At 32.3% G+C, this 72,089-nt stretch overlaps 3 protein-coding genes across 6 annotated transcripts in view; 1 reads left to right on the top strand and 2 right to left on the bottom strand.

Annotated features, from left to right (window-relative positions):
- Positions 1 to 31,423, top strand: part of LOC127725959 (multiple epidermal growth factor-like domains protein 6) — a 35,669-nt gene extending 4,246 nt beyond the window's left edge. The window contains exons 4-5 of the mRNA XM_052233262.1: positions 30,115 to 30,708; positions 31,199 to 31,423. Coding sequence (XP_052089222.1) covers positions 30,115 to 30,708; positions 31,199 to 31,332 — 728 coding nt within the window. The 3' untranslated portion in view covers positions 31,333 to 31,423. The remainder of the gene's footprint in view (positions 1 to 30,114; positions 30,709 to 31,198) is intronic.
- A 4,217-nt stretch (positions 31,424 to 35,640) lies between these two features.
- LOC127725352 (potassium channel subfamily K member 2-like) lies at positions 35,641 to 61,158 on the bottom strand. Of its 4 annotated transcripts, XM_052232279.1 has the most exons (7): positions 50,781 to 53,959; positions 46,045 to 46,211; positions 43,507 to 43,674; positions 40,971 to 41,309; positions 40,350 to 40,495; positions 38,699 to 38,749; positions 35,641 to 36,420 (listed from the first exon to the last, which is right to left on the bottom strand). In XM_052232279.1, the coding sequence occupies exons 2-7, from the start codon at positions 46,184 to 46,186 to the stop codon at positions 36,382 to 36,384; spliced, it is 885 nt and encodes a 294-aa protein (XP_052088239.1). In that variant the 5' UTR covers positions 46,187 to 46,211; positions 50,781 to 53,959; the 3' UTR covers positions 35,641 to 36,381. The 4 variants fall into 4 exon arrangements, with proteins under 4 accessions (XP_052088239.1, XP_052088242.1, XP_052088240.1 ...); XM_052232282.1 differs by lacking the exons at positions 40,971 to 41,309; positions 43,507 to 43,674; positions 46,045 to 46,211; positions 50,781 to 53,959 and adding exons at positions 57,269 to 57,607; positions 59,730 to 59,897; positions 60,996 to 61,158; XM_052232280.1 differs by lacking the exons at positions 43,507 to 43,674; positions 46,045 to 46,211; positions 50,781 to 53,959 and adding exons at positions 59,730 to 59,897; positions 60,996 to 61,158.
- A 7,378-nt stretch (positions 61,159 to 68,536) lies between these two features.
- On the bottom strand, positions 68,537 to 71,229 carry LOC127725351 (uncharacterized). Its single transcript, XM_052232278.1, has 2 exons — positions 70,926 to 71,229; positions 68,537 to 68,897 (listed from the first exon to the last, which is right to left on the bottom strand). The coding sequence occupies exons 1-2, from the start codon at positions 71,212 to 71,214 to the stop codon at positions 68,665 to 68,667; spliced, it is 522 nt and encodes a 173-aa protein (XP_052088238.1). The 5' UTR covers positions 71,215 to 71,229; the 3' UTR covers positions 68,537 to 68,664.
- Between the last annotated feature and the right edge of the window lie 860 nt (positions 71,230 to 72,089).

Raw genomic sequence — 72,089 nt, 5'->3', positions numbered from 1 at the left:
GGTTCTTATTGCAATCATACATGCAGCATAAGATGCTCAAATAGCTCATTATATGGTTATATGTGTGAAAAATACAGTGGTTCTTGTATAGAAACTTGCGCTACAGGTCAATTTGGACTATTTTGTAATGAATCATGTGGGAAATGTGCTTCCGCAAATAACACGTTGACTTTATGTAATCCAGTGAACGGAAACTGTGTAAACTGTTTAAAGGGTTATTATGGAAAACAATGTTTTCAAAAGTGCAATGAATCGTGCTTTGACAAAGACTGTTATGATGACGGTGTGTGTGCCCTGGGATGTGAATCAGGATGGGAAGGTACATTTTGTGAAGGTAAATAGGCCGTTTTTATACCTAAATGTAGTTTCAATTTTCAAGTGAAAAAAAATCATAGCATGTATGGTTTTGTTAAAAAGGTAAAAAAAAAAGAGAAAAAAATAATGTCCATTGTAGGCGGAGAAAAATAAACTATACTTAAAGTTGCTTACATCTACATCATAAAGTATCTGGTTGAAGTTATATCTGTTGTGGATCTGTCTATTATAAAATAACCTTTTATGTACAGTAAAATTGGTACCGTTATTGTTATTGCCTCATTGACAATCATACCACATCTTATTTTTATATAGCTATCAAAAAGTCTAAATAACCCATATGGAAAAGTATGTCATTTTTGTTATTATGTATTTGCTGATGAGGTTTGTTGTTCATAGTTTCTGTCTAACTATGATAGGAGAAACACAAGTTAAAATCAGTCAAAGGCGCTATTTAAGTTCCAAAAATACCACAAGAACACGATAAATGGGTTCAGTCATATTGTAATTGTTGCAGATCGTGCATTACTGATTACTTTTACTGGTTGGTTTTCATTTATGTATTATATTTATACACATTATAGCAAGAAATACTATAAAATAATGCGTTACAAGTCTTCAATTAAAAGCAATGACTCCAATATGATGTCAATTTATGGTCAAAGTTATATGAGCTTTTTTGTTGATCTTTAATTATTGCAAATGACATTATTCCAAAGATAACCATTACTGCGAATATATATTTTAAAAGAAGCGTTTGGTGTGTATTTTTTTTTTTTTTTTTTTTTTTTTTTGCATTAATTGATTTTTATCTACTTTTTGTAATTCTTAGTGAAAAAGCCCGCTAAGCAGAAAAGAATTTCCAGTGGTTCAGTGACAGGAATAGCTGTTGGATGTGTAGTTGCTGTGATTTTAATAGTAATTTTGGCACATTTCATATATAGGCAAAGGTACAGTATGAAATGATTGCTATCCTTTATCGGAATTAAATCAACGCTTCTTTTGCTTTGTATTCAACACCGTGATAACATTCTCGATATATCTATACTTAGCGCAGACTCAGGGATGTGCATAATAATGGCTGTTACAATATACCTCCCACGTAAACCCACATGTATCGTAACTTATGTGCAAACGCTATGCTGATTTCGCTGTGTTAAAAATGGCAGTTGAAAAAAAACCTACCGAACCTTTATTCTTATTCTGAGGCATAACAAAAAGAAATAATGCATTAGAGCACGGAAAAATGTACAGAATCAAAATAAATAAAATTCCGCAAAATTCCATTAATGTTTTTGGCGCTTTAACGTCATTTCAAAATATGACGTCATACGAATGAAAACGCCAAAGCTGAATATTTTTTCCGTTGCGTTAACCCTCCAAATTCGGATAATATTCCATTTAAATGGAGTTTTGAGATAGGTGTTGTTTAAATTTCTATTCTATTATATTATTCGCACACTTACTGATTTCAACAAGTCAACATGGCGGCTCCTTAGTTACGAAATGTCAACAGTGGATTTGACGACAGCTTACGAGAAATAAATATAAATTAAAAATGTCAAATCTTAGGGTTGAGAATTAAAAGAATTAAACACACTTTTCTGGCGGTTATTTAAGAAATGATTCATGGAGGCTATAGATTTATTAAAAAAAAATAGCTTTATCTAACAGGGGGTAAAATAGAACAGCCACACACACGGCATACCCACCTTCGCTCCAGTTTTTTAATGACCGTGTTTGTCCTATTAGAATCGAAATAATTCATGGAAGCCATAGGTTTGCTCTTAATTTACACATGGCATGGGCCGTAATGATCGTTAATTTGATCCCTTGCTAAAGGAGCTACCGTGTTTGTCCTATTAGAATCGAAATAATTCATGGAAGCCATATGTTTGCTCTTAATTTACATATGGCCTGGGCCGTAATGATCGTTAATTTTATCGCTTGCTAAGGCAGCTACCGTGTTTGTCCTATTAGAATCGAAATAATTCATGGAAGCCATAGGTTTGCTCTTAATTTACACATGGCCTGGGCCGCAATGATCGTTAATTTTATCCTTTCTGAGGGAGCTACCTATTGATTTCTATGAGGGGGGAGGGGGCTAGGATGAAATTTAAAAAAAAGGCATGACAGGAGTTTTGAGTAAAAAAAAGGTAGGATGAGCAACTTGGCAAAAGATTAAGGCAGGAAAAAAATCAGGATATACTATCAAAAAAAAGGCCGGACCGAATAGAGAAAAATAATAAAAAAGGCAGGACAGAAATTACAACAAAAAACAAAATGCAGGACAAAATTATTCATCCTAGCTCCCCCCCCCCCCTTCCCCCCCCCCCCCCCATTTGATTTCTATAAGGGGGGGAGGGGAGCTAGGATGAAATTTTTAAAAAAAGGCATGTAAGGAGTTTTGAGTAAAAAAAAGGCAGGATGAGCAACTTGGCAAAAAGAAAAAGGCAGGATGACAATTTATGTAAAAAAAGTCAGGATAAACTATTAAAAAAAAGGTAGGACCGAATAGAGAAAAATAATAAAAAGGCAGGACAGAGATTAAAAAAATGCAGGACAAAATTATTCATCCTAGCATTTATGTAAAAAAAGTCAGGATAAACTATTAAAAAAAAAGGTAGGACCGAATAGAGAAAAATAATAAAAAGGCAGGACAGAGATTAAAAAAAAAATGCAGGACAAAATTATTCATTCTCCCATAAGTTTTTAAGAGGTATCTATGATTTTATTAGTTATGATGCAATTTATTAGAAAATCTTAGAAGTTTAAGATGTGTTATTAAATTCATCTGTTGGACAAAACAAAATGTTACAAAATAATAGTAACACGTAGTTGTTTTTTTAAAAGATATCAGGATATTACTCCAAATATTTATCATAAAGCACTGCTTTTGTTTATTTTATACATGGTGATTTCTCAATTGTTTACATCACTTGTCTTTTTTCCAACCTGGTCTGTTCAGCGCATGCAACAAATACGTTACCATAGGAATCAAATATTGAACATATTGTCATGGAACCTGAATTACAATACTTTAACATTATTTTCATCACAAAGGTACAAAATGCAAACATTTAATTCATACCTACCTCAACTATCTAACATGAATATTTATCCTCAAATGTATTAAAAATATCCAGGTTAAAACAAATACAATTACCTAATTGAACATTAACATAAATATGTCTTCAGAAATGGTCAAATTTTTGTATTAATTCTAATTCTCTTAAATTATTACATAACATAAAATAAAACAAAATTTCAAAGCAGGTAATCAATTTCGAAATGGTACCGGTAAATGGAAACATGGTACTGTTTCTGTTTGTACCGTTTCTGTTTAATTAAATATTTTTAGACTTTCATTTCAAATGTTTGCTTATAAAAGTGATACCAAAGGGACATTCAAACTCACAAGTCGAAAATAAACTGTTAACGCCAATTCCCTTATAATACCCTCAGTGTAATGTTGGCTTTGTGTAGTTCAGTCTTTGTGTTTTGTTATGTGTGTTATATTGGCTTTACGTAGTTCAGTCTTTGTGTTTTGTTATGTGTGTTATGTTGGCTTTACGTAGTTCAGTCTTTGTGTTTTGTTTTGTGTGTTATGTTAGCTTTGTGTAGTTCAGTCTTTGTGTTTTGTTATGTGTGTTATGTTGGCTTTGTGTAGTTCAGTCTTTGTGTTTTGTTATGTGTGTTATGTTGGCTTTGTGTAGTTCAGTCTTTGTGTTTTGTTATGTGTGTTATGTTAGCTTTGTGTAGTTCAGTCTTTGTGTTTTGTTATGTGTGTTATGTTGGCTTTGTGTAGTTCAGTCTTTGTGTTTTGTTATGTGTGTTATGTTGGCTTTGTGTAGTTCAGTCTTTGTGTTTTGTTATGTGTGTTATGTTAGCTTTGTGTAGTTCAGTCTTTGAGTGTTTTTTATGTATTGTTTTGTAAATGTATTTGTCCTTACTTCGTTCTTCGTTTTTCGACATGTTTTTGGTCAGTTTGTCTTTGATTTATGAATTATGAATTTCCTTATAGTATCATCCTCATTTTTAGTGTCTTTCCATTTTCTTATCAATATAAATACAAAAATAACAATTAGCATAGCTATTTTTTCAATTGTTATTTTAAATAAGATAAATGTACAGTCTAATTAAAGGTTGGTAACGTATCTCATCCCAAAATCGGAATATATAATAAAAAAAAAAAAATTATTTTGACAAACTAGTATATATAGTATATACTAGCTGAATGGTCACAGATCGTAAAAGGCAATTCGTACATGTATTGCAAGCTTTTTTTTTAGTAGAACACATAACAGAAAAAAAAACATATTTCTTAAATACTTAAAAGCAAATAAGGCTAAAATATCTACAGCATTTGGTCCTGATTTCCTGCGAATGAGTGTTCAACCAGTCGTTATTTTATCCTCGTGTGATTTTGTTGTTTTTATTCCTTGTTCAATAACCCTTGATTAAGACCTGTTATGGCGAAATAAAAAAAAATGCGACTTTCTGTTCTGTATTTTTATCGTTTTGTGATTTTTGTGATTTTTATTTTTTTTTTGTAATGATGGGTGCCTTTCTTTTTAACATTTGATGCAAATAGTTTAACATTCAATCACTTGTTATTTTTAATGTTACGTGTACCAAAAAATAAAGAATCATTTAATCAAGAGTTTACAAGAATATACATGATTTTTTCACGAAATCGGAATCAAAACAAAGCTACTTTGGAGGTCAGTCGTAGGAATAGAATAAATGGAGGAAACACAATGTAGTTCAACATTTGTTTGTCTCTCTTTCAGCTGTAGCATACTCTCTATTCCATCGTATGTCGATACATATCTGAATCAAAACTTATGCACATCTATATATTCACACTGTACGGTATTTACGAATAGGGGTATGCTCTTTACACAATAACTGTTCCAAAAGACTAGAGGAAGAATGATAGAAATCAAAAGCACAAATTGGTTAACCGATACCATGTGTTTGTGTCTCAATACACCAGCAACATGTTTTCTCAGTCTTAGATCTTTATATACAAGTAAAAAATATTTTGTCATATCCCTGATTGTGACATTTTTATTAAGTGTGCACGTGGTTGAAAAATTTTCTGTTAAGAAAATGGAAATCGTTTTAAATTAAGGAATAATCTCCATCGTGCATAGCTCTGATTCTATGGTACATATGCGTTGATGAGTGTCATTCGGTGCTGTTACAATCGAGGAAAAGAGATCAGGATTGTTTTTACGACATTTGAGAAAGATCCTTTGTTTATCTGATGTCCCTTAGTGGTCAACAAAACCTTGATGGCGTCCATAAAACTTTAAAAGGGATAATTTAATGTTACCACTTTGAAATGTTGGTTCATTAACTTTCTAGTGAGCATCAACTGGAGTGAACTCTGGGTTGTTTTGCTTTGCTTTAAGGATGCATATTTGTTAATGAATATGAAATTAAGGAGTTGTGGTATGATTGCCAATGAAACATCTAGTCATCATTAATGAATCATCCTCTACTTTTTGCAATGTTTCAACTGGTGTACCGTAAGGATCAGTTGTTGGTCCTTTATTGTTTATCATATATATTAACGATATTGCTGAACAGTTAACTTCTTTATGCAGACTATTTGCAGATGACACTTCATTCAGTTACTCGGGTCATGACGAGGAACTTATACAATTAGTTGTTAGTCGTGACCTGAGACAGCTGGATGAATGGTCAAGAAAGTGGCTTATGTCTTTCAATCCTGAAAAAAACAGAAATTATGATGTTTTCAAATAATGAGATACAAGACCTTAGTTTTACTATGGACAATAAAAAAAATACCAATAGTGCCCTCTCATAAGCATCTAGGGGTTACATTTACAAGTGACGCAAAATGGAACAACCATGTTGAAAATATATTAGATAGTGTTAAAAAACATCTGAATATACTTCGAAAACTCAAATATCAACTTAGCCGACAAAATTTGAAAAAAATTATATCTAGTATTTATTAGACCAATTTTTGAATATGCAACTGAAGTATGGGACGATTGCGGAAAAGATCATTCAATTAAATTTGAACAGCTACAACTTGACGCTGCACGAAATGTAACAGGTTTGCCTGTTTTCACACACTCTGAGACTGTCTTAAAAGAGGCTGGTTGGGAAACTTTTGAGGAACGAAGAAAAAGGAGAAAACTACAATTATTTTATAAAATTTAGAATAATAATACCCCTGAATATCTATGTACCCTTGTGCCCCCTAAAATTCAAAGTACAACACAATATCCCTTGCGAAATGGACAAGATATCATTTTACCATTTTGCAGGCTGACACTGACTTCCCAAACATTTATCCCATCAACAATATAACTTTGGAATAATTTGAACATATCAGTTCGAAATGTAGACTCGTTATCAAAATTCAAAGTAGAATTAAAAAACCACGAAATTCGAAATGAGAATCAATCTAAACATTATTTATATGGTCCAAGAAAATTGAATATAATATTAACCCAATTTAGATGTTCGGCATCCTTCTTGAATTATGACTTGTTTAGAGCTAACATTATATCTGATCCAACATGAAAATATGGTTTGGATATTGAGGACATGCACAATTTTTTCTTTGATTGTCCTTTCTATCTAAATCAAAGGGCTATTCTTTTTAATGGTCTCAGCTGGCTTCCCGAAGTCTGCGAGTTGGACTTAGAACTACTGGTTTTTGGAAAAGAAACTCTTTCCTATGATCAAAATGTGCAAATTGTTAAACAAGTATTCAATTTTATTAAGAGATCAAAACGATACCTCGTAGTATAGTATCAACACAGGTAAAACGCACATCATCATCATTATCATCATCATCCTAATCTCTGTCGTTCTTTCCTCATTCCCTCTCCTTCTTTCATTATAGTTTAGTAATATTTATGTTGTTTATATTATATGATGCATGCTCACGTTCAATTTGTATTGTTATATATATTGTATTGTGGAGAAGACTTTATAAGTATGTTTTACTTGTGTCTGATTCATTTTTGCTTTGAGCAAATAAAATATGTTTAAACTAAACTAAACAACTAGTCTCCAGAGTTCAACTGACGTGAATATACGTCCATATTATTAAACAAAATCATGCATATGCGTATGGTATCAGTTAAGACGTATGATTGTAATGTATCTTTAATTACTGTCTATAAACGGTTCGAAGTCATATACGATGGCCATTCGTATAAAACGTGAACCACATTTGTGTTTATCTCTATGATGAGTAATTATATATCTTTTCAGAAGTAACCATGACAATTCTTTCCGTATGAAAAATATACAGTACTGAACAGTAAAATAACTACACGATTAGAGATCACAAGAGCTCGTTATAACAGTTGTTTTATGAATACATTATGTGTCCATTTTGTTTTATTTGAGCTTTACTAGCAACAATGACATACTTATTTAGTTCTTACATTGTTGTGAACAACTTACAAAGGTAGTTTTTTTACAATATGCTTGAATAAGGGATGTCTATGAGTACTCAAAAACTCCGAGTATCGAAGTCCAAAACGATACTCGTCTAATCGTTCTTCTGTTAGGAAATAAATTTAATTTCTTTGTGAACTTCGTCCCTCAGAGAATTAAAAATAATTTACATTTCGTATGTTAGTGGTAAATTCAAGTTCAAAATACGCCAAAAACCTTCAGTTTCGAAATACTTAGTAAGTCCCGACGTATGTCATTTAAAATAGTGGGTTACATACACATTCATTGTTATTTAGAACAATGACGCTGGATTTTCTACGTAATATATACTGTGAATAAATTACAATTAGACTTTACAAGTCTTGCAGATATGGTTTGATACTGTTATTTCAACAGATTTATAATTACATGTAATTGTTTTTCTAAAATTTGCCTACCCTTCTGGAATACCTGAGATCAACCCCGGAAACTGGGCGTTTGCATAATATTCATGCGGAGGACCGAAAATGTAATTTCTGTAAAGAAAACATAGGAGACGAATTTCACTATCTTTTTATGTGAGTCTTCTCAACTGGTTCATATTAGAGAAAAATCGATTCCAAGTTATACGAGGTATCCAAATAAACAGAAATTAGCAGTCGTGTTATCTTATTGCAATGTTAAATTAAATAGACAGGTGGCATCTTTTATTAGAAACCTAACTTACTTATTGTGATATGTGTATTGTTTTGTATATAGTTTTATTAACTGTTTATTGTATTATAATTCATGTTTATTATTGTATATTTACCTCATGTTACACATATATGTGTCTGAGCGTGGCTTTATAATACAATCTTGAAATCTTGAACTAATTTTGCGGGTCTGCATTCCTCAGTGCTAAAGCTTGGACTTAGGTCATTAATAAAGATTTAAATAGGGTGGGGCTTGTGTGTGGAATCCCCTTGTTTTATCCCTCTTAGTATCTAAAAATATTCTGAATGTTTATGGTCAATCTTTAGAGCTATTTCTATTTTATAAAGCATATTTTTAATAGCATTGTATAAATATGTCCCAACACTGATATGAACTTACTTATAAATAAAATTGAGAATGGAAACGGGGAATGTGTCAAAGAGAAAACAACCCGACCATAGAACAGACAACAGCAGAAGGTCACCAACAGGTCTTCAATGTAGCGAGAAATTCCCGCACCCGGAGGCGTCCTTCAGCTGGCCCCTAAACAAATATCTTTTCTAGTTCAGTGATAATGAACGCCATACTAAACTCCAAATTGTACACAAGAAACTAAAATTAAAAATAATACAAAACTAACAAAGGCTAGAGGCTCCTGACTTGGGACAGGCGCAAAAATGCGGCGGGGTTAAACATGTTTATGAGATCTCAACCCTCCCCCTATACCTCTAGCCAATGTAGAAAAGTAAACGCATAACAATACGCACATTAAAATTCAGTTCAAGAGAAGTCCGAGTCTGATGTCAGAAGATGTAACCAAAGAAAATAAACAAAATGACAATAATACATAAATAACAACAGACTACTAGCAGTTAACTGACATGCCAGCTCCAGACTTCAATTAAACTGATTGAAAGATTATGTCTTCATCATATGAATATCAGGCATAATCCTTCCCGTTAGGGGTTTAGTATCATACCATCATAACATATATGAGAAGAACATAACCCGTGTCATGCCAACAACTGGTTTTTAAATAAATGTGTTTAGTGCCGATGCAAAGACCCTATAAGTGAATCAATATTAACGCCAAAATATGCAATCTTTAATGACCTGACAACAGTATCGTAACTATATCCCTTCTTAATAAGTCTATTTAAAGGTTTTGTTAGCTTCAGAGGTGAATATTGACATTTTTGTGCTTTATAAAGAATATTTCCATAAAAAATTGGATGTGAAATACCTGAACGTGTAAGAAGTCTGCATGTTGAGCTATATTTACAAATGATGTCCTTATACCGATGATAAAATTTAGTAAATGTTTTGACTAGTTTGTGATATCGAAAACCCTGGTGTTATAATTTTTCAGTAATACATAAATTTCTCTCGTTAAAATCTAAAACATTGTTACATACACGAGCGAATCGTACAAGTTGAGATATATAAACACCGTAAGACGGTGACAAGGGAACGTCACCATCTAAAAATGAATAATTAACGAAAGGAAATGAAAAATCATCTCTTTTATCATATATTTTAGTATTAAGCTTTCCGTTAATGATATAGATATCAAGATCGAGGAAAGGGCAGTGGTCATTGTTAGTATTAGTTTTATTTAAAGTAAGTTCAACAGGATAAATTTCTTTAGTATACATACTGAAGTCGTCATTATTGAGAGCCAAAATATCATCCAAATATCTAAAAGTATTATTAAATTTGTGTATCAGATGTTGTTTCGATGGGTCTTTGCTGATTTTTGTCATAAATTGTAACTCATAGCAATACAAAAAAAGGTCCGCAATAAGTGGTGCACAGTTAGTCCCCATTGGAATTCCGATAACCTGACGATATACGGAATCTCCAAAGCGAACAAAAATGTTATATAGTAAAAATTCAAGGGCATATATAGTATCAAAGCATGTCCAATTGACATAGTTTTTTGGTTTATTGCTACTAAAAAATGACCTAAAAGAGTTTGAACATATATATTCACATTCTGACTTTTTAAATGCCCATTTAATTAGGTGTGTGAATTTTTTCTTAATGAGAATGTGAGGCAATGTGATATATAGGGTAGAAAAATCAAAACTTTGAACAGATTCACCAATATATGCATGTAATTTATCAAGTACTTCCAACGAGTTCTTGACACTCCAAAAGTAGTTAATTCCACTATTTTCGAAGGCCTTATTTGAACAATTTATTATCAGGTTTTTGATTGTACCAAGTCTACTGGTAAGAAGAATAGACAATTTAGTAGTGGAACAATGGCTTGAAGACGAAATGAATCTATATTTGTAAGGTGTTTTGTGTAGCTTCGGAAGCCAATACATAGTTGGGACTTTCATTGTATTTGGTTCTGCTTGTAAAGCAAACAATCTCTCAACACTGAGTCGAAAGCTTTTTATAAATCCACAAAGCAAACATATACATTGTAATGTCTTTTTATTTGTATGAAGATTTTAATTTATTTAGGTTTTTAATATAAATAAACTATCATATGTTCTGTGGTTTTCACGGAAACCAAATTGTGAATTAGAGTACTTATCTCTCAACAAACAAGTTCAACATGTTGTTTAAAATGGCATTGAAAATCTTCACCATACAATTTTAGTCATTTTTGTCATCCGGAAAATATCCTACCTCAAAATATGCTTTAATTTTTAAGAATTGAATAAATGACTACAGAACATATGTGCTTAGCTAAATTAAACTATATATTTCGTTTTGTCAAGTGACGTATGATATGATGCATAGTGTAGCGGTACCTTGGTAGTATAGCAAAATCAACTGTTATCTATATGTAACTGGAATAATCAGGAAAGATCATCCATCTAGCAAAAAAGATACTGTGTTATGGTTGCGGAGCGTTGGATGATACCCCGGTTTGTGACAGGCTTGGTGTTGCTCAATTTCAAATTTCAAATTTATGAATTAAACTAAAAAAAGATAGAATTCGAAGAGAAAACTTGTAAGTCAAGAATATTTTAACGTTTATAAAAAAATGAGGCAATTATGAGTTACTATATTTCATCTTTTTAAAATAAATGCTAATTTATAGTTTTATGCCTGAAAAAAAGTTTATTATACCACATTGTGCAATATATTTTTTTAAGGTGAAGAAAAATGTTGAACAGTTCTGCGTTCTTAATATTTGAAATATAAATTCTATGTCACTTTATCCTTTTTTTATCATTGAAATGTAGTAATGTTATCAAACATGTGTTACGAAATATCATTTAATGTTATTGCTCGCTGATCAGTATATCAAATCGGTACACGAAAAGGCACACACACACGCGCGCGCGCGCACACACACATAGACACACAAGTTTTTAATAATAACACTGAAAAAAATAATCTGCACAACTTCTAAACTCTTGACAATATGAAGATGTATTTCAATCCTAAAATTGGTGAATAAATATTTTTCCCTGCAAAATTTTGTTTTAAAATTACGGTATGCTCTCAACTTATTTTCGCCTGCCTTTTTTAGCTCACCGGGGCCCAAAGGGCCCCATGTGAGCTTATGCCATCCCTTGGCGTCCGTCGTCGTCCGTCGTCTGTCGTCGTCCGTCGTCTGTCGTCCGTCGTCTGTCGTCGTCCGTCGTCGTCTGTCGTCGTCGTCTGTCGTCGTCTGTCGTCGTCTGTCGTCGTAAACTATTTCAAAAATCTTCTCCTCTGAAACTACTGGGCCAAATACCTTCAAACTTTAACTAAATGTTCCTTAGGGTATCTAGTTTTAAATTGTATCCAAAGTTTTGATCCATCGACAAACATGGCCGCCATGGCTAAAAATAGAACAAAGGGGTCGAAATGCAGTTTTTGGTTTATATCTCAAAAACTAATGCTTTTAGAGCAAATCTGACATGGGTAAAATTGTTCAATTGGTCAAGATCTATCAGCTATGAAATTTTCAGACGAATCGAACAACCCATTGTTGGGTTGCTGCCACCGAATTGGTAGTTTTAACAAAATTTTGCAGTTTTTTGTTTTTATTTTGAATATTATTATAGATATATATAAACTGTAAGCAGCAATAATGTTCAGCAAAGTAAGATCTACAAAAAAATAAATATGACTATAATTGTCAATTGACCCCTTAAGGAGTTATTGCCCTTTAAAGACAATTTTACACAATTTGTTCATCAAGTTTGCTAACATTTAAAAATCTTCTCCTCTGAAACTACTGGGCCAATTACCTTCAAACTTTAACTAAATGTATCTTAGGGTATCTTGTTTATAAATTGTATCCGAAGTTTGTATCCATCGACAAACATGGCTGCCATGGCTAAAAATAGAACATAAGGGTCAAATGCAGTTTTTGGCTTATATCTCAAAAACTAAATCTTTTAGAGCAAATGTGACATGGGGTAAAATTGTTTAATTGGTCAAGATCTATCGGCCCTGAAATTATCAAACGAGTAGAACAACCCATTGTTGGGTTGCTGCCACCGAATTGGTAGTTTTAAAAAAATGTTGCAGTTTTTTGTTATTATTTTGAATATTACTATAAATATATGTAAACTATAAGCAGCAATAATGTTCAGCAAAGTAAGATCTACAAAAAAGTTAATATGACAAAAATTGTCAATTGACCCCTTAAGGAGTTATTGCCCTTTAAAGACAATTTTACACTTGTTCATCAAGTTTGCTAACATTTAAAAATCTTCTCCTCTGAAATACAGGTGAGCGACTCAGTCTCTTGAGAGCCTCTTGTTATCATTATGAGGTAAACCCCTCCCAATAATTTTCAAATCTTTCATCTAGTTTGTTGAAAATAGATGAAAGTAATTTTGACTTAGAAAATGTACCTTAATTTTCCCAGACATGTCCAAAGCCAATAAGATTTTAAAAAATCTTTTAGTTTATCAAATATACTATTTGTACGTAAAACATTGTCTTTATAAGACCAATATATCAAATTTTTATCTTTTGTCTTTAATAGATATAACCAGTAACTAATATTAGACTTGAATGCAGTCAGAGAGAGAGGGTAAAGGCCCAATTCACTTCGGACAGCAATATTTGTTGCTGACTTGTGCACACCTAAAATGTATTTTGCAAATTTAAGCTGTACTTTGTTAGGTATAAAAGAATCGTAACATACTTCAAAATTAGAACTTTTTTTATAAAAAAGGGCATGGCCCAAACTTCAGTACAATACAGCAAAATGGGTTTTACACAAGTATTAAATAGTTTGTAGAAATAGTTCACATTCATATTTTCTGAGTATAATGATTTGCAAATACAAAAAATTGCCTTACAAACCTTTTTTAGATAATTGATTAAAGGCTTCAGAAAAAGAGCCAGAAGGCTTGAACATAATACCCAGACATTTATATTCATTCACAATTTTTACAGTTTCATTATTATAAAAAAAATTATGGCATTTTAGAATTTCAGAAATTCAAATGTGACGTCACCTCTTTTTAGCGTTGATCTCTTTGGCTAACTCGGCTGTGAATTGTTATGTGCTGGTTTATGTTGTTTTATGTATCCGTTTTTATTCTGTAGTTAGTCACCACTTCGGTATTATCATGTATATCTATTATATAGTCATTTTTATAAATTTACTGTTTACAAAAGTATGAATTATTCTAAATACTAAGGATTTTCTTATCCCAGACATATACCCTTAGCCGTATTTGGCACAATTTTTTGGAACTTTTGGTCCTCAATGCTCTTCAACTTTGTACTTGTTTTGGCTTTCGTACTTTTTTTATCTGAGCGTCACTGGTTAGTCTTGTGTGGACAAAACGCGCGTCTTGCGTATTAAATTTTAAACCTGGTACCTTTTGTTAGCTATTATTCGTATGTTTCTCTGTCCTATATGTTCTCCCATTTATTTGTATTGTAGTCCTGTCATGTAATGTTGTCATTTTAATGTTATATTTAACATTGCCATAAAAGGGGAGGTTTGGCTAGCCCCAAATCAGGTTCAACCCACCATTTTTTTCTTAAAATGTCCTGTACCAAGTCAGGAAAATGGCCATTGTTATATTATAGTTCGTTTCTGTGTGTGTTACATTTTAATGTTATGTTTCTGTTGTGTCGTAGTTCTCCTCTTATATTTGATGTGTTTTCTTCAGTTTTAGTTTGTAACCCGGATTTGTTTTTTTTTCTCAATCGATTTATGAATTTCGAACAGCGGTATACTACTGTTGCCTTTATTTACCAGATTTGTTAAAAATGATCACTTTTGTCTTATCAATATTAATATGGAGGTTCCATTTATCACAATAACATTTTAATCTATTTAGTGAATTGTGTAGTCATTTTGCAGACTAAGACAACAGTACAATTGCAACAGCATATAATAAAGAAGATAAAGATCTACCATTCAAATGGCTTAGTGACTTAAATGTCCTGGATCACACTCCAAATCCAAAAGATCTACTAGGTCATTAGTATACAATATTAAAGAGAGTTTGGCTTAAAATAAAGCCCTGCTTTACCCCTATACCAGATTCAAATGTGTTGGTTAAACCATAATTTAGGTTTACAGAGAAGTGTACCTCTTTATACATATTTTCTATAATATTGATAAAGTTTCCACTGATATTATAACAAGATAATTAGTAAAGAAGTGCTTGTCTATTCACAGTATCAACAGCTTTTTTTCAATAAAGCCGGTAAAAACATATTTTTTCAAACCTTTTACAGCCATAAGTAGTTCCTCAGCCGTGATATTAGTATTTTAAAAAATGATAATTACATAGTAAATATTTACAGTACATTATACGTAATATCGATATTTATAGTATCTACTTTACTTTAGTCTTATACAGGGTTTTCGCAGTTTTACAGGGTAACTAATTTAAATTTAAGTTGATTTATGCAATAAATTTATTTGATGGGTAATACAGGAAAAATCTTTGTTATGCTACTTTTTATGTTAGATACATCACCGTTTATGTTTTTACGCAGTAAAGTGCGGTCGTTCAGTTTCGCAATACTTTACATTAATTTCACAACACTTTTTTTAATGTGAAAAAAACATGTGGAGGTGTTCTGCTTTCTTAAATATGAATTTTATGTGATTATATCACCTTTTTATCATTACAATATACATGTGTTACGAACTGTCTGTCAACGTTATCGCTCACTGATCAATACACTTAACCCCGCCGCATGTTTGCGCCTGTCCCAAGTCAGGAGCCTCTGGCCTTTGTTAGTCTTGTATGTTTTTTAATTTAAGTTCATTTATATGTTTTAAAGTTTAGTTTGACATCCATTTTCACTGAACTAGTACACAATTTTATTTAGGGGCCAGCTGAGGTCCTCCTCCGGGCGCGGGATTTTCTCGCTGCGTTGAAGACCTATTTGGTTGGCATCGACTGTTGTCTGCACTTTGGTCAGGTTGTTGTCTCGTTGACATATTCCCCATTTCCATTCTCAATTTTACTAAAGCAGTACACATACACTCCTTTCAACTCACACACACACCTTCTATATATAACTTTTATCTTCAAAAGGATGAACACTTTTTTGAATAACACCAAATAATAAATAATCTGTACTGTACAACTTTTTATTTATTTTTTTTATTTTTTTGTATTTTGCAATTAGCAGTAGTTATTTCTCATGGAAACATAAAATTTAAAGTTGCTTCAGATATCTTAAAGTAACAAATTATAGTTGTTGAAATATGGTACCAAATCAGCCTTTATGGACCCTGTGTTATTCGATCTTGCCTTTTTTATTGAAAGAGTTGGGAGAGGGGCATATGGGGTTAACTGTCCAATATGTTTGGAGATCTTTGTTATCTCTTTTATGTTTCCACAGTGGAAAAGATAATTTCTGTTATTCTAATCCAGTCAGGATTCTACTTCGTCAAATTTATCTCCCCATTACGCCAGTTCATTTTTAAAATCGTAAAAATGGAAGCCATTGTAGGGATGACGCGCTTCCAATTTAGCTCTTGAAAACCGATAAATTTATCCACATAGCACCATTACGATCCTTATATGCCAGGTGTATTTTAAAAGACAAATGTATCTACTAGCTAATGAGCACCAGTTAATGTACTTGTCTGCATTCAGTCAACTAAAAACTATTGTCGGATCGGTTGTCAGGTGGAATTTTCGGAAATTCATAAACATTCAAAAAAAATTCTAATTAAATATTTCGTGGAAGGGCAGACTAAAAATTTTCAGTGGTTGAAGACTATAAACCCTAATTATCACACACAAAAAATGAAGTTTTTTTCGAAGATATGCATTTTTAAGATCCAACTTAAAAGTCAGTCGTCAAGTACTTTTAGTAAAAATTTGCTATTCGAACACACCTACTCTGTTTTTGTGATTCATTAGAAAGGTATTTCACTTGACCCATATATCTAATTTTTTAGAACTGTGAACTTTCGATGTTATAAAGTCAACCTGCAGCCTTGATATATAAAAATAATAGAATCTGAAGCGAGATGATGTATCAAATACATTTTCAAGACAAAAAATTTAACTCAAACACGCCCTAACATAAAAAGGTGCACTCGATTTTATCTTTTCGGTGCAATTGTTACCCATTTTTTTGAATTTTTTCTTGAGTTACATAATGGAAGGGCAGAAACGAAAATTAAGGAACAAATAGATTGATATGTTCTCCGTCTGTGGTAAAAAAAAATTAAAATCGGAGGTTATGCATTTTTTAGATCCAACTGAATAGACACCCATGTCGTCGACTTGATATCTAATTGTTCTGCTTAGTTATGTAATAGATAAATTGAAAACTTATGCAAATTGTGTTTTTATGATAAAATACTTCGTTGTTTTGCTTAGTTATGTAATAGATAAATTGAAAACTTATGCAAATTGTGTTTTTATGATAAAATACTTCGTAATTTAGCCGAAAACTGTCGTTTTATTTGTTTCTATTAACTTTTAAAAATTTTGTTACTATAGTTAACATTACAGTAAGCATTTATCGCCTTCTCTAACAAAGAGTTTCGATTCTTTTGTTCTATTTCAACTGGGTTTCCGCCTGTAATCGGTTTGGATTGTACAAGACAACTGGCAAGTTGTGAAACACATTTACCTCGATGTTTTCCCAATACGACCAAATCGACTGATTGTATTTTGCTTAACTTTCACTTGGAAATAGTTCATGCATATTCAGGACTAAAAGATAAAACGCTGTCAAATTTTAATTATTAGTTTTAATTTTAAAGTTGCATGAATCATGACTGCTAACTAATTAAACGCTTTTGGCAGCATTTCAAAATTTCCAAAAAGATGACAGGTTATAATAATAAGCATATTATATTTTTTTACTGCCGTTCGCCTGCCAAGTGGCCTTTAAAACAAAAACAATTCATACAAGATTTCACAACGTCACCATACGATTATTGATTGATCACTGTGTTTGAAGCTAATTGTTTGCTGGTAGTAACCAGATAAAACAGCATCATTAGCATTCAAATAAGAAACTAATGCCAGAAGCTATGAATGAATGAATAATTTAAAAGGACAAAATTTCAAGACTATCTTAATCTTTACATGTACTGGGATAAATAAAGTGCACAAGTCCACCCATTATTATTTGATTGATTTCCTAGCCTGGTTATCTTTAGATTTGTGGTAGATAATAATTTTACTGACTAACCTATTTCACACAAAAAAATATTTTGGATAAAAAGATTATAGAATGGGGTGATCCATTTTCTGCTTTTAACGTAATATTATTATCATTATTGTGAAATATTGGCGTACATTGTAGATTATAAAATCACGTGCAAAATAATATCTCCACTCATCTGTAGCCACCATGAACGTAACATGTTTACAAGTATATTTAGTATATGTAAGAGAATGATAATCCCTTTCTTCATGATTAAGTACGAGCGTTAGCGAGTACTTATCATGAAGTAAGGGATTATCATTCTCTTACAAACTTAGAATATCGTAAAGTGTTCAAGGCTCAAATGATCTCTTGATTGGTTTTATTCAAGAATTAGTTTCATTGTCAGCATGGTCAGTGTAAATGAAATGTTTATTATTGATGCATGACTTCACTTTTTAGCATTTCATTTATGGGTTAGGTTTAGTGATGTAAGGACTGTTTTTTTAATTTGGGAAATATTTTAAAAGTGCATTATAGACATTAGGTGACACAACAGTACAAAGAAAAGGTGGGAATTGTAGTTGTTTCCTGATTGTGAGTATGAATGTAAATCATGTAATATTTTAGTGAGGAATTATCCTTTTTCTATTTACAGTTTAAATAAAAAAATACATTTGAGTTACAACTTATTTTAAAACACAATCAATATTTTGGTCCAGCTTTATAAAATCAAATACTATTTCATAAAGTGAGGGAAATGTTCTAATAAAATGCCTTTAAAAATTTTGAATATATTCAAATTCCTGTTGCTTTTTTTATTTTATCAGAATATTGGAAATAGCTATTCTTCCCAACCGCTGTTTCAGTAATAATAGTTTTGGAAAGTAGAAGATTTAGGTTATTTTTTATTTCAAACTTTTTTTTTGGCATTGCGTTGATATTGTTTATTTTTTTGGGGTAATTTGAAGTTATTAATATACCCGGTATTCATAATGACATTCAAGGTACAAATTTTACTGCACCAGTAAACTTCAACTTATTTAGATTTTTTTGTTTGTTTCACAATACACCTTTTAGTCAGGTTCAGTAATTGTGATAAATCCTTTCAATCTGATAAATGTGCTTTGGGGCAGTTGTAACTCATTTATAGAAACTCTTTGTTTTGAACTGTAAATAGACCCAAATAATAGGATAATCCCTTACTAAGAACATGATTTACATTCATTCTTCACAATTAAGAGCCATCAAATTCTACAATTTCATTGGTCGAGAGCACTTTGCTATATTCTAAATTGGATTAACGGCCGTATTTGTATCTATAACGTACATACACTGTGAAAATAATCAAGGTATGTATAATATCAATTATTATTATGATTATAACAGTAATGAAATTAACTGGATTTTCATGATAGCGAACATAAATTTTAAATATTTATTTATATCTCAATGTGTGTATAAATATATTAGGTAACGTATGATATTATCATTTCAAGGTTAAGTTAATGCAAGCGTATCACAAACATGATAAAGGTTGACTCACCTATTTATTACTTTATACCTGTAGAAGGTTTATACACAGTGATTATTCAGGGCTGTTGGAAAATCGTTATTGGACATTTGTATAAATAAATGAAACAACTTGTTTCTCTTAAAAAAGAAAAGCAATCGTGAATCCTAGAACGCTACGAATGAAATTGACCTTTTGGGTAATACAGTTGATATTTTAAGTGAAATGTATAGGATAACTTCTTATATAAAAGAGGCAAAAGATACAAGAGGGACATTCAAACTCATCATGAGCATAAGTCGAAAATAAACTGACAACGCATGGTTAAAAAACAGACAAACAACAGTGCACAAAACACAACATAGAAAACTAAAGAGTCAGCAACACGAATCCCACCAAAAACTGGGGATGATCTCAGGTGCTCCGGAAGGGTAAGCAGATCCTGTTGTGTTGCTCGTGTTAGTATAAACCCAGTAATAACACGGCCGTCACTCGGCTAACCGAGAGATTGGTCGGTTAATCTATATTGAGTATGCGGCTATATCGGCGGTTGGTCTGTTAATTGGGTTGGCTAAAGTCTGTTAATCAGGTGTTATCGAGAAAATACTTGCAAGTTCAGTATGTTTCATTGTATAACTTTTTAAATATATTTTTTATCATAAAAATTATTCATGTCTGACAAAACAATTCAATGTACTGAATCCAGTGGTGTAATTATCTTTTTTTCTAGCTTCGATAAACAATCAATAAAATGAAAAGGCGGGTTACTCATCAATAAATTTATACACATTTTACACACACAAAATGTACACAAAATGACAACTTGGCTGAATTTACTTGCATGCAATATTTTGAACATCGAAAAAAGACAGGCATTATGTTTGTTAACCATATTAATATCATTGTGTGAAAAATCTACACGAAAATCTGTATTTTGGTGATATTAATCAATTTTTATTAAAAACCTGGTCTGTTAATGGGTCGGATGTATAAAATCCGGTCTGTTATTTGGTCTGTTAAGAGTTATGAATGGCAATGAAAATATAATTTGATTGCTTTATGGGGAGTTATCGGATCAAGCGGGTAGGCTCAAGACGAGTGGCTAAAATATACGGAAACAACACATGAACAATGAAACATAAATTTAGACAATGGAAATCGGAAATTAATAAAAATGGTTTCAAAAAGTGTAATATTAAAGTAATATTAATTTCATTCAATAATGGTCGCATATATCATGTGAATTCTGTTTCGTTGTTATGAATGACACCAATTTGTCATCTACATGTACATTGGTAACCAGTATATACATCATTTTTATAGTTCGTTCTTATGTTGTACTGTTATACCACTGTCCCAGGTTAGGGGAGGGTTGGGATCCCGCTAACATGTTTAACCCCGCCACATTATGTATGTATGTGCCTGTCCCAAGTGAGGAGCCTGTAAATCAGTGGTTGTCGTTTGTTTATGTGTTACATATTTGTTTTTCGTTCATTTTTTTATATATATAAATAAGTCCGTTAGTTTTCTCGTTTGAATTTTTTTACATTGTCATTTCGGGGCCTTTTATAGCTGACTATGTGGTATGGGCTTTGCTCATTGTTGAAGGCCGTACGGTGACCTATAGTTGTTAATTTCTGTGTCATTTTGGTCTCTTGTGGAGAGTTGTCTCATTGGCAATTATACCATATCTGCTTTTTTATATCAGAGATAAACGTCGAAATGTAACTAAACATCAGTAAGTAAAATATATTGGGATGCTAAAATATATATAAAGAATAGAGAAAGAATAATGAGAAAAATAAATAAAATGTAGAGAAAAGTGACATAACAATTTAAAGAATACAGAAATAAACAACACCCCAATCCGGACTCTCATGGTATACAGAACTATAAAAATGATGTATCTCATGGAGACGCAGAATATAGAATAATAGATAAGGACAGTAGAGAGTGATGCATTGCTAAAAAAGAGAGAAAAATAACAATTGTTTAAGAATACAGACATGAAACACCCCTTTTTACCATTTAGACCCTCCAAGATGACTGTTAAAACAATTTTGGCATTTATTCGACATCTCCTTATTTTTAAATTAACAGTATAGACAACGATATCTATATAGATGCTTTGCAATTTTTTTACTGTATATCACTTTATGTTATTTGAGACTGGAGTCCGATAAACATTGGCCTCCTGTCAACCGCTGAATCTGATAGCTCAGTAAATATTGTAAAGTGCAAACAAAACAAAATTTCAGGGGGAGGGGGTGGTTGAAACAGTAACGGATTGCAATGTACTCAAATTGGTGACAAATGCTAGAATTTTACAAGCGCACAACTGCAGTTCTCCTCTGCACTTATGTAGAAAGGAACTAAACGGAATAAAATGAATTAAAACTTAAGATAATCAAATGTAGCTGCATTCGTTTCTTTCCATTTACTTCTTTAGAATGTTTTGTAAACAACTTATGATTAAGTAATAGAACAAAAGAACCAATTGGATGATGCTGACGAATTAGGGTTTAACGTCCAGTGGCAAATATCATGTTCATATGAGAACGACAACACGTTATATGTACCCGGTGTTGTATAAGACAGACACTTTCAGTCGGATTTTTGAACTTGCTTCTTTGAACAGACACAAAAATCAAGGCTGATTGAAAACGTTAATAATAAATTCATGCATATTCCAGCGGCCAATCCATATCACGCTATATTGCAGTGATACACCTTTCAATAAAATGCAAAGAAAGTCAAAATAAAAATGCTCTTACTACAAGGATACTGTTGCACCGTAGTGTCATTTTTTTTTACTCAAGTATATCTCATTCTTAATTTTTTTAATGGGATATTATAAAGGTAGCAAAACTATTGTCGTGGCTAAATAACTCTTAACTGACACAATTTTAATTGTCCAACCCATTAACAGACTTTATTCCCCTAATAGTCACTAAAACGTGGTATTACTCACGTTATATTACAATTATGAAATATTTACTAATGTCAATTTATTTTTTAGAACCAAAGTACTATTTTGTGTCCTTTAAATGATATCTAAAATTGTTTGTTTCGCCTTTTATTAAAACAATTGCTATGCGTATAAGCATAAATACCACATACTTGCGCGACGCCTTTTAGTTTTACTGAAGTTTGCGCAGACTATGAAATGTTTTTACAGGTGGAAAATGTTCTATGATAGATATCATTTTGTCAGACACTTTTCTTTTTTTTATTTGGTTCTTATAATATGCCAAAAATCTGTACATTTAACAGAGTTGAACATTTAGATTGTGCGTTTTACTCTTAACAGACGTATAACCGACCCGATTAACAGACCATCCGCCCATATAGCCGCATACTCAATATAGATTAACCGACCAATCTCTCGGTTATCCGAGTGTCGGCCGTGAATAAGTCTAACTCGGTAGGTCACATTCGGGGAAAGGAGACGGGATTGTAGTTACGACAATAGGAACATATCCGCTATCATCTGTGAAACGGATATTCCATAAAGGTCAAACAACTCGTGATGGCGTCCGTAACAGTTACGAAGGGAAGATTTCAACTTCACCACTTGGAACTCTTGGTTTAAAAGCTTCCTTATAAAACTTTCTTAATAAAAACAATCTAAAATTGCAAAGGAAATTAACTGGGTTGCGTTCAATATCGTAGCGGCTACGTAGTGCTACGTAGATTTATGACTATTGAACGAGTAGCTAGCCTAGCTGCTATCAATATCTATGTAGTAGCTAGGCTAGCTACACGTTCAATAGTCATAAATCTACGTAGCCCTATGTAGCCGCTACGATATTGAACGCAACCCTGCTATTGCTCTAAATTGGCTATCAGGCATTTCATATGTGCATGCTCATTCAATTGTCTCCACGAAAAAAATCAAATTTGAGTTACAACTGATATTCAACAATGCACTATAATGTATTTAATTTATTCTTAAATGTTATATATCTAGAACATCGTTTGGTTTAGTCGATGACTTAAATTGAATATCTACAACACAAACTAAAGCCATAAAAGGAAATATTTCTCCGGATTTTAACAAAATACCTTCGGATCTTGTTTTTTTATCCGATATAACTTATATTATTAGTATTTATATATTTATTTTGATTATAGTTGAATGGTTCATTAATGTTAAGACTCTGTCAAGCAATATTTGCAAAATATAATTTTCTTTCGTAACTTTAAAAGCAAATATTTGTATTAATGACAGAATTAGGTAAACGTAAAGTAACGTGTAATAAAGAACATTCTGACTTAAAAATGTATCAACTATATATAGATTAAATGATAAAAAAAAATTACAAAAAAACACGTCACGTCAGTCATGAGCATATCGATCGCGATGGGGATTATACAAACCGTAAAAAGCGATCAAAGTTACATCACCGTCCAGAAAAGGAAAATATACAATAGGAATTATGCATTTTGTTATTCATTTTGGAAAAAGTTCATCGTGTAAAACTGAAACATCCAAATAAGAAAAAATAGTTGTTGGTGGTCATATTAGATACACAGCTACTTTTGCACAGGTACTATTTCTGTACCGAAAATCTGTAGTACTGGAAATCTACTTTTAATATTTAGTACTATTTTGTTGCTTTAAAATTATTTTAATATTTAGGTACCGGTATTTTTCAGTACTTGATTTGTACTTAAAATTTAAGTACTACAGATTTTTTATTACACCGTCTTTTTCTAATCTCTTAAAGTTATGATTTCAAACATGGAATATTGCTATCACTGCTGGTATTATTTCTGTACCAATTTTTTAAGTACAAATCAAGTACTATAAAATGTAGGTACCTAAATATTACAATAATTTTAAAGTAAATAGTACTAGATATCAAAAGTAAATTTCCAGCACTACATATTTTTAGTACAGAAATAGTACCTATGCAAAAGTAGCAGTGTATATTTGAGGTAAGTTACATTAACATACACATATATAAACAAGGTCAATAATCAGTCCCTCTCAGCATAGTTTTCGTTAAAACGTATTTCTTATATTTCATGAATTAATCAGACATTTTTCTACTGAATTTGGTATTTTGTAATTTTGTAACTGTTACTGCATTGAATGATGATCTCCAACTATTTTTTCTGTAAGAATTTTACTCAAGTTAAGATTTTAAGAGTACGATCAGCTTTTATAAATCCAGGCGAAAGATACCAAAGTGACATTCAAACTCGTAAGTCGAAAATAAACTGACAATGCCATGGCTAAAAAAGAAGAAGACAAACAGACAAACAATAATACACAAAACACAACATACAAAACTAAAGACTGAGCAACACGAACCACACCAAAATCTGGAGGTGATCTCAGGTGCTTTATCTCATGGAAAACCGTTCGTCTGTAAGAAAAAGTTAAGATCGTCGACTTCTTTTATTATGATTATATTTTTTTCTTTTATTTTTAAGAAATTTTTTATTCTATATAAATATAAATTATATTAAGTTCATTTTTTGGTTTAATTGATTGTAAATCAGACATTTCTTTTTCTCCTGCCTTAGAAAATTAGAAAAAAATGTTAAATATAGAATTAAAGGGATGTTGTATGATTCACAATGAAACAGACTATCCACCAGAGCTTGTATGGCGGGGATGAAAGAATATTATAGGTCACCATAAAACTTTCAAGAAGGAGAAACCCAAATCCCATGTTTAATAAATTTTCTACAGGTACAGCCGAAATTTTGTATTTAAAAAAACGGTAAAAGTTATTTGTCGTACCGAAATCCTAACTAAATCAATTATACATAATTTACTTTCCCTGAAATCTAAAACCTCAATGCAAAAACGGATATAGTGATTAGGTTGTGAAATTTACACACCGTAATCATGGACCAAAGGTACATCACCGTAGAAAAGGGAATATTAACAATTGCAAACTAAAATAGTCTATCTTGTCGTAAATTCGTGTAGATAGTTTCTCGTGTAGAACTAAATTATGCAAACCTCAATCATTGTTTGTAAATCATACATAACAGTATTTTTACGATGATGGGAAAGGTATGTAGCCTTTTATAACTTACATTGACGCATGGTTTATTAATTATAGGAGGCCATACGGTGGCCTACAGTTGTATGTATCCTTGTGTTTTAGACTTTGCTGAATAGTTGTCTTATTGGCAATGTAACCACATCAATATTCAAATGTATACTAGATTTTATCAAATCAACTTGGTGAGTTCTATGATTGTCAACGCGAGATGTTTAGATTTTAGAACTTCAAAATATCAGATTCACCACACTTTTCAAAAATTAAAATATTAACTATCGAGTGTGGAAACATATTGTAGACAATGGGATAAAGTGGTAAAATATGTTTCTGTAATAAAAATGTAATGCAAACAGCCGAGATTAATGCATTTTGCCTTGTATTTGTTCTACTATTACACACAGGGTAATATGTATTGCACTTCAAAACATAAATACTTTCACAAATTCCATGCGACTGTCATAAAAGTGAGAGGTTTAGCTAGCTATAAAACCAGGTTTAATCCACCATTAGCTACATAAGGAAATGTCTGTACCAAGTCAGGAATATACTGACGGACATTAGAAACGAAACACACATTTTGGTATCTTTCTTTTACCAAATTATGATTGATCCTTATAGAACTCCTATGCATGCTTTCAATACTTCTTTGTTTAGAAAAATTCAATACCTGACTTACCTGAAGTTATTGAACATAATGGATTTTTGAAGTCGCACGCATTTCTAAAAGCGTAATTTGAAAACCATAAATGATTTTTTAAGGTTTTTTTTCTGTGAAACAATTCTGTTTATCCATACCCACACTTGAACCATTAAAAACATGTTGCATCTCCATCTTGCTGAGACGCAACGTCATTTTCAAGACAAGTTTTCGACCGCAACGTCAACTGTTTATCAAGTCGTTGAATGCCATGGCAGACAGATTCATGCATAAAATGATTCCTATATACTGAAATTCCAACGAATCGACTGCAGAAAAACTTTTAAAGCCCTAAATTCTAAACCGCTCAGTTGTCAAAACACACTGTAATCCACTATAATGGGACAGAGGCAAACTCGGAAGGTACAAAGCAGAACTCAAAACATGCCCAACATAATTGGTTGACCTTTCTGACAATCCTTTTGGCGTTGGTTATTGGCAGTCATTACCTTCGACGGTGACACATCCATTGATGAGAGGAAAACCAGGGTTTCAGTGCATACCACCTGATTTAAACATTAAAAATTACGTCATCAATTCAACTTTCGATCTTCAAACTTATTTTTTAGACAATAAAGAAATGAATGAAATTTATGATTATACATTTATTTTTACAAAAAAATAATCTAGTTTTGCGTTTTTAAAGTCTGTCAGTATATGGTAGTTGTTTTCCATTCGTTTGATGTGTTTGAGCTTTTGATTTTGCCATTTCTTAAAGGACTGTCCGTTTTGAATTTCCCTTGGAGTTCGGTACTTTTGTTATATTACTTTTTCCATAGAATTCAGATAAATTGAGAGCTGCATATTGCTGTCAAATACAAAATATTTCATGATTTTGTTATCGTCTGTATCAAAAAACATAAATAATTTAATACAATAACTTGTATCGAAAAATCAAAACACAAACAAGACAAAACCTAAACGACATGTAGAGGTCAACATACAGTCTTCAACAAAAGTATGTACATAAAGTCGAGGCGTAAATTGCCTCCTTCTGCAACCAAGTTTACACGAATTCGCACAGATTTCTTTAATATGTTACTATAGTGTCTGTAGGTTGCTTTCTCTAAAACGTGTGTCACATATCTTTCTATCAATCTTTGATATATTTATGTTTGCTTTTAGCAAATACACCAATCTCGGGTGGTTTTTTAGGAATGAATTACACCGGTTGACCCGGGATTAATCGACGTAAACGACGTCTTCGAACAGTCAGTTCTTACCGTGACGTAATAACTTAAGCATTGTGACAGAGGATATTTACGGGAACGTACACGAATTCAAAAGTCGTCTATATAGCAGATTCGGATAATATCTTATTTCATATCATCTAATGCATCCTCCAAATTGAATATGTTTGGTTTCAAAGGAGATGGTTTAACCGTATACCGTATTATTTTATTACTAATATCATGATCATGAGAAAGGATATACTTTCTAAGATAATAGGAAATGAAAAAGTATCTCTTTTATCATAAATTTTGGTATTAAGCTTCCCATGGTCCATATAAAGTTAACTATCATCGGCATTTTGGGTTTTATTAAGTCGTTTTAAAATACATCTTTGTGTTGATTTTTTAATAAATATTTAATAGCAAAATCACAATAGGAAGGTAATTGTTATAATTCCGAATTTTCGTATATAAAACTAGTATGCACGATATCATCATGTACTCATTTTGAGTTTTTCTGATCATTTCATATATTCTTACTATATAAAATTTATGCTAATTGCGATCACATTTAGACTCAAGTCAAACTTATTATAATAGGACAATAATGCTTATGATATACACCTGACATGAAAAATATAAGTGTGCGGTAATAACAAAATCGTTGTTCTAGTGAGTCAAAATATACATTTTCAAGTATTTAAATCAAGCATTTGTTGAAAAGAAAGCAAGTAAAAAGGTTACCTCATGTTAGTGCATACGAATACGAATACGAATACTTTATCAATTATCGACCAATTACAAATAGACATAAGTAAAAAAAAAAAACAAAAAAAACAAACAATAACGATAATGCTCTTGATAATAGGGTTTACCTATAGGAATTGTTTTCTTATTGCAAAACATTTATAACAAGTTAAACCCTCAGTGATGCAATATCTTCATGTTAACAAGAAAGAAACCAACTAAATTTGTTTTCTCTATTTTGATTTTTTAAATTATTACATATCTTTAAAGCAGAATTCAACGTTACTTGTCGTTGTTGTTCGAATACCTGACATTCCATTAGAAAATGAATGTCATCTTCAATTGAATTTGAAACTCAAAATTTACAAATTAGTTTACCTTTGTCTATCTTTCTATAACGACCTTGCTCAATAGCTAATTTATGAGCACTAATTCTCATTTGTGTGATGTACTTTCTAGTTTCAAATGTTTTTACAAAATTTTGATCAGTCTCTCTTTTGAAAATATCCTTAAAATTCAGAATAGGTTCGTACCCTTTTCACTGTAAAAAATTATCTTTCAAAAATTGCATATACCTCTTAATTAATACAAATTTAATTTCATTAACATTTAAATTATGAATATCTACATTCAGCTGGTTTGCAATAAAAAAAATGATGAATACCTTGTTTGGTTTCCATTTTGGTGTAAATAAATGTGATCTGTACGAGTTTGACTTAACAAATGACACTCATTCTTGTCTGATTCTACAAACAAAAATTAATCACTGAACAAATAATATCAATATGAAGTGGAGTACGACCAAGTTCTCCGTAAACTGCTAAATGTGTTGATTTACTATGAACTCCCAGTACATACTTATAAAATTTTCTATACTTTTGCTCTATTTCAATGATCACATCTGTATTGGAAAATATTCGCCATTTCCATTTAAAATTCGGAGATGTGGAATGATTGCCAATGAGACCATTATTCACCAGTGTTGAAATGAAGTGGATGTTAGCAATTGCAGGCACCCGTACGGCCTTCAACGATGAGAAAAAAACCCTAGTCAGCTATGAAAGGCCCCAACATGAAATTGTGAAACAATTCAAACGAGAAAAAAATCAACGGCATAATTTATAAGCACAATTTGCGAAAAACAAATGAGATAGAACTGAAGTGAGCAGACATGACCACGACGACCTCTGAACTACGTACAAGCTCCTGATTTGGGACAGGCACATGAAGAATGTGGCAGGGTTAAGCATGTTTGTGGGCGATCAACTCTCCTCCTTAACTAAGACAATTGTGAAAAAGCATAACATCATAACAAACTGTAATTCACAGTAGCAATTGTCTTAACTCAAAAGATCGGCACGAGGTACAAATACAACTTACATAAGAACAATAGAAAGCAACGCAACGAAATAAGAGTACTCGCATCTACTGAAAGCTTTTCAAAGCAAGTTGCAACTAATACATAATTGTTTATTAAATCAGTGTAGTTAATGATTTTATCATAACCGTTTGGCAAATAGAGCAGAATTGTTACCAATCATTCATCTCCCTTTTTTTGGAGGGCGGCATGTATAATTTTCGGGTCAAACATCTTGTCTTCTCTCTCAAAAAGACAGGACTTATGTTTTCTTTATTATTTCAATTAACTACTCATCTAAATCAAATTTTTGTTTGGAATGTAGAATGAAGCTATTTGTTGACAAATATCATGCCCAACTCATAGAATATGAAAAGTACGTACCTTATTACTAAGTAAATTTAGCCTACTTACTCGTCTGTAAAGTTTAATATATATAAACACAAACTGGATTACTAAATTCTGATAGCACTTTACGTGATTATATATTACACACAAATATAGGGACAATATCCATGATTTTAACGTTAGACATGCCATGATAATCATACTTATTTACTAGTATATTTTTATCAGTTTATGTAGACATTTCTGTTTAGATGGTTGCAATGATGGTCGCTTTGGTGAAAAATGCTCTCAGTCGTGTAGTCAGTGTATGGGTGGAAATTGTAATAGACAAGGTGTTTGTATGTCTGGTTGTACGCCCGGAAAATATGGAATATACTGCAATGTATCCTGTGTTAATAATTGTTTGATATGCCATCCAGTGACTGGCAAGTGTCTTCATGTATCACCTGCATGTAATACCACTCACTGCACAATGAATTTCACGAATTCCATTTGTCCGCCATTAAAATTTGGATTTGATTGCAATCAAACGTGTAGTACAAAATGTATAAATACTTCCTCAAATGGATACATCTGTGAAAAATATAGTGGTACTTGTATAGAAACTTGTGCTTCTGGTCAATTTGGACAATTCTGTAATGACTCTTGTGGTCAATGTGCTTCAGCGGATAACACATTGACGTCGTGTAATCCAGTAAACGGACACTGTATAAACTGTTTGAACGGTTATTACGGGAAAAAATGTGATCAGAAGTGCAGTGAAACGTGCTTAGAAGGAGATTGTAAAGGTAACGGTGTGTGTTCACAAGGATGTAAACCGGAATGGAAAGGTACATTCTGCGAAGGTAAATATAGCACTTTGTACTCAAAAATATAGTTTCAATTTCTACAATGTTCTATGTATGCAAAATAAATAATATGCATGGTTCAGATAAAAGTTACACAAGCAAACATTGCAGGAGAAACTAATCAAAGGCTCGTAGGAGCCTGATAACGGATGCCAATTCCATGTGATAGTTAAAGCTCATAACAACCTTCCACCGTATGAGCTGCAAAGAAAATCAAAACTGACTTTATTTACTTAATTGCTTTACAAGATTGGTGCAGTTTACAGATACTGTCATTGACTGAACATTTCATAAAAGAACGTATTTTACAAACAAAAACAAAAAATCATCATATTAGAAAAACGAGCTATTTAGTGAGGAATTTAGTGTGTTACATGTATTTGTTTCTATGGCAGTTCAAGTTATTCCAAAAAATAATCATTGCGGCTCATTTTTTTAAGAATATTTTTTTTTTTCATATATTTTATCTTTTCTATTATTATTTCAGTAAAAGAACCTGCTAAGCAGACCGGATTGTCCAGTGGTTCAGTGACAGGAATAGCTATTGGATGTGTAGTTGCTGTGATTTTAATAGTCATTTTGGCATATTTCATATATAGACGAAGGTACAGTATGAAATGATTGATATACTTTACCAGATTTCAAAAATTTAAACTATGAGAACAATTATCAAAAATGTTTTGAATAAGCATATTTATCTACTAAAGGATAAAAATCAGATTAAACAAAATATATATTCATGTATATTTTGATATTTGAGGAAAAACTTATGACTGACACATTGCATTTTTGACAATGGTATTGATATAACAGGAAGGTCGTAATTCACATAATATGATAAGCTTAGGAGGCAAGAAGAGAGGCTGGAGACATCAAAGGGATATAGATTACTATAAACTAACATTGTTAAGGATAACAAAATATTTGTTCCTGGAAGGTTATAAGAACACAGCTCTAAAGTGCAAACAAATTAAAACAACACGTTATAAATTTCATGCGTCCGAAGCGCTTTTCTGGATTTACCTTCATCAGGAACGCTCACAGCCGAATATTTGAAAGCCAAGGATGTATAAGAACCGAAAAAGTTAGAGCTTTTACCAAAAAGGACCTAAGCTAAAATGCAGTAAATTGCTACCCAATATTTTGACCTAAAACTAAAAGGCCTGTTTCAAGGAGGATTTGACAGAGAATATAAACGTCTATGTCACGCGAGGACGAAGTGAGGACTGGCTAAGAAATGGTCAACAACATTATCTGAGTTCATATTGTAATTGTAATAACGGTTTAGCTACTTTATTCATATCTTCTGACGACGAAAAGTGCAATTTTATCTTTAACTTAAAGTTTAACATCTACAGGCTTAATAAGCCATTCGTCGTTTTGCCTTCGTGTGATTTGCATGTTTTTATAACCTGTTCAACAACTTTGTATTAAGACCTTTGAGGTCCAAATATTGATGTGTCTTGTAGTTTTATTATTTTATTATTTTTTTAAGATTTGATTCTCTTATTCTTGATTGTACATTAGACAACTTAATTATTTTAATGTTACAGATACATAAGTACAATGTATGTCCAAAAACAAATATGGCAGACAACTTAATTATTAATCTTTCTATTAAGCATATACAGGGATTTCACAAAATCGGAATAAAAAAACTCTGAATGTCAGTCGTATGAATAGAATAGATGTTAATAAAATCTAGTTTAGCCCACGTTGGTGTCTCCTTAGCTCCTTTACTCCTTTACATTTTAACAATGAAGTCAACTATAGTGTGTTGTATATGTATGCTAATGTTTTATCGATGTTAACTGCGGAAACACTTATCAAAAATACCAGACGTATACTTTTGTACGACAGACGCGCGTTTCGTTTACAAATGACTCATCAGTGACGATTGAATCAACAAAAGAAGGGAAAAGACAAATTTTAATACGAAATTGAAGAGCATCGAGGATCCAAAATTCCGAGATTTACTACTATATATTTTTTTTATAAATCAGACATTTAATATAAATATGATCTACCAAATTTCAGTATGAAAATATTCATATGCGAAATATATTATTAGTACATTATACCGGTATTACAAAATACTTCAATGATATATAAGTTGATCAAGATCACAAAAACTTTTAAAAAATATTAGCATTTTCAATAACTGACATCTATTCATCAGCGATCAAACATGGACTTCAGAGTTACTGTACAACTGCAAGCAGAGTATTTTTGTATTTCTAAGGATTAAGACCGATTATATATTTGGGAGACAAGAAACAAAATCGTATTCGGAGTGAGACCGGGTAGTTAGCTTGGGAAAGCATATCTTGTTATATATGAAATAAGTGTCAGACGTTTCTAAACTCATATCAAAAATCGCTTGAACTCAAAGCAGAGCGATACTAGACGCGTCCATATGGTAAGCATACATTTGTTAATGAAGACTATTAAATATGAACCCGCCTGGGCGTAAGGTATCATTGAAACAAATAGGTGTAGTTTTTATAACTGATTTTAAACCGACGATTTGTTGCTAGTCATCAACGGTGATGTATTTAAAACATCCATGCAAGAAAAACTGTTAAAATACATGTATGTGTATATTTCTTTTCACGAGTAATGAGGACAATACCTTCAGTATGAAGAATATACAACACTGAACAGTAAGATGACTACACCTAGCAATAAAATCAAATCAATAGAAATATACTTCTATATTATTGTTTCTGTATCTATGTTTTATTGTCTCTTATACTGCTCTACTACAGCACTTGTGTTGCAACTTGCTAAGGTAAAGTTAACCACAGAGAGCAGTTTGGCTGTTTGTATAGACTCTTCTTGTTTTGTTTTATTCTTTTTGCTCTTAAACCTTTTACATATTGTTCTTTTAAACTTTTGATCAAGCAAGTAAATTAATCCAGAGATTCGTGTTTTGAGGACGAAATATCAATAAATGATGGCGCATTTTTCGTCATTGAGACACAAACCCAACGACAACAAATAACCTAAAGACATATACGTCAACATACAGTCTTCAACATTGACAGTTCTTTGGACAATTTGACAATCTCAACATAAACTCAGAGTGAATAAAGGTGACGGTATGATAAGAGTTTTTATTTGATCACTGACTTTTCAAAACAAAGTAAATAAGATGAAGCCTTTTACAATTATGAACATTTTATTGTAAAATGAACAAGATGACATTATCTAGACTTGAGCGCACACGGGCCACTTATGGTGTTTGATCTATAAAAAGCCATTTTACATTGTTTTTGGACAAAATAGATATGAGACCAGACTGTACTCAAATAGATATTTATATACAGAAACATCTTTGTTAAATACATCTTGTAGAAGTAAACTCATCATAGATACCAGGATTGAAATTTTGTATTTGCGCCAGACGCGCGTTTTGTCTACAAAAATTTCATCAGTGACGCTCGAATAAAAAAAGTTCAAAAAGGCAAATAAAGTACGAAGTTGAAGAGCATTGACCAAACATCATCGTTTTTGGTAGCACCTTGGTTCGTATCTAAATGTAAATGATCACAATTTAGACTTGAATGGCAGTTTTTTCAATGTTTAGCTGAACCCAAATAATATCGATGTCTGACATCTTTAAGGTAGTATTTGAATGATTTATAATACACCTTTGTTTGCAAGTCAAGGATTCATGAAGTGTATACATCAAACAATCTGCTTTGTTTAAATATACACGGTCTATGCTGCTTGTAGCGTTCAGTCCCCCAGGGTAGCATACACCCTGAAACTAATGATTTGTAATTTATTTTGTCAACTGTAAAAGTGCTGGAATTGGTCTATTGCATGCCACCATGTCACCGACTGCATTGTTCAAACGACAGGGCATAACATGAGAAGCTTAACAGATCTTACAAAAATAATCATTGAACATTTTGTTTTCTAAACAATTTAGTAATAATTTTATTTGTTGTATAAATTGTTTCTGGATGTAATAACCTGGCTGTGTATGGTAACAGAAATTGCAAAGATGGGTACTTTGGATATGAATGCAATTCAACATGCCCTAGGCCTTCAAGCTGTTACCAAAGATATAATACAAATACAGGCGAATGTACAAATTGCAAGAAACGTTTATATGGCAATCAATCTGAAAATAATTGTCCCACAAACTACAGTTTATGTTCTGATCAACAACCCGGTGAATGCTGATGTAGCTGTTGTGATGGATTTTTGGGGAAATACTTGAAAATAATTGTAGTGAAGGATGCGAATCTTCATGTCAATAAAGCAATTGTAACTGTTGGAGATGTTAACCTCGGCTGAAGGCTAGTTTCAATTGTTAGTGACAATTGTACGAAGACCGATTATTGTTATGATTGTTCGAAAGGGCGGTTCGGAGACAAGTGTGAACTTCAATATAGAATTAAGAAGATGTGGTACGATTGCCACAAGAGACCAAATGACACAGAAATTAACAACTATAGTTACCCAGTTAATTATATTAAAAAGTATTATTGGAGAAATCCATCTGCATACAAACTAATCCAGTTGTTGTCTGTCATATTATGCAAGAATTAAATTATTTGGATTTATTTTCTAAATCAGCAGAAAAACTTTAATTGCATGTATAAAGAATATGTGTTGTCACATATCGTGTTTATTCTCCGCTAGTATTTCGTATTATATTGTATTGCATGTGCACTTTTATATTTATATATTGTATAATTCAAGAATATTTTCTAAACATTCTTATTATTGGTGCATATAAAATTATTATCATTATGTGTATGTATCCTATAAGCTGTATTAGCTTTTTGGAATGAAGTATTATATTATTTAATTGTAGAAATTCGATTTGTAGAAAAACAGTTCGAGTACCTGTTCCAAAAAGATGGTTTAGAAATAACTTGCAATATTAGATTATTGAAAACTGATATTTCTGTATTGTTTTTCGGTGATCAATGTTCATGCAACATACACACATGACAGTAACTATTTGGTGGACTTGGAGTCCATGCGGTATTTCCGTTTATCTGTTCTGAATATGAATGTGTTTCTTGGTTGCTGTCATTAACGTGTACAAAACGAGACAAAATTCTACATTAATAAAACTATTATATTATGTACATCTGTTGGTATATATATATTTCTGAACTGACATCATGCAGAGGCGTAAAAGAGGTTTCCCTTGTCGATTCAACGACCACATATGCATACACATCATTGAATACAACTTCCATGATTTCAAGATGCATTGCCTAAATGTATATTGTCATTGATTGTAAAGAATTTCTATGTTTGAATTTGCACAGTGGGTGATGCGTGTATATCAGCAGACTCTCAACCCGTCAAAGCTCCCAATCTCCCTTCTTTTGGACTTCGTGTGATTCCTTCAGTTCCTAGCTTTCTCCTTGATAAAAACTTCTTTATATCTTTTCGGAAATATATGTAATCAACTGTTGCCTCGAATTCAAACATAATTAATGTTTCTTCAGACAAAGTATCCCTGAAAAAGTTTTGCAAGATTCACATTCGTTGAAAAAGTATATATATCTTTGTGTATTTTAAGACCAACCGAAAGTCTCCTTTACATTTTAAAAGAAGGTTTGATCCATGTTATAGATTGTCAAGATTTACATGCCTAGACAGAATTAGCCTCATGAATCACAGTTTGCATATGAAGATCTACGCCACTTTTGCAAGATCACCAGTCGCAACGTCAGTCTGAAAATATAAAATATAAATATTGACGGAGTGGAATCAATCTTAAGAAATAAAAACATACAGATTTGGTGCACACAACACGTATTGATGGACAATTAACAACGTAGAATCTTTACAAAAAACCCTTAATTATCAATTGTGTAGGATAACGTTGTCGCAATAGTTCTAGTTCAATTACTATATCCAAAAATTGAAATTGGAACAAAATTGAAATGTGCAATTTCATTCATATCATTACCAAAGCACTTGCAATTTTCTGGATGTTACCTTCGGGGAATGACTCATCCAACACCGTTAGGATTTATATTCAGGGACTGATTCTACTAACAGTAGTATCAAGCCTTTAAAACTATAAACACTTTCGTTACAAATAAACTGTATCAGAAAGTAATGTATTCATTGGTGATCCCAAGAGTTGACTGGGTATAGAAATATGGTCATTCAAGGACATCTAACATCAAGCAGTAACTTTCTTGCTAAAACGGGTGCCTGTTTGGATCTGCAGGATGTTTAAATACACAGACACGTTTGTGCGGAATGGGAACATTAAATATTCGATGCTCCGCGAAGGGAAAGTGCCAGGATATATACACGTCAAAGAATCCTTGCTACAAGTCAATTGGCGGATGGCAGTTGGCCTGATACATGGCATAATTTTTGTCTCTATCCTAAATGCCCTCTTTTAAAGATGCAGTCCAAAGTTCTACCATTTATCCCTTTTGTCCTTAATTCAAGAAGCTATCTTTAGTATTGATTATTCTATTATCATTTTTTTTTTCATCCCAAAAATGCATGAAATATTTGCCCCTGAACTTTTAGCAATCAACAATTAATAAATCTTTAAGGTGTTGAAGTTTGGCAATTTATGATAATTTCTTACTATTAACAATGATCTGAGTAGCTGCATTTTTCAAATTTAGTTTCCCACTGTGTAATTCTGTTGTCAACTAATGTATAATCAAGTGTCTGCTTTTCTGCGATGATTTTTGACATATTTTTTTTTAATTCCCTGACAGTACACTTAATTTCCTCCTCTCGACAGGTAAAGCGCAATACTTGGTGAGGTCTGTCGGACTGTGCAATAGTAAAACATCTTAATTTGTTTATGTTATTTGAATCGGTAATGCTAAACGCATCGAATTCAGGAGAAAAAGCTGTAACTGGTCGGCTACGAAACAAAATAATATGTCCGGTAGGGACCTGTTTGATCATTTAACGTTTTTCACTTTTTGGAAATGAATTTTGGCCGGAATGATTTCATTAAAAATGATAGTCTTTATACATTTTTTCAATGATTAAAAAAAGGTTAAAATTTCGGATTGAAAGTGTGCGCTGGACAGGAAGGGCATCGAATGAATGGTCTGTCATCCGTGAAGTACTAATCTGGGATGAATTTTATTATCTATTTATTTGTAAAAACCCAAATATATATGACATCAGACGCACAAATATTCCTTCATATTACACTAAGGAGATCACCATTTGATATTATAAGGGGGAATATTTCCTGACTGATCATTTATTTTTTCTATTGCTATGCATGTTTTTTTCCTCTTTTGTACACATTTGTTTCCATTTTGTGTTGCAGAATATTAATTTTCTCCATCCGAATATCAAATTGTCGTTCCTTAAAAATACCAGTGACCCAGGGTCAAAAGGATTGCTACCAATATGCCATGTGCAACTTCTAAATAATACAAAATTTATTTCTGATGAAAATTAATTATTTTTGTACAGTTATATTTGTCTGTAAATAGGTTTCCTTTTAAATATTAAATAATTAAACATAAAACGAATCATAGGAATTCCCCAAAATAGTGGACAGTAAATCGCATAAGCCACGTACACCCGACTCCACAGTTTGTTTTATTTTGTTTTTTTTATTATTTTTTGTTATTTACGCTGTTGACTAAATTGACTACTCATCTTTGTTTAATCTAGATATTTCCTTGTTACCATTGCTTGGTTGATTGGTGTTTGCTTTACGCCGCCTCAGCACAAAATGGCTATATCGCGGCAATGTCATCATCGAATGCATTGTATTTATGTTTTTATTGCCAGGTTTATACATCTTGTGATAGGTTTATACATCTTGTGATAGATAAAGCGCTTGCCCCGACTTGACAATCCAGTGATGTAGTTCTGTTTAAAACACTGTCTAAAACGGGAAAAGGCTTTGATCCTAAATATGTTAATGTTCAGCTTTGACTGAAGTATCTTTTTTCATCGTTGGTTCATTATGGAAAGTAAATTTAATTTTTGCCTAGAGGTTCTATACCTTTGTGTTAACATCTTCATATGTATCATCGATGTCACTTCCATTTTTCACCTAAAAGAAAACGTGTCATTTAAAACAGAAAATTGTAAAATATTTGTTGTGTACATTAACATTTAAAGTCATATGAAACGAGTTTCTTGTAGTTTTAATGTTATCGAAATTATTTAACTAATGCATTCGTACATACTAAACTAAGTCCTACATGCTTGTTTGTATTTATAACGAATCTATAATGTATTATCGACATTTATAATTTCAATCAGTGATTGTTGTTCGCAAGCTTATTAAAGAAGAAGGACGAAAGATACCAGAGGGACAGTCAAACTCATAGATCGAAAAGAAACTGACAACGCCATGGCCAAAAATAAAAAGACAAACAGACAAATAATAGTACAGATGACACAACATAGAAAACTAAAGACTAAGCAACACGAACCCCACCAAAAACTGGGGGTGATCTCAGGTGCTCCGGAAGGGTAAGCAGATCCTGATCCACATGTGGCACCCGTCGTGTTGCTTATGTTATTACAAAACCGGTAAATAGTCTAATTGGGTAAGTCACATTCGTGAAAAGGGAAGGGTATTGTAGTTACGACATAAGGAACATGTCCGATATCATCTGTGAAACGGTTATTCCATAACGGTCAACCAACTCGTGATGGCGTCCGTAAAATTTACGAAGGGATGATTTCAACTTCACCATTTGGAACTCTTGGTTTAATAGCTTCCTTGTGAGCAGCAATCCTCTATCAAGGAAATCATGATAGGAAAATTATTAACTTTCGCGTTTGTCGCCGAAGTTTACTGATCGTGACATTGATAAACAATCAACACACGTGAAGCCATGGCAAAAAGTGAATTGATAGAGCCATGATATTTTTCCATATTTTCGTTGTTAAATGATTTGTTTATTAAATTTGTTCTTTAAGAATTAGTAATTACTATTTATCTTCCAGTGCACGTTTGTTTAAATTTTTTCATCACGGTTTTCCCCTCGCACTTGCGCTGTACGGTGGCCTAAGTTCTAACGAAAGGTCTCGTTGTTAAGGTCAATGCATATGGGAATATATCGGCGATCTAGTGAACGGGAAGACAATAATTCAATAGCAGTACATTTATGAAGATTTTGATAAAATAAAGGTTTTTCTTTTACTAGAAAGTTCGCGTACACTTGTTTTATAGTAAAACTTAGCCATTGAAGTATATAAAGCATTTTAAGCAAAGGTGAAATTAAATTACCAAACGCGTAAATAGCAGAAATACGATGTCAACCTTTTCATATTGAAATTCATGTTTATGCTCCTTAGTATATAATAGCATTAAGTAAATGGACCTTCCAGAAGATATGGTATATCCGGACACGCATTTTGAATTACAAAAAGGATTGAACAAAGACGTGCATAGTATGAGATGTAACCTTTTAAATAACTGAGTTATATTTATTATTACAATGCATAAATCGTCTACCTACATTTCAGTATGAATCAATTAAACAACCCGCAAATTTATCCCCAAATGAGACTTATCACCGAATGTGTACTTATCATGAGCACCATGGCGACTGTTTTTTTAGTTTTTTTTTGTTGGGGTTCGTGTTGCTAATTCTTTAATTTCTCGTATAGTGATAATAACTGCTGATCTGTAACTATACCTGTTTCTTTTCCTTTTTCTCAGTGAAAGCCTTAGCTGTTTCTGTACATTCTCCGATAAGTGCTCCAAGCCATGCAAGACCGGTAAATATCCAAATAATAACTACAAGTTTGTAAACAATTTTTGTACCACCTTTAGTTTCAGTCCCTAGAAAAGAATAATCATTGTAAGTAGTCATCTTCCGAAATGCGTATACGTCTCGTCTCTTTAATACATTTTAGATTGATTCATTTGGGGAGAGGACCTGGGGAATGGCGTAATCAGACACCATCTGTCAATGAGACTCTAAAGCAACACAAGTTTGTTGGAAATATAAACCTATGTTTTTACCGGAGACTAAAAACCCATAAAATATCAAAACAACAATCAACGCAACGGTCCAAAAGAAACAATGATTGACCAAAATGTAAATAATTATATCTTTGTGAATACGCATAATTAACTAATATTTTAAGATATTCTTTGATTTGAAATATACTTCTCATTGTTTGACCCATACTTCATATTTTTTGGCAAACTAACATCTATAATCCATATGTTTTCTGTTTTACAATTACACAATGTTGAAACCCGTAAACAAGTCGAAAGTTTAAAAAGTAACGAATACAAAATGTATATTTACCTACAACAAAATCTCCAAATCCAATCGTTGTGAAGGTTATCACACTATAATAAATGGCTTCTCCGTATGCCCAGCCCTCTATTGCGGAAATTATAGCCGACGGTATCAATATTAGCAGACAACATATTGTGAAATATATCGAAAAATATTTTAACCCTTTTTCCGTTTTGGTATATTTCTCCAAGTATGGTATTGTCTTATTCGTAAAATAACTATTGAGTTTCTTTATTTTTTCTGCAAGGCCTGCAAGCATCAACCCTGTAACTGGAATTCCGATCAATGCATAAATTACAATGAAAGCTTGTCCACCTTTTGTTGCAGGTGTTTGATTTCCATATCCTAAAAATAAATGACATGTAAATTCGACAAGAATTGCACTTATTTCATTTAAACAAAAAAACAAATTTAACATTGCATTTTTAACATATTTGTCATGCCAGGACATTTTTAAGCTGACTTTACGGTATGTTTTTTGTTCATTTTTGAAGATCCTACAGTGAACTACAGTTGCTTACATCCACGCCATTTTGCCCCTGGTTGGTAGATGTCTCATTGGCAATAATATCACGTCTCCTTATTTGTATATTAGCTGTCCGAATCCTCTTCTTTTTTGGTGTCTGGTGGATTGTTTTTTCTTTGGGAATCATACCACATCTCCGATTGTTTTTATTCATTTTGCCCAAAGCAATAGAATTGAGAATGGAAATGGGGAATGTGTCTAAGAGACAACAACCAAAGACCAGAAAAACAGCCCAAGGCTACCAATGGGTCTTCAGCAAAGCGAGAAAATCCCGCACCTGGAGGCGAGTTTAAGCTGGCCCCTAAACAAAAATATGTACTAGTTCAGTAAAAATGGACGTCACACTTAACTCCGAAACATATAATAGAACTAAAATTAAAAAAAACACACAAGACTAACAAAGGTCAGAGGCTCTTAACTTGTGACAGGCGCAAAAATGCGGCGGGGTTAAACATGTTTTGTGAGATCTCAACCCTCCTCCTATACCTCTAGCCAATGAAGAATTAAAAAAAACACACAGCAATACGCACAGTAAAACTCAGTTTAAAAGAAGTCCGAGTCCGATGTCAGAATAGGTAACAGAAGAAACTAAGCTAAATGACAATGATACATAAATTAACAAAGGACTACTAGCAATTACTGACATGCCAGCTCCAGACCTCAATTAAACTGATTGAAAGATTATGTTTTCATCATAAGAAAATCAAGAACAATCCCTCAAGTTATGGGTTTAGTATCATACCATCATAAAATATATGAGAAGAACATAACCCGTATCATGCCAACAACTGGTTTTAGAATAAATGTGTTTATTTCCTGTCATGATAAATACATTTTTGTTCCATTATTTCCATTAAAAAACATGATTACAGAAAATAGCACTAAATATATCATTTGTGAAAACTATATATAGGAACGAGGGATATAAATGCAATCCCCTTGTATGTCTGTCTGTTCGATCGTCCGTTCCGCGGGCGTCCAACCAATATGTTCGTTTTCTTTTTCAAATAATTCTACACAGGATGACTTCATACTTGGTCAGCGTTTGACAGTGATAAGTTGTAACATGAGAACACTTTTCGGATCTCTCAGACGCCTACATCCTGTATGCTGATACTTTCGGTTTTTCAATTTGTTGAATGAACTTAATTCTAGTATTTTCGTCACTCATTTCTCCAGTATTATTAAACAGAATTACTGCATACTTGGCTAGTAGCTTGAAAGTTTTTGAACTGTAACGTAACGTGTGCACGCTTTTCTGATCTATCAAACACCTACTTCCTGCTTTGTTACCCTCTAAATTACAAGTGGGGGTATGTTTTGCTAGACAACGCGTTGAACTTCCTGTTTGGTCTACAATTACACGGCATGACTTCAAACATTGGACCATCCTGATTTTTAAGGATATCCCAAGTTTTGTTAACTCTGTGAAACGAAAGTATTCCAGCTGCATTTTACGAGATTATTAAGTTATACTAACTTTATAATAACCCTTTAAAACTTCCTAAATGATGATATATGCAGACATACGATACAAATCACCCTTTTTTATGATAAAGACATTATGCAAATTACAATCAATCAAGCAATTATTCTACTTTCAACTGTATGATTGGAAAACGAAATATTTTTTATGAAACACATTTTCCATTTCTAGGTCGGTATTTTTTAATTGTGAACAGATTACCCATTTTATCGTCAGACTTTTAAAAAAAACCAATTAGATATATGCACTGTTATCAAAAACTGAATGTCTCGTCAACAGGAATAGGCGGCACATTGATTATTGAAACGAGTGTGAATTTTCTGGCTGATAAGATAATGAACAAATATTTGAGCTTATGTGCAACACACAATACAAATTCCGTTATGTACAATCCTATTATTTTGTCCAGGATTCCATCCGATGATTACACCATCTTTACTAGATGGACTTTCAATTTTTTTTATCTGTGGGACATATATTTATTTCTAACTATTTGATAAAAATACGTGCGTACGATTAGAGCTACATACCAATTGTAGTTATCGCTGTTACAACAAAGAAAATTGAATTCCCGAAATCCCACTGGGTGGCAGCATTAGTGGTTCCGTTAATTGACTTAACACCACTATCATAGGCATTTCGGACTTCTGTTAAAAAAGCTATTAGTTCATTGCTCGTCATGCAAGATGCGTGATCAGCTGTGAATACAACAATACGGTATTAATTATGTAAAAAGCTAATTCCCGGAAAAATTAAATGTAGAGATTTGCTCCCTTACAAACATGTGGCAATGTTCTGTTTTGCATTCTAATTAGATATAGACGAACGTTTCAAATTTTGTGGATCTTAATTGCACGTTTAAAATATTTGCAAAACAAATTCAATGAAACATGGCGGAACTATATCTGCAATCTCATTTGGTACAAATAAAATTGAAAAATATTTCAATATATAAGGGTTTCTGCACTACTAGTAAAGAATATTATCCCTTATAGTCATATGAATTTCAAATTTTACCAAAAAGTTGAATATGTTTTATATACTTGAATAGCTAAGTTTTACTATAAAACAAGTATACGTGAACTTTCTTGTAAAAAAAATCCTTTATATTATCAAAAATTTCATAAATGTACTGCTATTGAATTATTGTCTACCCGTATACTAATTCGCCGATATTTCCCTGTATGCAGTGACTTTAACTACGAGACCTCTCCTTAGAACTTCTGCCACCGCACAGCGCAAGAGCGAGGGTAAACCCGTGATCAACAAATATAAACAAACGTGCACTGTAAGGTAAATAGTAATAACTGATTCTTAAAGAAAAAGCTTATATATTTGTAATACAACAAATCATTTAAAGGGGCATTAGTTATGAGATATACAAAAAATTTAAATATGATTTATTTTTTTTCAATCATTAATGAAAGTGATATAGTGAAATAATAATTCGCTTTCAGCAGCCAATTTTGTTCAATTTTGTCAAAATAAGCTAAGAAACATCGCTGATGAATTATTCACTTGCAAGTGAATAATTCGACCTCATTGAATCCGTATTCATGGTTACGCATGTATTCAGCTATTAAAAGGAAAAGAATGTCAACATTGAAATTGAAACAAGGATGAACCATTTGGTTAACTGGTTCGTTCCACAAGAAAATCATACTTATACAGGTTAAAACTATGATAAACGTACTTTTTAACATACAATATGAAATCAAAGAGACCTAGAAAAATCTAATTGCACGTGGTCGCTATTTGTTTATATTTATATTTATGTTTATATCGGGTTGTATGACCGTCGGCAGTCTTCGGAGGTCATCTCGATGGTTAATTACATGACGACAAAAATACACACGAAATGTTGATACAAATTATCATGTCCATGCATTGATAATTGTTTAATTTAGACTTTTTGTAATTGGGATTTACGTTTTAGTATGTTATAAATCAAATATGAGAATTTGAGTCAAATCAGTGAACATGAATTTGACAAATAATGCCCCTTTAACATCTGTTAAGGAAAGTTTCAATTAACAAATGGGAACGCATGGAAATTATATAAATAAATATCATGACTAGCTCTATCAATTCACTTATTTGTAACGTGCTCCACAAGCTCTGTTTTGATTGTTTAGCAGTGTCACGATCCGGTATAATTCGGCAACAAACTCGAAAGTTTATTAGCTTGAGATCAACAATCACTGAATGAAATATCATTTGTTGATATATTCGTAATGAATATAACAAAAAACGTACATACAGGACTTAGTTTAGTATGTATGCATGCATTGTTACAATAATTTTGATAAATTTAAAATTACAAGAAACTCATTTGATATGACTTTAATATTAGTGTAATAACCCTAAACGGACGCCATCACGAGTTTGTTGACCGTTATGGAATAACCGTTTCACAGATGATATCGGATATGTTCCTTATGTCGTAACTACAATACCCTTCCCTTTTCACGAATGTGACTTACCGAATTAGACTATTTACCGGATTTGTAATAACATAAGCAACACGACGGGTGCCACATGTGGAGCAGGATCTGCTTACCTTTCCGGAACACCTGAGATCACCCCCAGTTTTTGGTGGGGTTCGTGTTGCTTAGTCTTTAGTTTTCTATGTTGTGTCATCTGTACTATTATTTGTCTGTTTGTCTTTTTATTTTTGGCCATGACGTTGTCAGTTTGTTATCGATCTATGAGTTTGACTGTCCCTCTGGTATCTTTCGTCCCTCTTTTATCGATTGTTTAACTTGCATATTGTTGGTATTAATGGTATCAATGTCAAATATAAATGCATTGAATGATAAATAAAATGTCGTCAAAATCATTTGTTTCATAAATTCTTTTGTGTACAAATATGATAAGTTAACAAGCACTTATCAGAATAAGACTAGCCATTTCATTTGCATATATTTTTATATTGATTGATTGTTGGCTGCTTAAAGTTCCAGTGGCCAATTTTTCATGCATGATCGGGACGATATATTCAAGAACTCCTAAGGTTAAAACAAATATATACATTATGTATCCTTTACTCATGAATCTATTCATCTTACTTATAAATGTTGACAATGTAGTTGTTATATCTGTTGTAACTGTCTCTTCATTGGTTTGTTCAAGTGCCATCATTATAGCTCCACCAATCAGAGAATACACAAACAAAACAAGCATCAGGATTAACAACGTTTTAACTTCCATTCTTCTAAGTTGTTGTTAGATAAGTCTACCAGTAAAGAACAAAACAATAGTCATAGATACATGATTTTTTGTATTAGTTTTTATTGGCTTTGAACTAGCTGTCAGTAAATACGAGTACTCTCAGATCTGTACTTAGTGTTTTTGTTGTTGTCATGGATGAGGGATTTTTGTAGCTTGTTTTTATGTTGTGTTGTTACACCACTGTCCCGGGTTAGGGGAGGGTTGAGCGCTCACAAACATGTTTAACCCCGCCCCATTCTTTATGTGCCTGTCCCAAGTCAGGAGCCTGTAGTGCAGTGGTTGTCTGCCATATTTGTTTTTCGTAAATTGTTTTGTTATAAATTAGGCCGTTAGCTTTCTCAATTGAATTGTTTCATGGTTTTTATGTCAGGGCTTTTATAGCCGACTATACGGAATGGGTTTTTCTCATTGTTGAAGGCCGTACGGTTGCCTATAATTGCTTACATCAACTTCATTTGAACTTTGGTGGATAGTTGTCTCATTGGCAATCATACCACATCTTCTTATTTTTATATAGTTTGATTATGTTGAAGTGTGATCAATGTCAAAAAAAAACCCGGATATTTGTACACTAGTCATGATGAACGAAAATCATAAGGGGTCGCTGGCAATCATACCACATCTTCTTATTTATATATCAATGTAAGAAATGTAAGATGGGCTAAATGCATACTTATATTACGTGAACTAGAAATTATAGATAACATAGATATAAATTAACAAACAGATCCATACACTCCTTCATACTGTTTGTGTTTCGTTTTATTTGTTGAAATAATTAACTTTGGTTATTCAGACTTAAGTACAATGTCATGTATTTAGGTTAAAGTTAAACAAACTGGCGATATACAAGTATAAAGTCATGTCTCATTAAATATTTGGAATTTATTGGGATCAATTATCAAATTGTCAGATGGATTATACATCTATAAATTGATTTATTTATAAAACTTACTCCTTTTCGGGTGTTGAAAATTTTTAAGGATTTTTAAATTTGAAATTATTCCCAGGCAGAGCTTATTCATTTTGCAGGAAGTATTTTTATAAAGCATGATGGATGGATAGCAATTTTTGAAATTGTGTTTGTTTAGTCCTGTCGAAGATGGAACGGGGCGAAAGGCGACCTTTCGCGCCACAACTCAATTGCGCCAATGCTACGTTTGTGTCAGTAGTTTTCAAAATACCTAGTATCATTTGCGCCAAAAAGTAAAGTAAACGATTTCGCCAATTCAAAAAAAACCTCCTCATTTATCCAGGCTTTGAACTGACAGTTTACCATGTTTACGCTGATGGCGGTAGAGTCATTTTAAGTCATTTAATAACACTTATTAAAACATAAACCTATAAATTGATGTTGAGAGAACATTTATTCGCATAATAACGTTTCAATTGTTTTTAATCTGGAGTGCCTGAAAGCTCAATATTAGGCCCTTTTGTTTTTATTGTTCATAAATGACTTGCCTCTTAATATCACTTCATCTCATGCAGTCCGTATTGTTTCACATTGTTCATGTTGGGTCATTTTATAATAGCCGACTACATGTGAGTTTTTCTCACATTACGTACGATTGCAAATAATTGCTTACATCCACTTCATTTGGTCTCTATTGGAGAGTTGTCTCATTGGCAATCATAACACATCTCCTTTTTTTTAGTGTTGTAGACGGGGATGGATTTTCCCATGATTAGACATCAAAGTACCTTTCTTTATTTTAAACGAATAAGTTATAAAATCCAATTCAGAAAAAAATGTTTTCGTTACTTATAAACTTGATTTATATTCAGGTGACCAAATTGTATAATTTCAAATTTGAACATTGTATAGGCCGGGTTGCATCAAGTGCGAAACCGGTTTACAGCATGGTGAAATCGGGTAGACGGGCGTTGTTACCTTGGTACCTATCATTTGTTATCAATGTACATGTTCAGCCCATGGTCAGATCCTTAAAACTTCAAATATAGATTGAACACATATATAGTGATGCACCTGCTATTCTGGAACTGCTAGCACCCCCCCCCCCTTTCCCCTTTATCCGCTTCTGATAGATACACTACGTGTGCCTCAGAAACGTCTTCTTGATAGAAGCTTAATATGCAAAAATTGACAGAATTTATGTTCACTGTTATTTCATTATGTAATATCCTAAGAGCAATATTATAGAGCACACATGGAACACAATGAAATACATATATACAAAAGTTTATTTGCTACGATTTTCATTATTAGAATTTGCATAGACCTACACTTAATAGGACTATGTGGTGGACTATACACCACATGATGCCTCTATTAATGATTCTCTGTCATTTATACAAGAACCGTCACTATAGCGTCCCCCCTTTCCCCTTTTCCCCATTCAAATAAATAAAAAAACAACTATCATCTCGGATATTGCCTGTCACAGACTTTTCAGACCGGTTCAGATTGAAAAGATGAAAAGGAGAAAAGATCCTTTCTAAAACTTTCCTTTGCTAACAAAGGTATGGATGTCATCAACTTATCCTTCATCATAAATCAGTTCACTCGGAAATTCCTCTCTACTTTAAAAATCATTCTATATAACTCTTAAACTGATACCAAACTAGGCCATCTGACTTTCCTACGTTTACACAAGTATTCTCCATTCCAAACTAAAAGGTAAGTTGAAAGAATTGGTCCTGCTTTGTTTCATAAAAATGGTAGATACAAGTATCTTGTCTCAGGGAGGGTTAAATCGCACTTTGTAAAAAATTACTCTGATTAAAACAAAAAAATTCTGAAACTGACATAATCAAGATGCTGGATTACTTGAATGACAACATATTTGTTACTCAGAAATTTGTTATGTTTGGAGGACGTGGTTTTTAGCAAACAATAAGCATTTCCATGGAAACTAACTGTGCTTCTTTTCTTCCGCCTTGTTCCTTTTATTCATATGAGACTGACTTCATACATGAACTTCATAGAAAGAATGAAAAGAAGCTAGCATTATCCTTTAACTTTACGTTCCGTTATATCGATGATGTTCTCTCACTAAATAATTCATAGTTTGGTGACCATTGGTGACCATGTTGAACGCATCTACCCCATCGAACTTGAAGTAAGGGGTACAAGAGATACAGTTAAGTCTGCTTCATTTCTCCATTTCTCACATTATTAACAAGGAAACTCCAATAAAAAGTTATCTTCATCTTCTACATTTGCATTTGTCAAAGATTACATATTTAATACTCAGAATCATGATTATATCTTCCTGTTTCTATTTTTAGACTGTGTGCACTCCGTCTAAATGTTCTTTACTTTTCCGTATTTCATTGAAGATAATTATGTTTCAAACTTAAAGCAATACTAAATTTAACTTCCTGTATTTTCAATGACTTTTTTCAACATGTTCAAGGTTATGCATTTTGATTGTTATCATTATTATGTATTGCTGCCCCTAAATGTATGCATTTTGTATGTACTTATTATTTGATATTTTTTAATATAAAATTATTGCTTATTCTACGATCTGTTTTAGATAAATTACTCATAGGTAACAAATTAAGAAAAACAACAGTTGAAAATGCATCCCACAAATGTTTTTCGGGGTTTTTTTAAGAATATTTTAAGATTCATTAAAAAAGGCCTTCAGTATAATATTATCTATGAGAATTTTTAAGTTTGTTTTAATACTTTTAAGACATTATATTGTTGATCGTGAAATAGTTCCCGTTCATTTATGTGTAGCCAAAATAAACAGTTACAGAAAAAAATCATTGATATGATTAATTCATGTTTTGCAAATAAACTCATCATAGATACCAGGATTGAAATTTTGTATTTGCGCCAGACACGCGTTTCGTCTACAAAAGACTCATCAGTGACGCTCGAATCAAAAAAATTTAAAAAGGACAAATAAAGTACGAAGTTGAAGAGCATTGTGGACCAAAAATTCCTAAAAGTTTTGCCAAATACTATTGCTGAGGTAGAAAAGCCTTAGTATTTCAAAAATTCAAAGTTTTGTAAACAGTTAATTTATAATTATGACCATATCAATGATAATTCATGTCAACACAGAAGTGCTGACTACTGGGCTGGTGATACCCTCGGGGAATAAATTTTGAGTTGAAATAAAAACTTATATGTAGTAGCTGGATACGTATCTTATTGTTATACGTTATCTGAAAAGTTTTGATGACATTTTCGTTATCTATCCAAAAATAAATCTCATGAGGTCTCTTGCAGTCAAAACGTATGTCATTCTCCAACATATATACAGCGTCACTACCACTATCAGTACAATTCACTGAAGTACAAACGATAGACGCTTGACCAAACTAATACACTATAGATATTTTAATTATATTGCATAACTCTTGTCCGGTTGCTGTCGCGATCATTACATTCGCCTTTTCAACTAATTTTTACCTTGTTAATACATATGTAATCTTTAATATTTAATATACAACTACTGAATTAAATGAGAAAAAAAACAGAAATTAATTGTCAGAGTTCGTTTACGACATATATATTTTGTCTCCCTGTACTTCTAGAAAGCTATTCAGAACTGTTTATAAATAGAGAGAGAACTAAAATGTATGCATGATTTACCTTGATAATACGGTTCTTGACTTTGTGTATAGTTGAAAATGTACCTTATAGTGTTTGTATATCGTGTGATAACGTTATAACATCCTTCAGATACAAAAAATGAACTTAAGTCTTCTTCCCGTATTTGAACATAAATTGGAAATCCGATCATTTCACAACAACGTATAAATAGATGAAATCATAGTTAACATTTATTTCCAAAAAGTCATAAAGATTGAATACACTAATTAGTTGAACAGAGGTTGATGAATTTTATTCTTTTGTTTGTTAGTTCGTCCATTGAGTGGTAAAGATATGCTCTTTGGTGTTATGTCCAATCATATTATTATGTGACTAATTTCACAAGTATAAAAATATATATATGTACTACAATTAGTCAAGGAAGTTTTCAGATCAAAAAATGGAAAGGCCTTTTTATGAGTCCGTTTGTTTTTGAGAATGAGATAGCTGTCGCGGCATTGGAGAAAATTAAAACCGAGATAATAAAAATCATATTTTTTAAAAAATCCTTTAGTGTTCTTTAATGAATATGAAGTAACTAATTGCTTGTCCCCCTTGCCGACAATTCTATTTAAATGATGTTTTAGATATGCATATTTGTATAAAACTATTATTGTTTTATCAATAAGTGTGGACATAGACGTGTGGAGTGTTAATAACTTAGCTGTATTTGGCACAACCTCTCAGAATTTTCGGTCCTGAATGCTGTTCAGCTAAGTACTTTATTTGGCCTTAATTTCTTTTGAATCGAGCGTAACAGATGAGACTTAAATAAAAGTTGATCGAATCTTTAATTTAAAAGAAAATTGTTCTCACTTATCTTTGGACGTATTTGTACACATAAGATACATTTTTATCATATTTTGAAAAAATAAAATAACTTAAAAATATTTAAATCATGTTCTGTGTTTTGTAACGATTTGAAACGGATATATTCCACAGCCTTTCCGATTAAAACTTTCGATTATTATCACTGTTTCATTTCTGTCGACCAATCATCAGAACGCAGACGACAAAGAGTAAGAAAATGGTTAAAATGTCTGAGTTATTCTTTCCAGCTTCTCTTTATTTGCCAGATAAAATAAATTGAATTCGCATAGATTAAGTACTTGGACACGAAATATGAAATTTCATCAATATTGACAAAAAATGCATCGTGACTACGAAAAGACAAATTTGAATTCCATGTAACTGCTTCACGGCAAGTGTTTTAGTTTAATCTAAGAATAAAAATCTTTTCATAAACGTGTTATGATCTGACTGTTTCTGTATTGGCCCTTTTATAGGAGTTCGATAAGCTGCATTGGCCATCGACTCATCAAGTCTGGAGGCCAATACAGCTAACCTCGAATATATAACAGGGCCAATTCAGAAACAGCCAGTTAATATCACTATACATGCTCTCCTCGAAATCTCTTTTCGCGGTGAAGTGAACTTTTTCAAACAAAAAGCGACCTCATACGAACATACATAATTAAATACAATTTTCACATTTTCGAGATGCATTGACTAAATAGATATAAGAAGATGTGGTATGAGTGCCAATGAGACAAATCTCCATCCAAGTCAAAATTTATAAAAGAAAACCATTATAGGTCACAGTACGGTCTTCTTCACGGAGCCTTGGCTCACACCGAACAGTAAGCTATAAAGGGCCCCAAAAAATTACTAGTGTAAAACCATTCAAACGGGAAAACCAACGGTCTAATCTATATAAAAAACGAGAAACGAGAAACACTTATGAACCACATCAACAAACGACAACTACTGAACATCAGATTCCTGACTTAGGACAGGTGCAAACAAATGCAGCGGGTTTAAACGTTTTAATGGTACCAAACCTTCACCCTTTTTCTGAAACAATAGTGTAACATCACAACATAGAAAGACACACTATAAAATATCAACTGAAATAGCTTAACTCAATCAAAGGACATATTAACACCATTGAACATACACTGAACAAATAAATTTGACCTATACCACAATGTAAATACAAAATAAATAAACTAAGGGAAGAATAATAAAAGTAACATGTTATATCGGTAATAAATGTTAAACAATTAAAGAAAAACAATATGCTCGAACAAAAATACCATCCATTTGCAATAACTTTAAACACAGGTAAATGAAAAAAAATTTGTTGTTAGGTATACCTGTACAGTACCAATAGAGAAAGGAAATATTTTTACAAAATAAATATTTTTGAATACAAAATAAATAAACTAAGGGAAGAATAATAAAAGTAACATGTTATATCGGTAAGAAATGTTAAACAATTAAAGAAAAACAATATGCTCGAACAAAAATACCATCCATTTGCAATAACTTTAAACACAGGTAAATGAAAAAATTTTGTTGTTAGGTATACGTGTACAGTACCAATAGAGAAAGGAAATATTATTACAAAATAAATAATTTTTATGTTCATAGTACGAAGTGAAAATTTATAGATATACCAAACACTTATCAAAGCTGCTATATAGACCAGATATAACCCTGAATAACATTAAATAACAAAAAAGCAATACAATTAGTATCAACAGGTCAAATAAACAAGAAAGTACGATTTGAGAGTACTCGCAGTTACTGACAGCTAGTTAAAAGCCAAAACAATTAATAACAAAAAATCATGCATCAGAGACTAAAATCAACTAAAACACATCCCAGGGATTTAGTATTTTAACGTCATGGACAGTCAAAGAAGACATGACTAGTGCAATGCCAAAAATAAATGTATCGACAGACAGTAGGATAGTTAGGAGTTTAACCTCTTTATAGATCTAAAGTATATTTTCAACGATTGTGACATTTTTCTAAGTGTGGATTCGAATAGCTTGGTGATGCATGCATAGCAAGAGACGCGTCTACCGTCGACACTCCCTGTCTCACTCCTTTTGGAGTTCATGCGGTTTCTTCAGTTCTTAGCTTTTACTTTGATATATAACTTCTAAATGTCTTTATGAGAACATAGGTAAACTACTGTTGCCTCTAATTAATATTATTATTAATGAATATTTAGACAAAGTATACGTGACAAGGTTTCCAAAGATTCATATTTGTTTGAAGATTATCTACATCAATATGCTTTTAGAGACCAACCGAAAGTCTCATTTATATTCTAAAGGAAGGTTTGATCCATTTTATACGTTGTCAAGATTTTCATGTCTAGTCCGCATAAGCCTCAGGATTCGCATTTTGCATATGAAAATCTACGCCACTTTTGTAAGATCCCCATTTGCAACGTCAGTCTGAAAAGATAAAAATTGACGGATTGGAATCGATCTTAATAAAGAAAATAACGTTTCAGTGCACACGTATTTATGGGAAATTAACAGCGTAGAACATTTACCGAAACCCCAGAATAGTCAAGTGTGTATGATAGAGTTGTATCTATAGTTCTAGTCCAAAATCTAATCCAAAATATGAAATTAGAACAATATTTATATATACAACTAGTTAGTTTAGGAGTTTGTTTTATTTTGTGTATTTATTATTATTGTTATTTAACATGTACTACTCACCATTGATTAATTGATTGGTTGATTGGTGTTTGCTTTGCGCCGCCTTATAACAACAAAATCGCGGCAATGTCAACATTGAATGCATGGTATCAATTTTTATATTGCCAAAGAGGGACAAAAGATACCAGAGGGACAGTCAAACTCATAGATCGAAAACAAACTGACAACGCCATGGCCAAAAATAAAAAGACAAACAGACATATAATAGTACAAATGACACAACATAGAAAACTAAAGACTAAGCAACACGAACCCCACCAAAAACTTGGGGTGATCTCAGGTGCTCCGGAAAGGTAAGCAGATCCTGTTCCACATGTGGCACCCGTCGTGTTGCTTATGTTATTACAAATCCGGTAGTCTAACTCTGTAGGTCACATTCGTGAAAAGGGAAGGGTATTGTAGTTACGACATAAGGAACATATCCGATATCATCTGTGAAACGGTTATTCCATAACGGTCAACCAACTCGTGATGGCGTCCGTAAAATTTACGAAGGGATGATTTCAACTTCACCATTTGGAACTCTTGGTTCAATAGCTTCCTTGTGAGCAGCAATCCTCTATCAAGGAAATCATGATAGGAAATACAAGCCCGGGAATATCGTATCAATTGGGAGATATATACTCCGTATGCAGGCAAGTTGACACATCTTGTGTTGGATGCTAATAGTGAAGCTCTTGTCTCGACTTAACAATCCAGTGATGTAGTTGAATTAAATATTCTGTCTAACAATGGAAATATTTGGATCCCAAATATGTTAATGTTTAGACCTCTTTGACTAAGGTATCTTTTTTATTATGGTAGATTTTAAATGGAAAGTAAATGTATGCCTAGAGATTATATACCTTTATATTAGCATCTTTATCTGTATCGCCGATGTTACTTCCATCTTTCACCTTAAATAACACATATGTCCGTTTTAACAGATAATTGTACAATATGTATCGTGTTCACAAATAATATGCATGAACATTTAAACAAAGGGGAAATAAAAATACAACACGCATAATGAGCATAAAAAGGATGTCAATCGTTTTAATCATATTTAAGCATAATGTTTATGCTCTTTAGTCATGTTAGTATAGAATCGCCGTAAGTTAATTGGACCTTCCGGAACATATGATAACAACCTGGACTCGCGTTTTGAATTACACAACGGATTTAACAAAGTGATGTATAGCAGGAGAATAGTCTTATGTTTATCCTTTTTAATAATTCAGTTATATTCATGGCACTTGAACTACTGTACACAATTCACAATGCAAAGAACTTCTACCTTCTTTCCCTTTTGTTAATTAGTACATCTATGATATAGAATATTTCTCATATTCAGTACCAGTTAAAATATAATTGTTTACATGCTTACAATCCACACCAGCTGGTTTTGAAGACCAATTTACTTCTCAGAAGATGAACATTGAATGGTTTATTTAAAGGCGTTAAATATTAACCCTTAAGTAGGATTCTGGATCAATATATCTGCTGATCATTGGTATGGTCCACTACCAACGTAAACGTAAATGAGATTGTATTACAGAGATAATACAGCAGGATGCAATCACCCCCTAAACGATCATATTTTTTTTAAAAGATAATCATTTACTTGATATATCTATATATTGTTCAAAATTTTACAAGTTAAAAAAATTTAAAATTTACAGTTTTGTATATCACCTTAAATGTATCAAACACTACTAGATGATGGTGTTCCTCTACCAAAATTACGTTAGGATTTTTTTTTAAAAAGACAGTGTCAGCATTTCTGTATGAAACACCATTAAACAACTTGCAAATTTATCACCAAATGAGACTTATCACCGAATTCAACTTATCATGAGCAACATTACGACTGCCACTAGTGGAGCAGGATATTCTACCCTTCCAGAGCATATGAGTTCACCATTAGTTTAAGTGGGGTTCTTGTTGCTCAGTCATCAATTTGTCGTATAGCTATAATATAAAATACTGCTGATATGTTTATACCTTTTCCTTTTCCTTTTTCTCAGTGAAAGCCTTGATTGTGTCTGTACATTCTCCGATAAGTGCCACAAGGCATGCAAGACCGATAAATATCCATATAATAGCTAAAAGTTTGTAAACAATTCTTGTACCACCATCATTTTCAGTAGCTGGAAAAGTAAGTAGTCGCCTTACGAAAAGCTTAAGTATGTCTATTCAGTACATTTAAAGTCTACATGAAAACAAGAAGATAAATGTCAATAAACTATCAATAACTTAGAAATTGATTGATTTTTTGTTTAATTTTCTTTTTAATCGGACAATAACTGTCAATGAGACACCAATCCAAAAATGTTTGGCTATAAATGCACAAGTTTGTTGGAAATATAATAAACCTATCTATTTACCGGATACTAAAAACCGACAAAATATCAAAACAACTCAACGCAACGTTCCAAAAGGAAACAATACAGGACCAAAAATTAAACAAATATTTTTTATAGTGATTAAGTTTATTAGCTATCCATATGTCTTTGTGAATACGCATATCAAACATTTATTTTAAGATTTTTTAACTGTTACAATAAACTTTTACAAAACTTTGAATTTTTCGAAAAACTTAGGATTTTCTACCCAAGAAATAGATTACCTAAGCTGTATTCGGCAAAACTTTAAGGAATTTGGGGCCCTCAATACGCTTCAACTTCGTACTTTGTTTGGCCTTTTTAACTTTTTTGATTCGAGCGTTACTGATGAGTCATTTTAGACGAAATGCGCGTCTGGCGTACACAATTTCAATTTGGTATCTATGATGAGTTTATTTATATAGATATTCTTAATGTGAAATAAACCTCTCAATGTTAACCCAGACTTCTTACTTTTGGTTTATCAAACTAACACTTATATTCTATTTTTTTCTGTTTCTGTTTTTTTTTTTACGCCATGTTGAAAATTGTAAACAAGTAGAAAGATCACAAAAGTAATGAATATAAAATTTATATTTACCAACAACAAAATCTCCAAATCCAATTGTTGTGAATGTTATCAAACTATAATAAATGGCTTCTCCGTATGTCCAGCCCTCTAATGTGTGAAATATAGCCGACGGTATCAATATCAGTAGACAAATTATTGTCAAATGTATCAACAAATATTTTAATACTTTTTCCGTTTTGGTATATTTCTCCAAGCATGGTATTGTCTTATTCCTTAAATAACTATTGAATTTCTTTATTTTTTCTGCAATGCCTGCAATCATTAATCCTGTAACTGGAATTCCGATCAATGCAAAAGTTACAATGAAAGCTTGTCCACCTTTTGTTGCAGGTGTTTGATTTCCATATCCTTAAAAACGAAAGTTAAAAGTGAAAAAAAAATAACATTTTATTATTTTACATTTGTTCATTTCGGCACCTTTTATAGCTGACTTTACGGTATGAATTTTGCTCAGTGTTGACGGCCGGACGGTGACCTTTAGTCCCTTACATGTATCCAGGCCATGTGACTCCTGGTGGATATTTGTGTCATTTGCAATCATACCACGCCTCCATATTTGTATATTAGTTTTTGGCATCCTTGAATTTTGGTCTCTGGTGGATAGCTGTCTCATTGGGAATCATACCACATCTTTTTTATATTAATTGTGCCATTGTTTCCATAATAAAACATGATGACAGATGTAGCACAAAACTCATTTGTAAAAATTATACCCACTATATGACTGAGGGATATAACTGCAATAACCTTGTCCGTCTGTCCGTTCGATCGTCCGTTCCTGGCGTCCGATGAATACTTTCGTCCTACTTTTTTCAGGTAATACTAATACTTGGTCAGCGCTTGACAGTGATGAGTTGTAATGTGAGACATCTATACATTCTTTATGCCGATACTTTGAACTTTTCAATATGTTGAATTAATCTAATACTTTCGTCACAAATTTCTCAAGAACTACTAAACAGAGTACCTTAATACTTGGTCAGTAGCTTGACAGTGCTAATAACGTGTGCACGCTTTTTGGATCTGTCAAACACCTACTTCTGATGGTTTTTTATACTTTGAATTACGAGTTGGATATGCTTTGCACGACAGCTCGTGTACTTCTTGTTTGGTTTACAGTTACACTGCATGGCTTGTAATATTGGACCTCCCTGAATAAAGTAAAATTCATTACTTACTAATCAAGAAGTTTTGAAAAAATACCCTTTTAGTTGACTCTGTGAAATGAAAGTATTCAGGCTTCGTTTGACAAGATTATTAAATGATATAGTCTATAAACCCTTCTTAACTCCCTAAATAAAGGTATATGCAGACGTGCGATAGGAAAGACACTATTTTTGTAGCCAGAACACTACGACAATCAATCTATCATTCTACTTCATATGACTTTAACTGTATGATCGGATAATGAATTTTTTCTGACGAATTTTATTTTCCATTTATATATATATATATATATATATATATATAAGCATTTTATAATTGTGAACAGATGGTCCTCTTACACGAGTTTATCTTCAGACTTTTTGTTCAAATTAACAAGTAAACTATCAAAGGAGCATTAGCTGTCAAATACATATTCCACCTCATTTCTCATATTTGATTTATAACATAGTAAAACGTACATCCAAATTACAAAAAGTCTTAAATAAACAATTAACAATGCATGGACTCGATACTATGTATCAATATTTCGTGTGTATTTTTTGTCTAGGCGTCATCTAATTAACCATCGAGATGACATCCGAAGCTTAAGACTGCCGACGGTCATATAACCCGATATAAACATAAATAGAAATAGATAGCGAACACGTGCAATTGGGTTTTTCTATATCTGTTTGATTTCGTATTGTAGGTTAAAAAGTATGTTTATCATCGTTTTTACCTGTATAAGAATGATTTTTTGCGGATCGAATCAGTCAACCAAATGGTTCATCCTTGTTTCACTTTCAATGTTGACATTCTTTTCCTTTTGATAGCTGAATACATGCGTAATCCATCTCCAGCCAAGGGGTTAAATTAAAGGTCACTTGAATACGAATTTAATGAGGTAGAATTAATTCATGAGCGATGCTTCTTAGCTTAATTTGACAAAATTTAATACAAATTGGCTGCTAAAAGCGAATTATTATTTATTTTTTTATATCTAGTAGCTAATTCCCCTTTAATACTGTTTTCAAAATTGTATGTCTCTTCAGTAGAAATGGGCGACAACTTGTCAATTTTCAACACGTGTGAAATTTCTGTCTGATAGGATGATAGTACAAATATTTGTGCTTTCTTACAATACACAAAACCAATTCCCTTATACAAACCTCTTATTTTGTCCAGGTTTCCGCCTGCTGATTACACTATAAATGTAAGAATAACGTCTTTAAAACAAGGAAATAGAATTATCTGTAATACATAAAATGCATATTTATTTCTAGTTATTTGATAACAACACGGGTAGAGCTATGATACCACTTACCAATTGTAGTTATCGCTGTTAGAACAAAGAAAATTGAATTCCCGAAATCCCACTGGGTGGCAGCAGTAGTACTTCCGTTTACTGACAGTACACCACTATCATAGGCATCTCTGACTTCCGTTAAAAAGGCTGATAATTCACTGCTCGTCATGCAAGACGAGTGGTCAGCTGTGAAAAAAAACAAGAATAATGTTTTAAGTATGTTGAAAGTTTATTCCTGAAACGAAGACTGTTGTTTATCTGCCTTGCAGATAATATGAAATATGCATTTGATCAGCATACAGTCTGATTTATATACAGATCCTGTGTTTACGCTTCGCTTCGGTTACACGCATCTGATATTGCTCTGGTTTACTTTCTGTGAAAATCTAGACGAACGTGTCGAGTTCTTTTGAGCCTCTACTGTACGCTTAAAGTATTTTTATGCTTATTTTGCCTTAAACAAACGACAATAAAACATGGCACAATCGCTGTCGAAACAAATAAAATTGAAACTTTTTTACGAAATATCTATGATTATTTTTTAAAATCACATTGTCATGGTAACGGTATTGTATTTGAATATTTCATTATAAAAGGGTTATTGCACTACTAATAAAAAAATATGTTCCCTTTATATTATTGAAATAACCCTATATTATCAATTGTTTTAACTTATAAAATTGAGAATGGAAATGGGGAATATGTTTTAACTTGCATATTTGTGATATAGATGCCAATGTCAAATATGAATGTATTAAATAAGAAGTAAAATGTCGTCTAAATTATTTTTTTTTATAAATTCATTGTGTGCAAAATATAATCAGGTGACAAGCACTAACAAGAATACGACTGGCCATTCATTTGTACAACTCCCTAGGTTTAAACAAATATTCCACATCGGCTAGCTAGAGGTATAGGGGGAGGGTTGAGATCTCACAAAGCATGTTTAACCCCGCCGCACCTGTCCCAAGTCTTATGACCCTTATGAACCTTATGCCTTTGTTAGTTTTATGATTATTTTTTTGTTGTTGTTGTTTGTTTTTTTTTTTTCATTTGTTTGTTTCGGAGTTTAGTGTGGCGTCCATTTGCTAAACACGTATACATTATTGTTTTTGGGCAAGCTGAAGCCCGCCTCCGGTTGCGGAATTTTCTCGCTGCGTTGAAGATCCATTGGTGGCATATGACTGCTCTTTGGTCGGGTTGGTGTCTCTTTGATACATTCCCCGTGTCCATTATCTATTCTATACATAATGTTTTATTTACTCGCGGCTCTATTTGTCTTACTTAAAAATGTTGACAATGTAGTTGTTATATCTGTTGTAGCAGTCTCCTCATTGGACTGTTCTAGTGCCATCATTATAGCTCCACCAATCAGTGAATACACAAACAAAACAAGTATCAGGATTAACAAGGTTTTTCCTTCCATCTTTCCAAGTTGTGGTTGGATTGATCTACAAGTAGAGAACAAACCTGTAGTTTGATTATGTTTACATGTGATCAATATCCTATGACGGGATTGCTTCCTTTGAAACGTATATACGTACAATCTTAGCCAGCCGTATGCGGTTGAGGTAGGGAAGTACTAACTTAAGCTCAGTCGGTTAGGTCTCTGATTTGTAACACAGAGGTCCCGGGCTCGAGTCCCAGAGGAGACGATGTGATTTTCTAGTGAGAATCATGCTCACCGGTTACAGTCCAAAAAAAACCTGATAAGTATATAATAGCAATGATGTACGAAAATCATTTGGGGTCGCATGGGAAAACATTCTCATGTTCCTTATCATATGTTATTATGTGTTAGAAAAAGGATAAAGTCAGAGTTGTATAGTTTTACTTCAAATATTATTCAAATAATGTAACTAATGTGGAGCAGGATCTGCTTATCCTTCCGGAGCACCTGAGATTTTCTATGTTGTGTTTTGTGTACTGTTGTTTAACTGTTGGACTTTTTTAGCCATGGCGTTGTCAGTTTATTTTCGACTTATGAGTTTGAATGTCCCTTTGGTATCTTTCGCCTCTCTTTTTCTTCTTCAATAAATTATTAAATTAATAGCTGTGACCAATTAAATAGATTGTTGGTGTACTAAATACAACAATTATTATTATAGAAGAGGGTCAATTTCTTTAGTTGTTTTTTTACATGATACTAATTGTATACTAGTATATAGATATTACTCTTCCTTGACACATTTTACTGGCATATTTATGTTGTTGGGAAAGGCCACGTGACTGTACGTTATGAAAAATTGTGTCCGTTTCATTTGTTATAAATAAACAATACAATATGTTTTAATCTAATAATTACCAATATCGTCCGAAGCATAATAGTTTGTTCCCAACTTCAATCCCGTATAATAAGATGACAAAGTTGCTAACATCTACGTCTTTAGACTCTGTTGGGTTGTCTCGTTGGCAATCATACCACATCTTCTTATTTTTGTATTAATGTACAAAAATGTAAGACGGTCGCTATTTTTACTTATATTTACGTGAACTACAAATGAATAAAATAGATTTAAATAAACAAACAGATCCATACACTCCTTCATACTGTTTGTACTTCATTTTATCTGTTGTAAAAATCTCGATCAAAATGTGATAGATTGTTAATTTATAAATTGATTAAGCTATTATTATCGTTTGATTGTAAATTTCGAGAAAATAATTTATTTCAGAACGGAATTGAAAGAAAAGATGTAACGGGATCTGAATGATTAAATTGAATTTCGACCTAACCGAGTGCACATTTAGTGTTGACATCCCATATGTTTAAGCCTTTGTTAACTTTCTCCTTATTCCGATGTGGCTGTCCTGTTTAGACTGTGACTATTAGATTACAATGCTAGTAATGCTTCCATTCTCAATTTTATCTTTTAAACAAGCTTTCGAAACCATATCAGATTTCTTCTGTACAGTCCAATAAATTTCAAAGACTGTTTACACTTGAAACATAGGAAAAGTTGTTCGGCCAAACAGCCAATTTAATCTACTCTTCTTTGTTCATTCCATGCCAATAAACCAGTTTCTGTCTGAGTTTGTACGTCTGCTTGTATGGTGCTTTTTTCGGAAAAATTCTATCAGTATTCTTTTCCAAATAAATTTCCTTTTTCTATTTTACTAGCGACGTTTTTCGGTGACCATTGAAAAACGAATGGGCTTCTTAGCGGAATTGCATTAATTGTCGTACAATTCCCCGTATTTTCATACATTATCATGCGTTTCTATAATTTGGTATTCTTCTTTTAAAAAAAATTTCATCGGGAAAGTCGTGCATCCTTAATAAGAATGTATTGAAAAAAAAACCCAACCCAGAATAAAAAGCTCAGTCTGTTATGCATAAGAACATATATAGATAAATCGTACAAACGCTTACTTATCTAAAAAGTATATATTTAAATGTGAAGAATGAGAAGAGGAATGGGAGGAAGACCACGAAGCAATCAATGTCATATAACGTATTGCATCAAATCCCTCGACATTCTGTATCTATGCAAAGTTACTATGAATAATGATAATAAAAATAAAAGATTAATTTACTATTCATATTTCACCTAAGTGTGTTTTTTTTTCTTTTATTTTTGTACTTTTATTTGAATCGTAATTATGCAAAGTTTTTTGTTTTGTGATTGAATATGATACGTATAGAAAGCGTATTTTTAATATATAATCATATATATTTGCAAATTTGAAATAAAGAAACATTTATCTTTCAACTATTTTATACCAGACTGAGGCAAATTGTTTGTTTGATTCGTTGTAAGTTTTATACGTTTGACGTCAATTTCAAAGATGTCGACAACAGCAGGAACGATAACTCGTGGCGTAACGTCATTCGGTATCGTGTTACCTTAATTATTTGATTCCAATAGAATATACCAATATCGTGTTAATTATTAAATTCATTGAATTGATACCGTAACAAACATGTGGTTTTCTAATTATCCAATATGGCTGAATTATTTTAGTATTTATCATATATATATATATATATATATATATATATATATATATATATATATAAATATACGAAACCGTCATATAGAAAGTTTAGCTAGTAGCTATATATCGAATCCTTTCATTTCACTTTCAAGAATACTGCAGATGATGATCTTTCACTCAAATTGATTAAACGAGTGGGTACATTATACGTTTTATCTTTTTCTAGAAATTGACATAAAAAACTCAAAAAAGGGAATTAATTTGTGAACCAAAATTAATTATTTCAATTTTGCTATATTACTCATTCCTGGTAGTCATTTGTCATCAAGCCTTAAAGTATCTCAGGCGCGTCATGGTTACATTTTTACGATGGCAATACAAATGGGTTGCTTTTATGTCTAAGGTAACTTAAGCAGGGTTCCAAACTACTCAGAAGTTGTCACTACAAAACCACTAGTCATCATCACGAATGTTGCTGATCAGTACTGTGGATTAACAAAGATATTGACACATTACAATAAAAATCAAAACAGAAAAAAAACATAGCTCTATAGCCCTTTTGGTTTCCGAGTGATAATTAAAGTTCAATTTTACTTTTTTTTTTTTATTTTAACACAATTTCATTAACTTTTAAGTTAGATTTTGACGGTTTTGGCAATTACCGTTCAAGAGTTTTGCATCTTATTTTATTAATGTGTATATTTCTTATTGTTTTTGAGAAGACATAATTAACTTGTAAAACTTGTGTCTGATCCATTTGTCATTTTGAACAATATAATTTGTTAAAGCTAAATTATTGGCTTCAATCATTTCTTTCCATGTCCAAATAGTGTATATTTTGTTAGTTTTATTTATAAAGAAATTGAAACGACTTCAACAGATCATGGACGTATTATATTGACATTTTACTTCCATGAACAGAAAAAGTAACAACCAAGTTTATGGAAAATACCATCTTGGTAAACAATGTTGGAGAGTGGCCATTGTTGAAGATGCATTTAAGTCCAGGTGAGCAATACAAAGCCTTAAGTTATACTTTAACAAAGTATGCTCACTTAAGTCCTACCTCTAATAATTACTCCTACCTTTATACTCTCATTTAGTATGCTCACTTAAGTCCTACCTCTAATAATTACTCCTACCTTTATACTCTTATTTAGTATGCTCACTTAAGCCCTATCTCTAATAATTACTCCTACCTTTATACTCTCATTTAGTATGCTCACTTAAGCCCTATCTCTAATAATTACTCCTACCTTTATACTCTCATTTAGTATGCTCACTTAAGCCCTATCTCTAATAATTACTCCTACCTTTATACTCTCATTTAATATGCTCACTTAAGTCCTACCTCTAATAATTACTCCTACCTTTATACTCTCATTTAGTATGCTCACTTAAGCCCTATCTCTAATAATTACTCCTACCTTTATACTCTCATTTAGTATGCTCACTTAAGCCCTATCTCTAATAATTACTCCTACCTTTATACTCTCATTTAGTATGCTCACTTAAGCCCTATCTCTAATAATTACTCCTACCTTTATACTCTCATTTAGTATGCTCACTTAAGCCCTATCTCTAATAATTACTCCTACCTTTATACTCTCATTTAATATGCTCACTTAAGTCCTACCTCTAATAATTACTCCTACCTTTATACTCTCATTTAGTATGCTCACTTAAGCCCTATCTCTAATAATTACTCCTACCTTTATACTCTCATTTAGTATGCTCACTTAAGCCCTATCTCTAATAATTACTTCTTCCTTTATACTCTCATTTAATATGCTCACTTAAGTCCTACCTCTAATAATTACTCCTACCTTTATACTCTCATTTAGTATGCTCACTTAAGCCCTATCTCTAATAATTACTCCTACCTTTATACTCTCATTTAGTATGCTCACTTAAGCCCTATCTCTAATAATTACTCCTACCTTTATACTCTCATTTAGTATGCTCACTTAAGTCCTATCTCTAATAATTACTCCTACCTTTATACTCTCATTTAGTATGCTCACTTAAGCCCTATCTCTAATAATTACTCCTACCTGTATACTCTCATTTAGTATGCTCACTTAAGCCCTATCTCTAATAATTACTCCTACCTTTATACTCTCATTTAGTATGCTCACTTAAGCCCTATCTCTAATAATTACTCTTACCTTTATACTCTCATTTAGTATGCTCACTTAAGCCCTATCTCTAATAATTACTCTTACCTTTATACTCTCATTTAGTATGCTCACTTTAGCCCTATCTCTAATAATTACTCCTACCTGTATACTCTCATTTAGTATGCTCACTTAAGCCCTATCTCTAATAATTACTCCTACCTTTATACTCTCATTTAGTATGCTCACTTAAGCCCTATCTCTAATAATTACTCCTACCTTTATACTCTCATTTAGTATGCTCACTAAAGCCCTATCTCTAATAATTACTCCTACCTTTATACTCTCATTTAGTATGCTCACTTAAGCCCTATCTCTAATAATTACTCTTACCTTCATACTCTCATTTAGTATGCTCACTTAAGCCCTATCTCTAATAATTACTCCTACCTTTATACTCTCATTTAGTATGCTCACTTAAGCCCTATCTCTAATAATTACTCCTACCTTTATACTCTCATTTAGTATGCTCACTTAAGCCCTATCTCTAATAATTACTCCTACCTTTATACTCTCATTTAGTATGCTCACTTAAGCCCTATCTCTAATAATTACTCCTACCTTTATACTCTCATTTAGTATGCTCACTAAAGCCCTATCTCTAATAATTACTCCTACCTTTATACTCTCATTTAGTATGCTCACTTAAGCCCTATCTCTAATAATTACTCCTACCTTTATACTCTCATTTAGTATGCTGACTTTACTATGTTACCTCATATTAATCCTACTTTTTATACTTTAACATGATATATATAAAAATAAGGAGATGTGGTATGATTGTCAATGAGACAACTATCCATCAGAGTTCATATGAAGAAGATTAAAACAATTATAGGTCACCGTATGGCCTTCAACAATGAGGAAAATCCATATCGTATAGTCAGCTATAAGAGACCCCGACATAAAAATATGAAACAATTCAAACGAAAAAACTAACGGCAGCATTTATGATAATACAATTTACGAAAAAAACTAATATGGAAGATATGAACCAAAGACAACCACTCAATTACAGGCTCCTGATTTCGGACATGCACTTATAGAATGTGGCGTGGTTAAACATGTTCGTGGTTAAACATCAGTCTCTGATACATGATTTTTTATTATTAATTGTTTTTTTGGCTTTTAACTAGCTGTCAGTAATTGCGAGTGCTCTCAAATCGTACTTTTTTGTTCATTTGACCTGTTGATACTAATTGTAATGCTTTTTTGTTATTTAATGTTATTCAGGGTTAAATTTGGTCTATGTACTAGCTTTGATAAGTGATTGGTATTACTATAAATTTTCACTTCGTACTATGAACATCAAAATTATTTATTTTGTAAAAATATATCCTATCTCTATTTGAACTGTACACGTATACCTAACAACATAATTATTTTCATTTACCTGTGTTTAAAGTTATTGCAAATGGCTGATGTTTTTGTTCGAGCATATTGTTTTTCTTAAATTGTTTAACATTTCATAGCGGTATAACATGTTACTTTTATTATTCTTCCCTTAGTTTGTTTATTTTGTATTTACATTGTATCATAGGTCAAATTTATTTGTTCAGTGTATGTTCACTGGTGTTAATATGTCCTTTGATTGAGTTAAGCTATTTCAGTTGATATTTTATAATGTGTCTTTCTATGTTGTGATGTTACACTATTGTTTCAGAAAAAGGGTGAAGGTTTGGTACCATTAAAACGTTTAAACCCGCTGCATTTGTTTGCACCTGTCCTAAGTCAGGAATCTGATGTTCAGTAGTTGTCGTTTGTTGATGTGGTTCATAAGTGTTTCTCGTTTCTCGTTTTTTATATAGATTAGACCGTTGGTTTTCCCGTTTGAATGGTTTTACACTAGTAATTTTTGGGGCCCTTTATAGCTTGCTGTTCGTTGTGAGCTAAGGCTCCATGTTGAAGACCGTACTTTGACCTATAATTGTTTACTTTTATAAATTTTGACTTGGATGGAGAGTTGTCTCATTGGCACTCATACCACATCTTCTTATATCTATTGAAATATTGATTGCCTATGAGACAATATCCATTAAGACCAAAGGCAAAATCGTAAATATACCCATTTAGACGGGTATACTGATGGAGCAGGAACTGTTTAGCCTTCTACAACATATAACGTCATCCCTGGTTCTTTCTGGGGTTCTTATTGCTCTTTTTTTTTTCTTTTTTTTTTTGTGATCTATTTTAATGTTGTGTGTCTTTTCGTTTGTAAATGTTGTTTTTAAGGGGGGTTTGTTGTTGCATTCTTTTGATATGCTGTTATCTGCCTTTCGTCGACTAACGAGTGTTTGGTTGCCTCTTGGTATTATCTCCTTTTTCTATTTTTTTATATATATTCCTCATCTGAAATACATGTTATATGATTCTTTCTAAAGAATAACCTTTACCAATGGTCTCAATAATAGTTGTCGATTTTCAAGGGATTCTCTTCTTTTAAAGATTTGATACTTTCTAGATTTTTTTATTATTTGTCTTTTCTGTTAACTTAAAATACAAAAATCTTATATATATATATATATATATATATGATATGTTTAAGCTCTATCACTTCATTAGATATGTTTTAACACGATGTCCCAATCTCATAAAACAATCCCTGAAACTTTCAGTCAAAAGCGAAATGGAAATATCTATATAGAACTCCATTCTGAAATCATTTTCATTTTTTTTTATCATTCTTTTAATTATGTAAAATAACAATACTGATTATGATGTTTTGTTTATTTCAGCAAAAACGAAAAACACACTTTAATAAGGCATTACAATTGTTATATTCTTTTTTTTTTTACTTTTTTTCAGAAGCGGTACAAAATGTATGAATGGAGATCTGTTCATTTAGCCGTGTTACATTTCCACTCGACTTTAATTCGCTGTTCCATGCAAGTCCCATCAACAAATGCCATCGTCGGTCCTGCAACAGTACATTCTGTCTTTCCATTACAGTCAGTTGGGATATCAGGGGTACATGGTGAAGTGGTACAAAGAGGTTTTGTAATCTCAATCTGTGAACCAGTTGGACAACTTATTTCTGCAGTTTCCCCAAAAAGTGCAACAGCTCTATTATCTAAGAAATAAGGAAATTTCATGTAATATTAGTTACATAGTGTGCTCGTGACTTAATACGATATATACGGAGTCAGTAAATTTCATATGGGATGAGAGCGAAGTGTGCTAGTGACCTTATACGATATAATGGGGTCAGTTACTTCCATATGGGGTGAGAGCAAAGTGTGCTGGTGACCTTATACGATATATATGGGGTCAGTAAATTCCAAATGGGGTGAGAGCGAAGTGTGCTAGTGACCTTATACGATATATATAGGGTCAGTAAATTCCATATGGGATGAGAGCGAAGTGTCTTAGTGATCTTATACGATATATATGGGGTCGTCAGTAAACTCCATATGAGATGAGAGCGAAGTGTGCTAGTGACCTTGTACGATATATATGGGGTTGGTAAATTCCATATGGGGTTCGAACAAACTATTAGGTCACTAGCATAACGAATTTTTCTTAACGACTATTTTAACATGTGGCATTTAGACTAGTAGCCTATCAAAGTGATCAAGTCTTCAATATTAAGAACCTAATTCCATTGGTCTATTCAAAAATAAATGCCAACAATAACCACATGTTAGCTTTAATGTGTTTTCTGCATTTATTTTCAGTCGTTCATCACCAATTTTTTCATCTGTTGTTTGGGCGAAACGTTTCAGATTTTTCTTCAACGTCATGTTGATTTTAGAAAGGGACGTAACACTATTACTAACCCAATATTAAAATAAAACACGCCCACTGACCCCATATTCAATATACAGGGTCTCCACGCGGTCGCTTTTAACCAATCACATTCCTAGAAATGTATAGTAAGTAAAATAATGTATGATATCTACAATACACAAACACGGTTTTATATTTAGACATATTGTTGTTGTTTTTTCTAGACCATGAGCTCACGACTGTGTCGGTTAGGTTCATCGTCTTCTATCATGTCTATATACTTCTACCATCAATGCATATATAAATGTTTTGCATTTACCATCATAACGAGTTTATCGATCGTTCAGGCCTGTCACAAATTAATGGACATTTCTCTCGTCTTTTACGTCCTTTTGTCGATTTTGAACCTTCCCGAATTTGTCTAATTGGTTAATAACTTCACCGAATTACAAATTGTTTCATATAATAAACATCATAACCCTTACTTAGCTTTGTACTTCTGTGTTAGTTGATAGTATTTCCTCGAGTTTTGTTTGTTCGGTCTCGTAGTTTTTTTTGTTTTGTTTTTTTTTTTATATTTGTATTCTTCGAGTATACCCTTTTGATTATTACACCTTTTAACTTATTTGATTCGTTACTTCTACTACCCTGGTATCCTGGCTCAGACAGATTGGACTAGGGCCTCACGCTTTACACCTACCCTGGTATCCTGTCTCAGACAGATTGGACTAGGGCCTCACGCTTTACACCTACCCTGGTATCCTGTCTCAGACAGATTGGACTAGGGCCTCACGCTTTACACCTACCCTGGTATCCTGTCTCAGACAGATTGGACTAGGGCCTCACGCTTTACACATACCCGTTCTTTCAATTCTGATTGAAATTTTCAAATAATTACAATAATGTTCTTTACGGCATTCTACTTTTATATAAAAAATAATGTATTGCTTGTAGAAGAGATGCGGGAGATACCAAAGAACATCATAGCAAAAAACAAAATGAGGAACAATCAAAAGATAAACAACAGTATACAAATCACAACATCGAAAACTAAAGACTGCGCAACAAGAACCACACAAAAAACCAGGGTTGATCACAGGTGGCCCGGAAGGGCATGTAGACAGTAGATATTCCTTTTTAGATTTTATTCGCAGCTGATCGAGACTCGCGGGTAAATTAGAGCTGATTGTATAGACACTTGTCTTTTGTTTGGCGGAGTGTCTGTTTTGGTTGTTATCTCACTTAAGTATACTGTAATGACCTTTTCAAACTTAATCAACTATATTGAAAGGGAATCAAATGCTGAAGTCCAGTTCACGGTATAAAAGAAAAAGAGTGAAATATTTAGAAAAAAAAACATTGATTAATATACCTTTGCATTTATATCTGACCATCAAGTTTTCCGTCTTATCAGTGCATGAAGTGGTATCGAAAGCTGCATCATTAGCTGTGATTTTACAAGATATTTGGCCATCACACAATTTCTTGGCACTGTCAGTGGCGCCGTCATCTGTACATGTAGACGGGCTTGCACGGATGTCACCTTCACAAGTTATATCACCATATGTAGCCTCGGCTACCACAATTGTTTCATCAGCATCACACTGGAGAGTCAACTCCGCTCCTTGGCACACAGTAACAGGTGCTGCAACAATATACATACAATGTCATTTAGATATAAGTTCTAACTCTCCATCTCTAAATAGAAATGCCCGTATTTTATTTCCTCATTATACAGATAAGCTGATACCATAGCATGATTTTACTGTAAGGGTTTCAGTCATATGGTGTCGCTTCCATGAAAACTAATCATATTGTGTCAATGAAACACTTAAATCTGTGTTATTCCAGTTGGATTTTTAATTGTGACAGTAGTGTACCCTATCTACCCAACACTGGTAGATTTAATACAGACTAAAAGGCATCGTCATGGCAAGCCATTTTACTATTTATTCTTACTTCAAGATATCTAATAAACTTTATAGGATATATCATATAGTTTATAAGATATTTCATATAGTTTATAAGATATCTTAATATATATTTTATAAAATATCTTAATATTAATTAAATAGTTTATAAGACATCTTATATAGTTTTATAAGATATTTCATATAATTTTCTTTATTAAATATCTTACAAATTATATGAGATATCTTATAAACTATATGAGATATCTTATAAACTATATGAGATATCTTATAAACTATATAGATATCTCATAAAATATATGAGTTGCTTAAAAAGTATGCAAGATATGTCATATAAAAAATATCTATAAGATATCTTATATAAAAAAATATTCTAAATCTTCTAAACTTTATAAGATATCTTATATACTTTAGAAGATATCTTATAAACTTTAGAAGATATGTTATAAAGAATATAAGATATCTTATAAAAACTAGATTTTATAAGAAATCTGATATATTAATATATAAGATAACTTATTGTATGAGATATACTTACCAGACATCGTCGAAAATGCGGTCTTGTGACATGGATTATTTAGAATTCTGACTATGACTTGATGAAG

This window comes from Mytilus californianus, unplaced genomic scaffold (assembly GCF_021869535.1).
Source record: "Mytilus californianus isolate M0D057914Y unplaced genomic scaffold, xbMytCali1.0.p SCAF_15, whole genome shotgun sequence".
Taxonomy (NCBI): Eukaryota; Metazoa; Mollusca; class Bivalvia; order Mytilida; family Mytilidae; genus Mytilus; species Mytilus californianus.
Note: the sequence above shows the minus strand (reverse complement) of the source record. Positions and strands in the feature narration are given on the sequence as shown.

Bases quoted from the DNA above. Each gene is read 5' to 3' on its own strand.
- LOC127725352 (XM_052232282.1), bottom strand. From the start codon at position 61,137: ATGGAAGGAAAAACCTTGTTAATCCTGATACTTGTTTTGTTTGTGTAT. The intron at 59,898-60,995 runs GTAAGACAAATA...TTTTTTTCACAG, and splicing joins TACATTGTCAACATTTTTAA to CTGACCACTCGTCTTGCATG. The intron at 57,608-59,729 runs GTAAGTGGTATC...TTCGTTTTTAAG, and splicing joins AACAGCGATAACTACAATTG to GATATGGAAATCAAACACCT.
- LOC127725351 (XM_052232278.1), bottom strand. From the start codon at position 71,214: ATGTATATTGTTGCAGCACCTGTTACTGTGTGCCAAGGAGCGGAGTTG. The intron at 68,898-70,925 runs GTATATTAATCA...CTTATTTCTTAG, and splicing joins GGTCAGATATAAATGCAAAG to ATAATAGAGCTGTTGCACTT.